The sequence below is a fragment of the Anser cygnoides genome, chromosome 8 (assembly GCF_040182565.1).
Source record: "Anser cygnoides isolate HZ-2024a breed goose chromosome 8, Taihu_goose_T2T_genome, whole genome shotgun sequence".
Classification (NCBI taxonomy): Eukaryota; Metazoa; Chordata; class Aves; order Anseriformes; family Anatidae; genus Anser; species Anser cygnoides.
Window position 1 is genome coordinate 3134044 of NC_089880.1, and position 60948 is coordinate 3194991.

The 60948-nt window shown below is 36.7% G+C and overlaps 1 protein-coding gene across 7 annotated transcripts; it reads left to right on the forward strand.

The window, feature by feature from the left end:
- Positions 1–7584: 7584 nt before the first annotated feature.
- Positions 7585–57696, forward strand: PTBP2 (polypyrimidine tract binding protein 2). 7 transcript variants are annotated; one of them, XM_048067021.2, is made up of 14 exons: positions 7585–8086; positions 9653–9683; positions 22541–22616; positions 34922–35094; positions 35416–35559; positions 38021–38185; positions 38262–38372; positions 46550–46745; positions 53082–53236; positions 54650–54683; positions 55134–55226; positions 55582–55798; positions 55897–55974; positions 56105–57696. In XM_048067021.2, exons 1-14 carry the CDS (start codon positions 7905–7907, stop codon positions 56235–56237), a joined length of 1788 nt encoding a protein of 595 aa, XP_047922978.1. In that variant the 5' UTR covers positions 7585–7904; the 3' UTR covers positions 56238–57696. The 7 variants fall into 7 exon arrangements, with proteins under 7 accessions (XP_047922978.1, XP_047922980.1, XP_047922981.1 ...); XM_048067023.2 differs by having other exon boundaries at positions 7586–8086; positions 56108–57696; XM_048067024.2 differs by having other exon boundaries at positions 7587–8086; positions 53097–53236.
- The last annotated feature ends 3252 nt before the right edge of the window (positions 57697–60948 follow it).

Sequence of the window (60948 nt, forward strand, 5' to 3'; positions counted from 1 at the left end):
GAAATGCTTCAATAGCAGTCATCTTAAAAGACATCGTGTTTCAGTGTGTCAGACTGTCCTGCGCTACTCTGTGCTCATGCAGCCTCACCTTGAGTACCGCATGCAATTTTGGATGCCACAATGTTAGAAAGACAAAACTATTAGAGCGCCTCCAAAGGAGGGCAACAAAGATGGTGAAGGGTCTAGAGGGAATGATGTATGAGGAGGAACTGCATTCACTTGGTTTCTTCAGCCTGGAGGAGACTGAGGGGAGGCCTCATGCTGGCCTGCAGCTTCCTCATGAGGGGAGTGGAGGGGCGGGCACTGATCTCTGTGACACAGAATGGATTCGCTTCATGGAAAAACAGTCAAGATTTAAAAGCCATCCTATTCTCAACTGGGCAATGTACTGAAAACCTCCATTCTTGTGTGAAAAGTCTTACATTTACGAAATCTGTGTTACTGCTTGAGAATATAATTCACGATTCACACGTGTATTTCCTTTGGCCTCCACTCCATGAACTTCCTTGCTGCCATTTTTGGAAATGAAGAAGCTGTTTTCAGCTATGCAGTGTGTGTGAAACTACCTGTCCAGTGATGAAAGAGCATACTGCCACCAATACTTTTGTTAAAAATATTGTAATAATGTAGTTTCATAACTTTGACATTATGTTAAAAGGTTTTTAAAAATCTTTATGCTTTTTTTTTTGTGAGAAGTTGGGGTTGATCACCTCTGTAGTTAATAATGGCAGCATTTCTCCCTCTAAGAACACTTTATACTATATCAAGGAAATATTGCCTTCAATTTTAGATATAGGTTATTTCTTTCAAAGTTATGAAATCACTCTGGAGGAATGCCTCTTTGAGGATTTCCTCACAGAAAGAGATGCCTGCTTTGAAGATTTTCATTTTTAAAAAACAGTCACATCTCTGGGTTTTCCTCTTTGAAGATATTTTTCTTAAAGAGTTTATATTTTGAATATCTTTCACCACCCTGGACAGCATCCATTTGAAAATATTTTTCCTCTGTGATATTCTTTTTGATAATGTACACATTCTTGTAGGAGTCTGTAAAATAATCCCTATTAAATAAGCCTAATATTGTGCCTGTGTAAGATGTAAAAGGGTTTGGAAGAACTTCTGTAGGATGGGATGTTGTGAGAGCACAATTTTGAAAAAAAATCTACAAAAATAATTCCATTTTCTAACATGAAAGAGTAAAGTGGAAAGGTGAGCTCATCCGTCACTTACATGACCTTTCAAAAATTACTGTGAGACACTTTTTACTCCTTTTAAATTATTAGAGTTCAGAGTTCAAGTTGTGGATTCCTGAAATCAATATCAAAAGTCCCATTTTCAGTCCAACTGTGCATTCTTTGAAATTGCTGTGAGTTTTCTTTCTTTTTTTGAGAACATATTGCTTCAATTTACTATGTTACCGGGGGTTTTAATTTCTGGTGTTGAACATGCTGTTCATTTCTTAAAACAAAAACCAGTTCATTTCTTTTTTGCCACCTTTTTACTAATCATAGTTACCATGTTTGTACATGTAGGCAACCTCAGACCTTGTACAGGCCTGGGCTCTCTGTATACATCACAGAAAGTCTTCAGTTTGAGGTTGGCCTGTGAGTTGGGCAGAGGGTGAGTCAAAATACGTCTAAGCAGCCCATTTAGCTTACATCTAAGCATAGTTTTGTGATACAAACTGCTAATCTATTGCAGCTTACTTGTCAGGTATGGAATTATTTACTCAGGCTGTGGCTTAAATGTTTGGTCTGAGCTCGCTTTTGTCTGCAAGTAAAGATGGCAAACCACACATCATGAAAGGGAGCCATCCTCCTCAGTGCTGGTCAGACCTACTGCACGTACAGTTGGGGAAAAACTAGGTTCTCAAAAATGGCTAACGCTGTATTAACATACTTGGAAAGTAATCATTGTTTTGTTGTTGGGATATTTTGGCTGGGTCTTATAGAGTGGCAAGGCCAGCCTTTCTTATCGATCTGTGATAACAGAGGGATCCATACATTTTATTAGATCGAGAAGCAGAGAACTTCCTCCCCTTTGCCTTATACCCTCACAGACATATATTTGCTTTCAGGAAAAAAAAAAGAAAAAGATTCATTTCACCTGTTTCCATGACAGAACACTGCACTAGGATGAGAGCTGCAGTCATGCCTGTCCTACAACACCATCCTTGTGCTGCTGCTAACTGGCTGAGGCAAAGAACAAGCCAACCTTACAGTATGAAAGATATAAGCAACCACTTCTGGTATATAATGTTTGCAAGAAAAAGTAAAACTGATCTCTAGCCCTAATGAAGGTAAATGCACATATATTTAATAAGTGTTAGAAAAAGGTGCATTTGCTCTGGAAAATGAATTTCCAGGCGGATATTGTACAAGCAAGAGAGAAAGGTGAGCAGGCAAATAATAATGTAGTTGTCAAAAATCGACTTCTTGATCCGTATGAATGTTTAGTAAAGTATAGTATATGTCACATGTTTTGGCATTTAAGATGGTAGAGAGCAGTAACACTCCCAGCTCCCCCTCTTTCCCTTCCTCCAAATAAGCTGTCTTTCTAGGAAAGAGGCTAGAAATAAAATGCTGGAGAATACCCTGTGGAACTTGGACCAGCGAGACACGTTCTGACCTGAAGTTGAAAAAGAGACTTTTATTTAGGGTACTGTGCTTGTAAGAATTACTCAAGTCACTTCAAAACTTAGTTCAATAAAACAAAGTAAATCAACACAGACTGCTGGGAAGAAATGTTGATTAAGGATATTGTTTGCAGGAGCACAAAAAGATGAATAGCTACTAATAAATGTTGGGACTTTGCTCAAAGGCATCTAGGGAATTTATGAAGTTGATAAGAATTGATTTAAGATAGAATAATGTGGTTTAATATAACAAAGACTGGTAAACTGATCAACCTTTCCCACAATATCCAGAGGAACTGTTATACTACGCAACATCACTGTTAATATGAGGAAACTAAAGAGATGATAGAGCTATCTAGTTTGGTGATACGGAATGAATGAAGAGTTTTTACTTTACAAGTGTATATAACAGCAAAAAGTATAACATTCTTTACAGGAGTTAGTAAGTTTGTTGTTTAGGATTGATTGAAACAACATAATAGTTTCAAAAAAAGAATTTGTTGGAGTTCTCTGCCCACAACTCTTGAGAATAGAGTGATACAGGACTATCAGGTACATTCTTTGATAAATGAATAACTTATTATTAGTTATTAATGTCAGATTACTACACGATATGATGTGAAGGGCCAAGAAAAAATAGTATATTTTTTTTACAGAAGAAGGAGGTCATTGGTAGTGTACCACAGGGACCCGTGCTGTTCAGCATATTCCTAAATGATCTGGAAAAAAGAGTGATTATCGAGGTGACCAAGTTTGCTGATGATGCTGAATTATTCATGGTAATAAAAACAAAAGCTGACCGTGAAGAATTGTGGAAAGCTCTCATGATACTCTGTGACTGAATGATAAAATGGCGAGTTAAATTCTGTTCTGAAAAATTGAAGCAATATGCAAGGGAGAAAACAAAACAAACTATACATGTAAAATGCTGAAATCTAAATGAATGACTACCACACAGGAAAGACTGCTTGAGTTCTGTGAAAATATCAGGTCATGGTTTAGCAGAACTCAAATGTGCAAATCAGATTGGCTTCATCAGGAAAAAATAAAAAAAAAAAAAAGTAAAAAAGAAAAAAATTATTATTCATCTATACAAAAACATTTGTTTTGTAACATGAATAACGAGGACCATCACAATCTTTTAGAAAAGAATTAGGAAGGGTGTAGAAAAAAGCAAGATAAATTACTGAAAATATGGAATGACTTCCAATAGAGGAGAGATTAAATTTACAAAGATTCTTGAAATAAAATGAAGACGGTATATGCCTTCATGAATGGTATGGTTAGGTGAACAGGGAAAGTCATCCAGCTATTTTTGTTAAGAAAATAGCAAATGGATATTGAAGGAAATGATCAGGCAGCAGGCTTGACAGAAACAGCAAGAAATATTTTTTACACAATGATTAATTAAATTTTATAACTTGCTTCCCTAGAATGTTGTGAATGTCAAAAAGTGTTCAGATGTATTCTTGGAAAAGATATCCTCTGCAAGTGTAGATGCTCTTCTCTTTCTCAGCAGCTCTGAACTCAGGACTGAATTTGGGAAAAGGTAGTGGAGAGAGTATCTCTGTGTGCTGCCTAATTCCTAGTCTTTCGCTAAGTGTATACCACTGTTACTACTGCTGCTGGACTACACAGACTATTAGTTATTAGATGCTCATGAAATAAAAAGGAAAGAATCAATGAAAGTGAAACATCTAAATGTACTGATAATCAAAGGAGATTATTTTGGGAAACAAAATATAATTGTGGCAGTAAGATTAATAGGTTTTTAAAAGTACTGAACTTTTGTGTAGCTAATAATAATATTCACACTTAAATTCTAGTTAGAATAAGTTGAATAGAGGGTATAAACCCTCATGTTTCATAAATATAACCACTATATGTGGAGGGTTTTTCTAGAGGTGGTTTGCTGCCTAATACCAGATATTTTAGCCTTCTTCTAAAGTATCTGGTACTAGAATTCAGCAGAAAGTTGACAGGGCCTAAGGAAAAGGGGAGTGTTTTGGACAGCAATGTTTTTCTGACCTTCTAAAATATGATAAAGACAAAGGAATGACAAACTACAGCAACAGAGAAGACATGACCAAGTCATTGTTTGTACTATCACAATGTTCAAAATATGCTAGACATTTCACAAAGACATCCAAAAGCTTACTAATGATACTTTAATAGTATAAAGGGCAAAGCTACATGAAGTGGAATACCATACTTAATAAGTAAATGAGCAAGAAGATTGATTTTGTTAGTTACACGCTGGTTATTGATATATATATGTATATATATTATTTCTAAGATTAAATGCTCTAGGTAAAATCCAGATTAATTATCAATTTTATTGCTGGATTCAGAAGGACCAGAGTTTTGCTCTATAAATTCACATCCACTCATACTTCTTTCATTTATTTTTTTTTTTTTATTTAACTGTTTCACAAAGATTTGTAAACTCAATTCCAATGTCTTTTCTGCTGTAAACATTCATAGCTCTCTCCTGGGTCTCCCTTATATGGAGGAGCATTTCACTCAGACGATAAACAGAATGAATATTAGTGCATTTAATCAGATGGATTCTGGTACGTTTCATGAAAGAAGAAAACTGGAATATTACAATAACAAAAAAAGATGAGAAGCATGGGTTTTAAGATGACATTACTATAAAGGCAGAGGTAAGCGAGATAGGCAGTGAGGTAAGTCAAACAGAAACACAGATTTGATATTTGTAATATGTAGAAGAACCAATAGTTCTATCACAAACACACACACACAAAAACATGACAACAACAAAAATGGATTTAGATTTAGAAAGGGAAAAAAAGAAGAGAAAAATCACCAACATAATGTGGCAACAAACAGGAGTGAAGGCAGTGGCAAATGAGGGAAGCTGACTATAACCCCAAACTGCAATTGTATACGACAGGCAAAGTGTACTAAACATGCCAGAAACACCAGGAATATGATTTATTTGGATTAAATGTCCAAAAATGCACTGGATTTTTAGAGACAGTTATAAGAAATTCTAACTCTCTGAAGTCCTCAATTTTACCACATGCTAACAGTAAAGAATGCTACAAGAAATACTTTTTTTTTTTTTTTTTTTTTTTTAACATAAGAACGTTGGAAATAAGAAAGTAGGAAGAATAAGTGGAATTTTTAAAAGGGGGTTTATAAGAATGACAATTATCAAATCTTCACTGCTTGTCAGCAAGAAGAGATTGGTTTGTGCTCAGGGCACAGCACTGGAAGGCCCAATTGTAGGCATGGCTGTCAGCTCCACTGAGGACATAGGCTAAACAATTTTGCTGCTCCACCTAGCAGTGTAGTGAATATAACAAATGATAGCCCTGATACCCAAGGGGACATCATGAAGCTGTGACAGGGGAGGTTCAGGCTGGGTGTTAGGAAAAGGTTCTTCACTGAGAGGATGGTCTGGCACTGGGACAGGCTCCCCAGAGAAGTGGCCACAGCACTGAGCCTGACAGAGTTCAAGAAGCAGTTGGACAACGCTCTGAGACATATGGCTTGATTTTTGGGTGGTCCTGTGTAGAGCCAGGAGTTGGACTCAATGATCCTCGTGGGTCCCTTCCAACTCAGGTTATTCTGTGATTCAACGATTTTTGTCTAGTGGTTAGTAGTGGGTGCTGAAAACAGTTGCTGAAAGAAAAGGTAGTTGCAGATACCCAAATGATACTAGTATTTATAAGAACCGGTATTAGTTCTTTTCCACCTCATAAATTCATTGCTGCAGAGAACCCAAGTGACTTTTCCATAACAGAGCAACAAAACTCAAAAATTGGAATGAGAATTTCCACGTACTCTTAAGTTAGTTGCTGTGCTACTCACAGAGCCACTTGGAGACGGAGACAGGGATAGCGAAGCACGGTGAACTGAAAAATGCTGGTTTTCTAGTTATGGAAATGTGCGTTGTATTTTGCCTCTCAAGTTCTTTATCGCGCTTTATTGCAATAGTTTCAGTGACAGACTCCAAGGGGCTTATACTAACCAGAAAAAAATAATAGTTCAGGCTATCTCCTAAAAGGTATTTTTGAAACCAGTATTGCCAGAACCTACTATAGAAAATACAAAGACATTTTGAGTACTACAAAGGGCTACAAAGATGGTGAGGGGCCTCGAGGGGAAGACATACGAGGAGCAGCTGAGGTCACTTGGCCTGTTCAGCCTGGAAAAGAGGAGGCTGAGGAGAGACCTCATTGCGGTCTACAGCTTCCTCACGAGGGGGAGTGGAGGGGCAGACGCAGACCTATTCTCTTCAGTGACCAGTGATAGGACCCGAGGGAATGGTGTCAAGCTGTGACAGGGGAGGTTCAGGCTGGATTTCGGGAAGAGGTTCTTCAATGAGACGGTGGTCACGCACTGGAACGGGCTCCCCAGGGACGTAGTCATGGCACTAAGCCTCTCAGAGTTTAAGAAGCGTCTGGACTGTGCTCTTAAGTCATATCATCTGAATTTTCGGGTAGACCTGTGTGAAGCCAGGAGTTGGACTCAATGGTCCTTCTGGGTCCCTTCCAACTCGAGACATTCTGTGATTCTATTATTCTACTTTTTAGTATCTGTCTGGGCTTGTGCTCAGGCATGTTTAGATCATTTTCAAGTCTTCCATCATAGGCATAGAAACTTTAGATTTACTTTTCATTTGAATGCAATCCAGAGGGTCCTGCGAACACCTCTTTTTAGAAACATTGTGAGATGTGTAAGACTGAGCACAGGAGTGGGGAAAAGCAGCACATTTCCTAATGGCCTCAGTTTGTACTCTGATGGTTCACCACCGTGGCTACACTGATTTCCACAGAGACAGCCCAAGTTTCTGCAACACTAGACTTGCAATTTCACCTTTATTTTTTGAAATAGTATTTAGCAGTCAGGAGTAAAGGGAACCGCGGGACGCTCCCTTACGGCCGGCCGGCCGGCGAGGACGGGACCGCGGGGTGCTCAGGCCGAGGGGGCGCTCAGCGCCTGCTCCTCGCGCTTCCCCTCACGGGACGGGACAGACTGTGGGCGGGTGCGACACCAACTCCGGCGGGTCCTACCACACAACAAGTGCTATCCGCCGGGGCGGCTGAGACACCGGCGCAGGGACCGCCAAGGGCCGGAGGAGCCCCACGAACTGGGACCGGGCTTGTCGCCACCTCTGCCGCCCAGGGCCCGTTCCCGCCCAGCCGGGGCAGCCAGGCGGGGCAGCTTGCGCCGCCTCACCGGCCGCCCGGGCCCGGGCAGCAGCTGAGGGCAAAACCTTCAGTTGCGCCGACTGCGCATGCACAGCGCCCGGCGCATGCGGGAGGGAGACGACGCCGAGGAGCGGAATCCGCCGCTCGGCCCCGTTGGTTGGTTTCCGTGCAGGCCCCGCCGCCATTTTCTCGCAGCCCGCCCGTGCTCGTCGGCCGCGCGGCTCTCTGTCCCGCTGCTCCGCGCTTCGTCCTGCTCGGCGATGGACGGGTGAGCCGCGGCTGGGGGCGAGGGCACGCCGCGCCGGTGCCGCCGCCCGCTCGGGGCTCGGGAGCGGTCCCCGCTGCTGGGTCTCCGGCGGGGCGTGGGGAGCGGCCGCTGCCCCAGCTCGCTGCGGGACGGCCGGAGCCCGAGGCCCGGCGCCGGGTGGGGAGTAGGGAGCTTAGCCTGTCCGCCCCTCGGGGGGGGGCTTCGGTGCCCAGCACCGAGGGCTTTGGGCCGTGCGAGCCCGCCCCCTGCTTAGCGCGGTGCCCGGGGCGGCGGGTCCCGCCGCGAGGACGGGGCGCGGTGTGCCCCCATGCCGCCCCTCGGGGTCTCCATGCCCGCTCCTGCCCCGTCCGTGCTCCCTCTTGCTGCCCCCCGGCCGCGGGGTGCGGAGGCTCGCTCTGTGTGGGGCTCGGGTTTGTTTTGGAGCTGGCTGGAGAGGAGGAGCAATACCAGCAGGAGCCAGATGTCGAGCTCTTTTGTTTTCAGAAACTGACTAGTAGTCCTCGGGCTGCCTCCCCTCCCCAGGTAGAAAGATGCCTTTGTGCACGCTGGAGACAGGCTGTAAAAGCCAAAGAAGGGGAGGTTTTGAAGGCGTTAGGGGATAGCAAGGACCCTCAGAGCCGGCCAGGAGCATGGTGGGCAGGTGGTCCGCACGAGGCCCCCTTTCTCTTGGACCTGGAAAGGGAGACTGGTGGTTGTAGCCCTCATCAGTGTAAATACAACATCTTCCCGCTTCCAGGTTTCCAATTAAGTTGTTTGTCCTGATTCAAACAGAGAAGCAATCTCTCTGGTATGCTTTACGCTTATAACCTTTCAACTGTGAGAGTTTTAAAGGCTTTTTATGGTTACTTGTGTTTATAATGTTGGGAGTTACTTATCCTGCCCGAGAAATCGTGGCAGTGATGAGTATTACACTGTGGAATGCTTTCAGATATTCATATTTTGTTTTCTTATTTTCTTTTGTACTGTTTTATGTTGTCGTTGGAGTTTTGTTACACAGTGTAAGTTATGGTGTCACAACTTTTTAGGAGAAGATGCACCTTGGTGTACCTGTTTCAGTTTCATATAGATATCTGATGATGAAATCTTAATACTAGCCAATGTGTTTTTTTTTAATTTATTTAAGCTTGTTTCAAAAAATGTATTTATTGCTTTATGCAGTTAGAAGATTTGTAGGGTTACCGTTTTGTTGAACTGGGTGTCTGGTTAATGAGGGTGCGTGAGAAAAGTTCTGTATATATTCTTAGGTTCTTTTTATTTTCACCCTGTCTGTAATTTCATGAAGTCCAGAGACCTGAGTTTCCTAAATGCGTTTCCTGGCAGTGTTACATTAGAGTAATATTTACTTAAACTTTGGACTACTCTGGAGATGCCTGTAAGTGGCTCAGTGGCTTTTGTAGGTTGCTTTTTTACTTCCCCATAGTCACATTGTGTTCTTTGGACACATTTTCTGGATTGGGGAAGTTGTTAGCTATTTTGATTCCGAATTGTTTTAGTACTGCAATACATCTAAAAGTTGTTTTTATGAGGACAAATTGGTTGACTTGTGTTTCTTTTTTTTTTTTACAGCATTGTCACTGATGTTGCAGTTGGTGTGAAGGTAGGATGTACACTTAGCAAATAAGGGGGTAAATTGCCAATACAAAATGAACTACCTTAAGCCTCAGTAATTGCAAATTGTAAGACTTTAACCAGTCATTGTCAGCTGATATTTAGTCAGCAGTATATGCTTTATTAACCAAAAATCCCTAGAGATAAACTGGAAGCTCTACACAAACTTCTCTAAGCACTGAACTGTAAACAGGAGTTCTAAATTAATGTAGTGGTGTCAGATTACTATTTGTTAAAGCTTATTTTTGTTTTTTTTTCTCTTTTCAAAGCAACACTCTCATGTGTTGTATGGTGGTTAAAAGCATGCTTTCTTCTGTCCTCTTCCTCCCTCCCCCTTTTCCAAAACAGTTAACATGGAAATAAAAAAAAAAAAAGTGTCTGTAACAGGACAGAAAAATACGGAAAGTAGAACTTCTGTAGACAGAGAAACAGACATTACTTTTTCTTTCTCAAGTTCAGTTATGAATTTATCGTATTTGTTATAACAAGGAAGGTGCTTCTTGGTGGTTATTAATTTATTATTTATTTCACTTTTGTACTTAGCTTTGTTGCAGGAATTGGATCAGTACTTCATAAAAGCAGGCTGAGAAATCAGAATGAAAAAATATATGGGACAAGAGAACTGTAGGTTATGTTAGTGAACGCATGCAAGAAATCCTATTTCAGTGGTACGTGCGAAAGTTTCTAATGAACAGTCTCCATATTTGTCCAGGGAACTTGTAGCTGTACTAACTAGCTGCCTTTTCACCTGAAGCTGATTTATGTTAACTGCTTGCTGAGCCAGGTTTTGTCTAGTAAAGCTCTCTCTCAAGTTCAGTACTGATTCTGCTAGACTTGGACTAGCTCTTACATAATACAATTAGCCTGCAGATAATAGTGGCTACTCTGACAGATGCATCTGCATTATGTTCCTGAGCAAGCTCACTTCTAGGAGGTGTTGTAGGAAGTCATTTGTATAGATTCTGGTCCCGTCTGGCTCCATGTGTTTGTGTAGTGTTGCAGACAAAATCACTCTCGGAATCAGGAGAAAAGTACAGTTATTAAAAGTATTTCTGTGGGAACTAATCCCAACCAGAAATACAGACTGGTACAGTTGTTTCTCGGTTGCCCTGGAGTACAGTGTTGACTTACTAAAACATTAGGAATGCATTTGACAGTTAGATTCAAGTCTTTAAGAAATACACTGCGCCATATTGTTGGCTTTGAGGCAAAACAATGTATAAATTGCCCTCCTTGTTTCTAATGAAGAAGCAATTTCAGGTAGACCATGTGTTACTTGACCGTTAAATTGTGACATTGTTAATTCAGGAGAAGTAAGTGGATCCAGTATCAATCTCATTCTTAATGTTGAGTGATTTAGACTCTCATGGAAATTTGAGCATTCCTAAAATACCTTGAGTGTAGTGCAATGTTGGAACTGTATTTTCAGATACTAGCTTGCCAATGAAATGAAGACACTTTAGATGACATAACTACTTCTTTCTGTTGATTGTAGAAGTTTAATTATTAATACAATACAAGAAAGAAGGCAAGGCAGGTGTATCAGAGAGTGATTAAGTTAAGTACAAGGAAATGCACACAAGTACATAACAATGTGCTCTTTGCCATGCGAAAATGGACTTGTTCTCTGGATTTAAAAAAGAAACAATCTATTTGTGCACAGGAGTAAAGGGAATAGAATAAAAAGGATGATGGTTTTCTGAAGAAAGCTGTTAAATATGGGAGGAGTTATGGGAGGGGGCTGTCTTCTGGATCTTCTGTTATTGTCTCAGGACACTAACAATGGAAAATGGAATTTCTTGCCCATTCGTATGCTATTTGTGTAGCAGTCTAGTGTTGGCTTTAGTCATATTTTGTAGAAAGCATTGTGAAACATGTAAATGTCCCTTTTTTTTTTCTCCCTCTGGCACCTGTTCATTGCTGTTGATGAACTGACAACATAAAATTGAGGGATGCAACTGGGAAAATTCATGTTGCTTTTCAGTGGCTGTCATATGTTCTTTGGGGTGCTTTGGGAGCGAATAGGGAGCTGCTTTTGAGTCCAAGGACTTGCATTGGCATGTTTAATGCTCTTTTAGCACTGTTTATCATGATTGGACAGGCATTAGGAGACAAGGATTTACCTGTCCATGCACATGGTCAGCTTATCCAGAATATTTGTTTGACCTTATGCTTTCTTGAGATTTTTGTACCTGCTGTATATATGCTGATCAGTTACATAGCATGTTTGCAATATACTTGATTATACTTGAAGAAAAGGACTGTGACCCATCTCCTTGAAAAACTTGATTTATTTTATCAAAATCATCATTAGTGATCTTGGTTAAAAACAAGAAAACATTATTAACTGTTGTCTGGCTGGTTTCTCTCTTAAGCAGAAAAATGAGCGTGCCACCTATGTTTTAAACCCATTCATAGAAAGAGTAATAATAAAAGTTAACAAGTGTAGCCTGGGAGTTGTCTATGGATTGGAAGAGGCTTTTGAGCTTTAGGAAACTGTGTGTGAGCAAGGCGAGTATAAAGTGAGAGGAGTACTTATAATTTTAAAGTTGTGTAGTCTAGCAATTACCCGCTAAGAGATTGTTAAATTTAAGGTGATTAGCATTTATTTGTGCTGTATAGTGTGATTTGATTTAAAGCATTTTTTGTTCATCAAACTGTTAAATGTTCCATCTTTATTTTATTTACATATGAGTCAGAAGAAATTAATGCCAAAAACTGAGGAAAACATTCAACACAAAGTGAAGGGTGGGAAAATGACAAATGCCATTTGAAAGCCTGGTTTATACGGAGTTAAATGTGGTGTTCTGTCCTAAGTCAAAATATGCGATGAGAGCACACCTCCCAGCTAACATCTGTCGAAGCAGCAGCATGCTTGATTTGTAAAGGTATCAGAACATGTCAAAACCCAGTCATCTTGTGGTCATATGTGAAATAATTCATACTTACGTGTAATGTCTTGTTTTGCTTAGCTAGAATTCACAGAGACATGGAAATGTTGCTTTGTGCACAGTACACTGTCCTTTACACTGCAATTTAGATAACAGTATGAAAAGAATGAATTTTAGCTCTGTCAGATGTTACTTTATGAACTCCCACTACATATAGGAGTTTCCAGTCATAACGCTATATTACATAGTTAGACACTTCTTTAGTTTTCTGTTTCTTGAAGAAATTTCGTGCATCTTAAACTTATATTTCTTCATACATATATTTGAAAATTGCCATGTTACATAAAAATGTTTGTTTTTAAATAATTATTTTTAAAGTGTACATCCAAGTTGCTTTGTTCTCATTGCGTGTGGTCCATGTCACTAAAACCAAAAAGGCCTCCTAACTCAGGGAAAATCAGAGGCTAGTTAGCTTCTAATCTCAAACGCTGCATCACTCACTGGCTATGTAGATGTTAGTATCAGGATCTAATAACTAATTTGGATTGCTGACTGGTGTTCTCTTTACAGTTACGATGCTTTGCCCTGGATAAGTAAACTTATTTGGAGGCTTGGACTGATAGAGACTTTTTCAGTTGATTAAGTGAATGTACTAAGTACTTAATGTATCCTAGGAGTAATTGCAAAAATCTTCTCAGGTGTATAAATGTGGTGTAAAGAATATGCCTCACACAGGTACAGGGAATAACTCTTAGTAAGCTTCTGGTTAGTATTGAAGTTGATAGTGTTTTGTTTTGTTTTAAGTATTTCAGTGTGGGCCACTTTAGTCTGACATACTGTCTTTTTCCTGGTTGGCATGTGTAGCTGTGCAGTGAATGTGTCCTGAACAATTGAGTGACTCACTCTGGATATGTGCACATTTCAGAATGGCTGTAGTCTACTGACAACGCTCTACCTGATGAGGAGGGGAAAAAGAAAAGCAAGCGGCCGTACAGTCATGGTATATTACTTGGTACATAGCATTTGGGAGTTTGTGATGTTGTGGAAGTGCTTTGGGCAGCACACAGGCCAAGAACTGAAGTGCTTGTGAACAGATAGCCCCAGTTAAACCTAGGAGAGAAAACTCATATTTGTGTAAACATCATTTTGTAGCACTTGAAGATACAGGAAAGGCCTTTTATTTTTTCCAAAAGACAGCATCAACCTGTGCAATATGCTTAAGAGTTTTCTTCCTTGTGGTTTTTAGTTGGTTATGTTAGGGTTGGGTAGGAAATGGCTGGAAATTAGTGTACTAGTACTCTTTATTAGTTTTCCAACATCATGTGTCACCAAGTGTTTTTTTCCTGGTTGTTGAAATTTAACAGTATACAGGAAAGGCAGTAGCTAAACCAGCTAAAACCAGTGTGAGTCTAAAGAGGTATGAGCTGATGGAGAGAAATAAGAAAGCACAGAGTAGCATTGTGTGTAAATAGTCTTGAAGCATTATTCACTTTTTTTTTTAAACTCAAGTTCTTAGGGGTTCTCTTCTCTTACGAAATTACAGAACGCTGGCTGTTTTTTGCTACTAATAATTGAGTTTCCTCATGGTGGAAACGTACTTTGGTTATGTCGTGGCTTTCTATTTTAACTATATGCAGTATACTTAATAAATTATTGCTACACTTTTTTTATAAATTCTAGTAAGTTGTCAGAAGATGTGTTTAGCTTATTTTTACAGGAGAAAATGTATTTAAATAGCTTTTTCCCTTCAGTTTCTTTTTCCCCCCAAGGTCTATTGTTTTGCCTTCACTGTTGGCACTCTAGTGACTTTTTAAGAGGAACAGAATTACAGTGTAAGAAATTGTTTGATTCACTCATACAGACAAATGCCATGTAATGGTCTGTTTTACTGTTTTTAAAACATTAGACTACTTCTTATACTGGTGATATATGAATACTGTTGACATATTTGGTATAATTTGGCTACTTGCAGGTTAGATGAAGATTCTACTAAGGGCAGCGATATGAGAAAAATGGGTTATTTGCTTGTGAGTTGGCGAGACTGTCTTCTGTGTTAGCTAGGATAATGCTGATAATCAACTTTTGTGTCCAATAATACTCTGCTTTCTGCTGTTGCTACAACTACAACATGCAGAACATTCTAACTGCAGGAAAAATGAAGTGTGATGAAGTTCAGAAGTTTAGAACTGGCATCTGGTTTTGTTTCTTCAGCACTACTATGGGGAGTATGTCCTTGGTGGCAAAAACAAACACAACTTCTTGCAATGAAAGACACCTGCTTTATTCTCAACAGGCTTTAAAATTGACCCTGTTGAAGGTAACTTTCATATTTATTCTCAGGATACTCTACTCCAGTTCTTTTCTTTGTAACTTTTATATATTTTCTTCCTTTGTGTCCATCCGTTCTGTTACTTTAAGTTGAAGGGGAACTGAAAATGGAGAGAAGAAAAATGTTGAAAGTTAGTTTGTGCTGCATAGGAAGTAGGCATGAATGTTTTGAAAACTTATGGAAAGTTTTGATGTCTATTGATAATTGGAAGTCACCTATTTGTCTTTTGTAACAGAACACCTATATTTGCATCTTAATTGAGGGGGTTATAAGAAGAGAAATGTGATCATTTGCACAGACTGGTTGCATTTTTCAGCATCACTATAAAAATACCATTCTCATTTCTGAGAGCTTTGGGGCCACAAGCTAGCGAAGCTTCTCTCTGTTTTTTCCTGCCACTGATATTTCAGGCACAGATGTTCGGATAACCTGTCTTGGGAACTTAACCAGTTTGAAGCTAATGTAATGAGTTAGGTGGTCTTAGGGCATTGGAACAAACCTGGTATACTTGCATAAATGCTTGTAGCAATATATTATCGAGGAGGACAATAGGAACGAATTGTTAGGGCTGGGGAGAAGGTAGGGCTATTGTTTGTGGTGGTAGTGTTGGTTCCAATGAGGTTGTGTTTTCACAAGCTGTTCAGAAGACTAATGTTTCATTTAAGGTTATGTGATGCGTTGTTTTTTTTTTTACTTGTTTTTAAGCTGCAAGTACATAGAGCTATTCTTAGTTTTTCCTGAAATCACTTTTTCTATGAATACCTAACTTGATTATTGTATTAAAGACTGGACTTAATTATTGCAGAATAGCAGTCAGTCAAGCAGAAAAAGCCTTTCTCATGGATCTTTTTAGAGATGTAGCAACTGTTACAGACGGACTAACTCTGTACTTGTAGATGCCCTTATTCTCTAACAAAAAAGCTAAGAACACATCTAAACAGTATCTCTAGTGAGTTACTCTTGCCTCTTCCAGTTTACTACAGTTATGTACATCAGCTTCAGAGTAACCATTTCTGTGCTGGTAAAAGCAAACAAGTAAGTCTGAAGTGCTGGAATAGATGATGTTTTTGTACTTCATCCTGGATGTTTGAAATAGAATCGTAGAATATCCTGAGTTGGAAGGGACCCATAAGGATCATCAAGTCCAACTCCTGGCACCCCACAGGTCCGCCCAAAAGTTTAGACCATGTGACTAAGTGCACAGTCCAGTCTCTTCTTAAATTCAGACAGGCTTGGTGCAGTGACTCCTTCCCTGGGGAGCCTGTTCCAGTGTGTGACCACCCTTTTGGTAAAGAACCTCTTCCTGATGTCCAGCCTAAACTTCTCCTGCCTCAGCTTAACACCATTCCCACGGGTCCTGTCACTGGTGAGTACAGAGAACAGGTCACCTGCGTCTCCACTCCCCCTCGTGAGGAAATTGTACACCATGATGAGGTCCCCCCTCAGCCTCCTCTTCTCCAGGCTGAACAGGCCAAGTGGCCTCAGCCGCTCCTCAGATGTCTTCCCCTCTAGGCCCTTCACCATCTTCGTGAAGTATTGTCTGGTCTTGGACTTTTGCTTGCAGTCTTTTTTCATTGCAATGTAAAATCTGGAGGTTTGAAAATGAGGCAGGGTGGCATGGTTTAAATGGAGATCTGGTTCTTAACTTCTCGGCTTTTGGTCCAATATAGGCTGTGTTGATCTTCACATGTTTTGAGAAATTTGGCTTTCTCACACTGTTTCAGTTGAGAATTTGGAGTCCTTTCGGAGGAATTGAGGCTTGTTTCATTTCAGTTTTAAAGACTTTTAATGTTCCCTTCGTTTTGTGCTCTCAATTTCTGCAAATTCGGTGGCATATACCTGGCTTACAGTTGTAAGAAAAAAAAAGCTTCTAGATCCATCCTTACTGGAAAAAGTATGAGTGTACAAATACTGAAGTTACTGTTAGAATATGTAAATGATATATGGTTAGCTGGGGATGGCATTAAAAAGTTGAAATGGGTGGAAAAGAATATAGAGGAAAAGTATGGAAAGGTGGTGATGTTATATCAAGTTATTTCATTCTGAATTTAGGGCCAATCGATGTAATTGGGTTATTAAGCACTCATGGAGTTCATGGCTTTTGTAGTCTTTGTTGTTATTAACAACAAAAAATAAAAAAGTAGACATACTCCTTGTATGTACGGTTCTGATGTAGTGATAATAAGCTTAGAGTTGAAATTGCACACTTAATTCAAACAAACAAAAAAACTACAAACTGCACCAAATTTCTTTTGGGTTGTACTTAGCTTGTCCTGTCCCAAATTAATCTTATACAATGCTCTATGTACAAGAGGTGGAGCAGTAGAGCAATGTTTCATTAAAAATATATCCTATAAAAATAAGGCATTCATTAAATTGTGATCCATTGCACGTAAACAGAGCGAAGTTTATAAACACTGTGCTTGGGGGTTTAAACACAACAACATTGTTGTTTCAACAGGCAGTCCCCAAAGTTAATTCAGAGATTGGGTTTACATGTGTGTATGTGTTGGAGAGGAGTGTTTAGTATCTAGGCTGGAATTCTCAGATGCTCTTACTCATCTCCCATACTGCTGAGTTTCTGGCTTTTGCTTTTAAACTGTTCCCAGATGTTGTTAGAAATGAAGTGTTTTACAGTGCTGTTAGAATTCTTTAAATCGTGAGATCTGTCTCCTGGCTTGTCATACCCCTTGGGAAATTCATGACTGTAGGCTGAGAATGACTGTGGTAAACACGCAGTGCAGCTGAAGTTCTCCTTTTCTCTTTCATCTGGGGGAGGTGAGGGGAGGGAGGGAAGTGGTGGAGGGGAAAAGCATCCTGCTCTTGTGAGAGGTCTGTAGTATCAGCAAATTGTATGCCACGAGTCAGGATTTGTCAAGAGAGGTTTTTGTTACCTTTTGTAGCTTTTCTAACGGGACTTCAAGAAATGATTTTAGATGATGCTGTTGACTTCTTAACAAAGTGCAGTTTTGTTCATTTGTTTTCTTTTTCTAGTAGTATCAGTGCAGTGTTTTTGTAGTGTTAAAAGGAGCCTGCACGTACACACTTCTGATAAGCCTCCAGTAATATACACAGTTTGTCATGTTAGATGCGGCTGTAACTTCTCATCAGAGTCTTCATGGCCTTGAACTATTGGAAAAAGCTGATAATATTTCTCTTCTATAAACAGGTGTCAAAATACTTCGGTGCTTGAAAGACCAAACCTCTTTAGTCGCTCTCTAGCTTAAATTTACAATTTTGGGGAGGAGGGAGGTGGAGGTTGGTGATGTTTTTGGGAGGAGGGTTGGATGTAATAAGATCTGGAGAACGTTCAAATTATTTGAAGTCCTATCTAGAATGTGAGGAAAATTCTTAACTAAATTCTAAATAGTATTTTTTCTTTGTTTTTGATTAGTCTGGAAGGACGGTATAACGACTTCCTGAAATTACAAAGGTACTTAATATAACGTGATAGCTTGAAGCCTTACAATAATCTGTTATGGGGCGCGAGGGAATCTGAAATGCAGCTACATAAATTCAGTTTAAGTAGTGAGGGACTCTGAGTTAACTGTGCCTGTTAAAACAAGGAGCTAGGAGATTAATTTGCTAAGCTGGTTGCTTTTTCTTTCTCTTTGTATAATTGTGTGGGTTTTTTTTTGAATTGTGGAAGAGATAAAATAAATCCAACTACTTATTTACAGAAATTAACTGAAATATTGAAATAATATCTTCAGTTTCCAATACACAAAATAGTTTTCGTATATATTTTAAGTTTCTCTGAAATACCTGTTCAGAACCTGAGATGATAACTGTTTCATCTTTTGCTGAAAGTGATCCTATATGTCAGTTTCGTGTATTCTCATTGGTTGGTTCAAACCATAGCTTAACATTCTGTTTCTGCACTGTGGAAGGAAATGCTGTGTCATTGGGGCCAGGGTGTGGTAACATGGCCTTCATTGAAAAGACAGTATTGACTGCAAGAAATACAAGTTTTACTCCCTGTAAGAACCTAATCTGGCAATTCCTTGATTTACTCAGTCATAGTAGTTTGGCAGGTGTTGGATTCATGAGCAAATGTTCTGGATATCTGTGTTACAGTTAGTGCTTTAGCTTTTATGCAAGATTAATGTTCTTCTTGACATTGGCAGGAATACGGCATTGAAAACTTCTGCTGTTGAGGACTAGCTGTCGGAAGATGACCTATTAATAGTGCAATAGCAGTTTGTACTTCTTATTTTGTCCTTTCAATTCTTTCCCTCATGCTAAAATGGGTATTCACTTAGTCTCTAGCACAGTGCTGTTCCTGGAAGTTTCCTTGGCAGTCTGAGATTGGGGAAAAAATGTGGTGGCTTTTGTTTGATGTTTTTTTTTGGTTTTTAAACTTAAATTTAACCTTTTCTGTGACCTGTGTGTTTGTGATATTCAGTCTTGTTCTGCGATCTCAAACTTGTTTGATTCACATGCAGCAATTTGCATAGATGGAGAAAAGCACGAAGTGAACGTTGCTCTTGAATCTTCCATTCTTTATTGAACTCTCTGTGTTCCTCAAAGATTTGAGCTTGGTTTTCTTGTTTCTGAAACACTCAACAGAATTGAGCTAAACCAACTGGAAGGTTTCTTCCCTTTGGATGATTTGAGTAATGGAAGTGATGTGCTTAAGACTGAGTCCAAGATGCTTAGAAAATGGGTTGTTAATTCTGAAATCAGGTGTGAGATAGCGATGAGGAACTTTGTCCTTGGAGCAAGGTGCAAGTTGTTTTTGGCTTATCCCCCTCTACAAGAAAATGCACACACAAAATGTCATATGCCCAAACCCACAGATTGAATGACATCTTACCTCTGCTGAATGGTTGTAAGAAAAACAACTATTTTTCTCTCTGCTATAATTTTGGAGATGCTTGTGTCACATAGCAGTGATAGTCTGTACGCTGGCTTACTTGAAATGCTTACATTAAATTGTTAAACAACTGTCATCTTAAGATAACCTTTCTGAAGTAAATAACAATTACCAGCCAGTTCACTGCTTTTGATTTTATAATTTGATCACTGTTTCCACGTACATCGCGTGTCTTCTGCTGCATAGCTGGTTTTGAAGTTATGTGCTTTAATGATGTTCAGGGCTGTGTAGGCTGCCTAAGAACCACCAAGGAGAAATACCTATGTACATATAGTCAGGTGGTCTGCTCACCTCGGGAGGTATCTGTCTCTTACCAAAAGCTAGACAAGTATTCATGGGGGTTAATTTGCATAGATTTGCTATACACCTGTGATGTCTTGGTGAACACTGATTTATAAGAACAAAACAAATGCTATTTATACTTGATATTTGCTAACATAGGAAGCTTGCATTAAGTTGTTCTCATGAAGCAAAATTTTTAACTTTTTCAAGTGCAATGACAAATCTTGTAATTGCCTGTATTTTTATGAAATGTGAAAAAGGTTTCAAAATGAAAACTCTTTTCATTGCTCATGAAAACAAATAATTGAATAATTATTGAGTCTTTAGCTTTTTGTTTGTTTTGGATTTTTCTCTGCTGTGGATTAAGAAATGACCAGGTTTTAAGAGCCTGATTTATTAGGAGCAAGAAGTTCATGTAATCTCTTTTACATGCTGCTGGTCAGGAGTTGCTCATTTAGCTAACTTCCTGAAGCTGAAGACAATTCAGATAAATTTGAGATATTTTAGAGTTGTAAAATTCCTACGGGCTTTGGGGAGAACGTTCAGTCATTGGTACTGGGGGGTTTCAGTTGTTTCTGTAGCATCAGTTGCAAATTAATGCGTGGCATATTAAGGAAAACCAAAACTGCCACAGAATTATTTTAGTATGCCTGACTTTGAAGGGATTCAAGTCTGATACTGCTTCTGCCTGTTGAGTTGTCCAGGCTACAGATGAGGGCTTCCAAGCAAGGCTGGGTGCATAGCTGTGGGCAGAAATAACTGCAGCATTACTGAGGGAGCAGTGCTGTTAGGGATCTTGAACTCTGAGGCGTTCTAACCATGCAAATACTGTGTCAGAAAACAGACCATGAAAGAGAGAAGGAATGCTTATGTAGCCATCTCTATGGAGAGCCTGTGTTAGTGAGTGGCATTAACAATAGAGAGCAGTATAGGTTGAGTAATGGAGACTTTCCATAACTTCTCAAACTTATTTCTCAGTTATGTCCAACTAAATTTTTGTTTAGTTATAGCTCATTGGAGATCTATCTTTGCATTGAGAATGAGAAGACTTCTTGGTATTAGCCATTACTTATTTTTAAAGGAAATCTGTTGTTGATTTGATGGGCACAGCTTTTGTGGTTGCTAGGATTATTCCATAAACTGTATAAAGATTCTTCAGAGCTGACATTGAAAACTAAGTAGACTTTAATGGCTCTGTGTGCATACGCATATGTACTATTTTTAAGAACCTCTGGATATCAGGTATGGATTAAACAAACTTTAACATGTCACTTTTTGTCTATATGCATACAGCGCGCAGTGATGCAGTGTTGAAGGTTTGCTTTTATGCTTCTTGCAACCATGCTGTGATGAAAGGTGATATCCTTAGCTTAATTTAGAAAGTAGTTTTGAGGTACCATGTAAGAAGTTTCACTGACTTCCCTGGAGACTATCATAGTGTCCATAACAGAGTGAAAAGCTTTTACTTTATAAAGAAGATGGGCTGTAACTGACTTCTTCCCTCTTCTCCATTTTAGTCGTTAACCTGGTTTAGTGTTGAGGCTGCTGGGGAAACAGTCTTGAAGTAGGGAAAGATCTAATTAGAAAAAATGTTTAAAGGATGTCTGGTCAGTTCCTTTTTAGAAAGTTTTTGTTTCCTTAAGTGAACAAAGAGAAATATTTTAAGGGCTTTTCAAGAGATGAAGACTTTTTGGAGTGGGGAAAGAAGAAAAAAAAAAAAGGAGGGAAAACAATAGGAAGGAAAAGAAGCAAAAGCCTCTTCATCTGTGTCAAGTGCTCATCTTGAATATAATTTGAGAGATTATCTTTTAAGTTTTCAGTTTAAATGCTACTCTGATTTTTTTTTCAGCCTACTTCCAAATAGTCTTCAAAAAGACTGTTTATTTCATATTTATCATGTTTTAAGAATTACAGTGAAGATGCAACTCCCTGCCCTGAGCTGTGTTTTGCAGGACAAATGGATGTCCCCAGACTGAAAAGCAATAATATCCTCTGAAGACAAGTCTTTTTCCAAATAGGGGTGTTAGAATTGGGCTAAACTCAATATTTCTGTCTATATATTTCCCTTGTAGTTTCAGTTGGATATAATATTTTAATTTTACATACAAAATATCAAAATATTAAATATATTATGGGAATACAGTAAGCAATTATAATATTTTAATTTGAAATGCGGACAAAGTCATTGCTCAGCACTTCTTTCTCAAGGTGGCTGTATTTCAGTGGTGGGTGAAACAACTGCTTCAGCAGCTCTCATTGCGAAGATTGCCATGTAAATATACTGCTTTACGTAGATTTCAAGTTGTTACACTTATCTGAAAAGACAAAGTGTGCCAAATCTGAATAGGTTTGGTTATGCTTGCTTAAGTTCTTTTAAAGGTTTTCCCTGTCAAACTGACATTTTTAATATCATCTTTAAAAATCACAAAATAGAGAAAAAAAATCTCTTACTGTCTCTTTCTTTTTAGAGAGGATCTGACGAACTTCTTTCAGGCAGTGTACTCAATAGCCCGAACTCTAACATGAGCAGCATGGTAGTTACTGGTAAGTGATGCCCTTTCAAAGGAGAAATCTATCATTTATACTTGGACTCATTTCCTATTTACAAGGGGAGAACACTGAAACAAGATTCCATTGTGCTATAGAGGGATAAACTGTTGGCATGCATCAGACTGTAGTGACCTTGTATATACTCACAAACCTCAGGTATCTGAGAATAATAATCCTGTAAAACAAAAAGCAACTTCCAGATGTCTGTACAGCAAATTGTTGGTGGGTAACAGGATGAAAAATTACACTTGTCTTGTACTGCTGCCTTCAAAGTAAGGAATAAGAGCTACCAACTAAAGGTAAACAGCTAACAACTCCTCTGTGACATCTGCTTTTTCACACATAGCCATCTGCGAGTCTGAGTATTACGGAGAAGAATGCTGCCCCATAATCCGTAATAGAGTATGGCTTCAGGAAAAGAGAGCTTGGTCTGGTCCCATGTAGACTGCTAAAGCAGTAAACTTCACTTTGCTACTGCAGTCTGAGATGACAATGTTACAATCTCAGAATGTCAGTGCAAAGTAAGTGTAGTTATTCTTTAGTCACATTTACGGTGTTGCTAGATAGAATTTTTTCATGAATTGGCACATAATAAAATGTCTTTTATTGCAATATATGCTCTTGAGTGTTGAACTTGCATTGAGCTCTATCAGAGGGGCTCACCACAGAGTTGTGCTTTTTCTCTCTTTTCTCTCCTTTCCCCAAGAACACATGTATTTTTTACTTTCCTCAGAGATGTAGAGGAAATAGTTCTTGGTATCAGTGTTGGTATGCCTCCCAAATAGTTGCCTGATTCACTGTTTTAATGTGCCTGATATATTCCCCCTCTCACATTGTGTTGAGCAGTACAGTTGCTCGTATTAGTAGCAGATCATTTCCTTTCCTTTTAATCTAGCAGTAAAAGACTGGGCTTCACGATGCAATTTCATATTACACTTGCTGTGCTGTGATGGCAGCTGTTGCCGGAGTGGGCAGTTTTGTGCTTTTTCTTCCTATATCGCTAGCACAAGCAGGAAAAAACGCACAACTGGTCATGTTTCTGCTCGACACAATATTGGAGTATTCATACGCTTGCAAGGTGAGCTAATGCAGCACTGAACTGTGCCACTGAGAAGTGCAGCTTTCCAGCATACTGACTAGGCACGCAGCTGTGCAATCGCTAGGTCCTGTGCGGGGTGGGTTGGCAGAAGAGAGTAGTACTGTCTCTGTTGACTGTTACCTAACTAGAGGTGGGGAGATGAAACTCCTTTAGCATAGATCAAAAATAAGTGTAGTGTACTGGTAGCCATTTTACAACCCCTGGAACAGTCATTTATCTCTCTCCCTGCTTTTCTTGCTTTCTTCTGGTTCTGAAAGAGATGCATCTTTTCATTTTCTTGATGTCCTATGCAGTCCAAGATAATACTGCTTCAGCAGTATACTTTCCTTTTAATTCTAGTTTCTCATTTAAGTAGTTTGAGTTGGGGGGGAGGTTGGGCATTGAGCTTTGGACAGGGCGTCACTGTTACCAGGACAAACTAGTTTTTCCTGAATGTTTTGGAACTTTCCATATATTTTCAGAGAAAATTTTTCTTCAGGAAAACTAAATGGAAGTTAATTTATCAAAGGGAAAAAGCTAAAAGGGGAAGGAAAAAAAAACTATTATAGGCTTGAGTTTTCAGAAGAAAAGTTACAGAAGCTTTTCTAAGAAGTCTTGAAACTTTTTGAGAAAAATGAAATTTCTGTTTAAAGCTATTCAAATAGAAGAGTCCATTATGTATACTGAGGAGTTTGTATTTAACACATGCAAATTCTCCCACCACCCTCTACCAACCACTAAAGATTTGGGAAGCAGTTTTCAGATGAATTGATCCTTATGCTTTTTATACAAAGGAGACCTCTTGATACATTTCTAGGCATCCAGAACTGTACATGGTTTCAGAGGAAAGATCTCGTTAACAAACAGCAGTGGCCTGAGATAATCTCCTGTAGTATCAGGATGGTTGCCTGTTGCAGTGGTCGTACTAACTGTGTAATATATAAAGGAGGTTGGTGTGGAAAAATAACGTCAAACAAACGAACAAAATACCCAAGCCTGAATGCAGTATTACAATTCAAGCCATTTCCTACAGATGTCAGTGGGAAGGGGTTAGTTTCATTTGAGGCTTTTTGTTTTGTTTTTAAGCAATTTCTTGGGATTGTGCTCAAATTTCGCTACTGCCTTCCTGTCTTTGAATAGTATATGAAACATGTACAGTAGGCTAAATCAACAGTTCAGTTCTAAATTCAGTTCTGAATATATGAGCATGCATCCGTCTTGTTTATCAGAAGCCTGGAAGAACTTTTTCCAAACTTGCACAGGTTTCCTTTACAATTGTAAATTGTAGAAGCAGAAGTAATTAGGCCTGAAATGGAAACTGGTATGTTAATTTTTCTGTACCTGTCTCCTGAAGCCAAAAGAGTTGATGTATTTTTTATGTTCAAATTAATGTTAGATTTTTTCCTGTAGAAGAATTTTAAAACTTCTGTGAATAGGGTTTTTAGCTGTAGCACAGCCCTTGTAGATTTCCTAGGGTCTGTTCAGAGAATCTGTAGTCATTGCTTCCTTTATGAAGAGCTTAATCATTTTGTCGAAACTGGCCTATTCTGTACCATTTAAAACTACTTTCTGTTCTTGGAGTTTGGTGTCACGATTTTATGAGACCTGGCCATTGTTTAATACATAGAAAACTAAACTGGTTTTGTCCTTGATATTTTCAACCTATGATCCCATTATAATTTCTAAACAGATACCTAGGTGGACAGAAGAAAAGAACCAGTTTGTCTGTGTAATATTCTGAGCCTTAATGGAAAAGTACACAATCCAAAAACCACATTTGCCACCAGCAGTGCCCTAGCGGGCCTAAACTTAGAACAAAAACTTGACTCCCACATTTTTTTCAAGTCTGTGCTATAGAAATATCTTTTTTTTAAAACAATTGCTTGAGGAAGTTTGTTTTAAAAAACTCTTCATTTAAAAAAAAAAAAAAAGACCTCTTCATGCAAGCTGTTTTCCATAGAATTGTGGGCTGTGTCTTTAAGGATTGTCTTTAGGGGTAAGGTTAAACCTGAGGTTTTTAAAATGATCATCTTAACTTTTTAACGTAGTAACTGTTCTGTGAGGGTAGTTTTTTTGTTTGTTTATTTCTGGTTTTGGTATTCAGCTCTTTTAGGTAGTTTAATGCTTTAAGAACACTCTTGTGCGAATTCTTTTTTATAGGAACGAAAGTGGCATACTTTCTTTGCCCTTTGGAGAGCCTTACATATGAATCTGTCCCCAATTTCTTGTCAAATGTGCAAAATTTTTGGACAAACGTTTGATTTGCATTCTTACTGATTATTTGCACCACTGGTAGTTTGATAAACAATACAGAATTAAGGAAAATGTCATCATGTTGGACTGTTTAAAGAAATTGATCAAAATACGAGGTTTGTTCCTAGAAAAATTTCTAAACGGCTTCGTCAGCAGTATCCATCTTCCAAGACCATATAGATAAAAGAAAATTGGCAGTATGCTACATTAATGTTTAGTACAAGTCAGGTTACTATCTTAAGTACTCTGTGTATCTTTAGTAAAAGAACTGCCTCAAAAGAAATTTAGACCTGGATATTTGAGGATGACTGTTATTTTCTTACCACTTACTTCTGAACCCTTGCATCTCCTATTATTGCTGTCTTTATCCTTAAGGAATTTCATTTAAGTTAAACACGTCTATTAGTTACACAAGACTCTAATTATTTTTTTAGCATAAGTAGTTTATGAGCAATATGAAAGAAAATTCTTTAAACGTTTTATGGTAGAATCCTATCTCCTAGATCATAATTTCTTTCAAGGAAAGACTTATGTAAGGTTTCGGGTCAGCAGATACCTAAGCTTTTTTTCCTCTAGCATGAGGTGACATTGTCTTGAGGGTGTGTTGTCAGAACCACAGGCCTTGCATTACTCTAAGCATTTTCCTTTATCTTTTCTGAAAATATTCTTGGAGTCCATTTTTGTTCTCTACCATAACTGTGCTTGGCTCTCATTTTTGGAGGGCATAACCTTTTCATAGGAACTATTCATTCATTTTTTCATGTTTATGCACAGCAGCCAGTGACTCAAAGGGAAGTTTAGATAAACTGAAATACGATTTGATAGCAGGATTCTGAGAAACAAGAGCTGAAGCCAGGTTACATTTAAAAAAAATAAATTGACTATTAACTCTGTATTCTTCAAATTTAAAACTAAGAAAATAATAATAATAATAAAATCTCTTTTCCTGTTGAACTAGAAAGGGTCTTTCTTTTATGATGGGTTATTTTTATTCCAAGCTTGCTTGAGGTAGAGGGCTGCTTGATGGAAGTTTTAGGAACAGCTCTGTGCATGAAGGTGCTTATGCCATGAACTGTGTTGCTAGAATCCATGAGCACAAAAAAAATAAAGGGATATAGATAAAAAGTGAAAGTTGGTGAAACTTTTATGGAAGTTGGCTTATCAAAGACAAAGGATTGAAGCAGAAAAAATGGAAGATTTTTTCCTATAGTTGTCATAGCTTTTATTGTTTACATTTGTGCATTTTTACTCAATCAGCTAAAACATTTCAAAAATCATTTTGCAGCTGGGCTCGCTAAACTGGAGCTTTAAATGATACTATTAATCTTGATCTTGTTTTTACTTCATTAGCAGGGAAAGTTAGTGGTGACTTTGACAGGTAATTCATTGTATTAACAGAGTACTTGGCACTGAGGCATGCAAGCTAATAATCATGTTTCAAGTGCCCCGTTTAACTTATGGTATAAACATACATGTGCTGTTTTTGATAGCACATTAAGTAAAATTGGTTTTTAGTTAACATTAATGATGCCTTAGCATAGGTAATTTACTTCTGAAGTTTGCAAATTGATTACAATTAATAGTAATTGGAAAGATTTGAAGAAGTACAACACATGATTGAAAAGTATCATAACATTAACAGACTATAATTTACATTTTTCTACAGACTCAGGTGGGCATTTGCATGTGGATAAACTGAATTTTAATGCTCTGAATGTTTGAACACTGTCTTTTTGTAAATTAAGAAATTTAAAGACAAACAAAACAACAACAACAAAACCACTTGACCAACCATGCCAACAAAAACACCTTTGAGGATGGGAGAAATAAAATGTGGCCGTTATCGTTAATTAATTTCTGTCTGCATCACTATGCCACAATTCATTTTTATCCTATTTGTTACACTGCACTCTAGCCATAGTATTTTTTTTACATATTTTAAGGGCCAAAATTCAGTGCATTGGTTGTGGACTGTGATGTGCAATGTTGAATAGCCATTATACTATATTATAACTGTATTATAGTTAGAAAAGTTAATTAGTGGGGTTTGAAACAGTTGCAGCCTGTGTGCAGATGTGCTAGTTCTAATTAAAAGCAGTATAGTTAATCTTTTAATCTGCCTGACCATAGTTAGTTATTTGAGCTCAAATTCCTGATGGGCAATATTCTGTGTAGTTTTATTGCTGTTTGGTCAAGACTTTCCTTTGCATGTGGCCTGTATCCAGAGTAATGATCCATCTGTTATTACTGATGAATGCTTTAGTTCAAGTGGTAAGAACTCTGCAACGTAGCGGTGGCCCAGCAAGACAAGGATAATGGGGTATAACATGCTTTGAAGTACAAAATCTTACAGAATGTGCTCCCCACTCCCTAAAAGTCCTCAAAACAACAACAAAAAGTGAAGTTGGCATTGAGCATGTAACTTATAATTTAAGAATTAAAAAATGGAAACTTCAGAGAATTCCACGTTCTTCATGATTTTTACCTTGAGTACATAATCTACTTTTTTCCTCTGTTTCCAATGTTCTGAATTCCAGATTTTATCTTTAGGTTGAACTCCAAGATGTCTTTATGAAAAATAAAAAGCACTTCAATTTTCCTTGTTTTAGGAACCTCCTGGCCCTTGTGCCAGACTCTCTCACTGGATCAAACCAAAGGTCCTTTCTTCCTACCTTATATCTGTGATGTCAGGCCAGGCACATATGCTTAAGAAAATCTCAAATGAAACCACAGTGGTCTCTTTGTCTTACACCCTCAGAGTTTGTGATTTTCTGTGATTTCCTTAGCTGCTTGTTTTAGAGGCAGGTGATTGTTTTCAGTATCGACTGCTATATTTAATGTTCCTGTCTGGTCAGAATCCGCAATTTTAAACTAGGTATTTTCTTAATTCCATTGCTATTTTCTTAATTCTGTTGCCTTTTACTTGGTCAAATATTTCCTGTGTGGATATATGCCTGATGCTCTCTCTACTTCTTTACTATTCGGTTAGGTGAAACAAGAAATATGTCTGATATTAGCAACAACAATTAATACAACTATTAGTGAGCCTCTTGTTTTTACTGAATGAAGTGATTGTATTGAAGGATGAAATAAGTGTTTCAGGAATGCATAGCTTTGCATTTCTTTTGTAGTTGTTTGGTGGGGTGTACTGACCATTGTGATACAGAGATTAACTTCTGCAGAAATGGTGTTTATCAATTAATTTTTACTATTGCAGATAAACAGTAATTAATAGTTAGTGTTCTGTGATGAAATTTGACCTTTTTCCTCATTCTTTTAAAGAAGTAACAGATGAAAAAAACTTTTTTTTTTTCGTATGCAAGATCTTTGCCAATACCCACATAGTTGCATTTCTTTATTAAGAGATGGTGTAAATATGAAAGTTTTTTTTTTATGGAAAGTGCATGAGGAAGAAAAGTATTTACTGCAGTAGCTGTTACTTTATAGAGAAAATATTCATTACAGTTACTGTGAAGGAAAACTATACATCTTAAAATAAAGGGTTTATATATGAAAGTAAAACTATAAATATTTAACTCTTGTGTTTTGGCCTCAGAACACTTGAGGTTATATCTGAAGGGGTGGGGAAGTGTGCAAAGAAGAACTTGTTAGGATGAAATCTTCTATTTTTAATGTTTTCTAAAATCATTATCAGCAGGAAGTACGTTATTTACTGTTGTCTAGGAGCTACTCTGAACTTCAGGATCTGTTTTTCTGCAAAATCTACCTGTGAGCATTGAGGTTTTTATAGGTGGAGTGCCACAGATTTACCATGTGTTTTGTGTGTGTTATACTTCATTTTGTTGCTCATATATATAGGTTTTCCTTCCTTTGTTTAATAAGGTAGGAGTTTCTAACTAAAAATGTCAGGGAATCCAGATAGCTTAGATAATGCCCATTTATAGGCTTTGTTGACTGTAATGCATTCAATTTCAGTGACTTGGTTTTCTGTGCAGTAGGGGAGTGGCTTGTATGTTGATTACGTTTAGACTGCAGGATCCTACTTAGATGGGAGAATAATGCTTTTGAATGCTGTTTGTAGACACAAGATTTTGTTTAGAATTAGACAACCGATGTTATAAGGAAACTGCATTTTTTTTTCCTCTCCTCGCCAGAGAACCAAAGAGGGCTTGCATCAGTGCAGTAGCTGTTACAGGAAAATAAATAAAAATTGTTCTGTAATTCTGAATTGAATATAGTAAATGTTCAGGGTTAGATTTCTGTTTAATTGAGTGCTTTATCACCACAGAGCCATGGGACTTTTCTTTAGTATATGTTTAAGGCTGTGACTTGATTGGAAATGGACAAACACTGAATGCAGTGTTTTAGTCATAGTGTTCTCACTTTTTTTTTTCCCCACTGTAGACTTTGCAGCATTATGGTCCAGTGCATCTTTATAGTTGTTAAAAACTGTGGGGGAAAGGAGTTGGCATTGATCAGGCTTCTTAAGTCCGGTGAAAGCCAAACTATGTGATGAAATAGCTCCTTGCCAATGAGCTTCCAATTTAACAGCAGTTAGTTTCTCAGCAGTAGTTATTAGTTGTCATGTGAGATTTCCCTTTCCAACATTCCCTTACCCTCCCCAGTTTTCTGCAATTTTGTCCTTTTCCAGAAAGATCTTTCAGGTTGCTTATTGCCGTAGTCTGTTTCTGACACAAGGCAATGTTATTCTTAGTGCCTTGTTCTTTTTTTGTTAGAGAATACAGTTGGTGCTTTAACTGTAGCTGAACTTACCTTTCAGTGACTCAGAACAGGTTGTGTTCCCATTTTTAAACGCTGTGGCTTTCTGTTCCTAAGTGCAGTGTAATGATGCATCTCCAGCTGAGAAGTATCATTTAAAATGGCAAATAAAAGACTACATTAAAGTTAGGGAGAGATGTGTCATATGGTGTCAAAAACTTTACTAATTGTCTTAAAAGCTGATTTCATTTGCTTGACAAATATTTTGAAAATTCACATATATGTGCATGCATGTTTAATATATGACACTTTACTATTTCAATTATAGCAGTAATAAGTTAGTGCTAGGCTATGCTGGCTGGATAACCAAAAATTTAAAAAGTGTTCTGTGCTTCATTCAAGAAAAGCAGTGATAGCTACTGCTGTGTTAATTTCTTCTGTCTTAAAATCTGGTCTTACATGTTTTGGGGTAAATTTTGTGGCTTCGTTTTGTGAATGTTGTCAGTTCACCTTTCACTCTGCTACTTACTGGGAAGAGTATACCTTACAAACAGCTTTGTCGGGCTTACTTGCCCCACTGCTGAAAGCTTTCTTTAGGCATTTTACACAGCACTGGAAATGGTTGTTGACAGCAGTCTTTAAATGACCACCCAAGTCTTGTCTTGCATTTTTCAGTGCGTAATCCTGTACATTTTTGTGTATTATTTTATTATATTTATTTACCTTCTATATTAAACATATCACAAGCACTTTCTATTTGCCTCTTTTTTATTTTTATGAGTAAGTGTTGGATGTAGATAGTTTAAAAAATAAACTTATATGGGATATTTGAATCACATTTAGGCTCTAGGCTGCTCTTTAGGAAGAGATAGTACATAGTACAATATTTTTATTTTACAGTTCTTTAAACCTGCTGCAGCAAAAGTTGAAAAACGCTATAAAATGAAGAAAATCAGATAGGAAGGTTTATAGATGGCAAAGTAATGTAGTCAGGCGTTACAGAAATTATTAAAGGAACTGGAGATGCATTTCCCCACAAATCTATGTGCATGAGTGGTTATATACTAGACTATGATCCCTTTTTAATACTAACATTTGGGTTAGGCTTTAGGTAACCCTAATATAGGCCTTAGTTTTAAGGGAAAAGAAAAAAAGAGAAAATCAACTTAAAAATCTTGGAACTTATTCTGTGGAAAAAAAATGTCAGAGTTCTTTGTTTTCGTTTCATGTTGTTAATGTTCCCATACTTAACTCTTGAAACTTGTAACGAGTGCAGATTACTTAGAAGTTTAAGAATAAAAAGGCACTGGAAATATACTTTCATTATCACTGCAACTCTTCTATTCTTTGCGAGTTTGTAGAAAGTGGCAGGCTTAATGTATTACAGTGTTTTCTTCTAGCTTTCTGTAGAGATGTAAATTAAGACCTAGGCAAGGCTATTGTGTAATGAGCTTCAGGTGAAAAGTAAAAGTACTTCATAAACTTTGGCTGCCTGTGGTTTTTAGGATAACATGCTATATTGTGCCCTGTCTCAGTCTGAAAGACAGAAATCTGGCTACCTGGAAGACGAGTCTCCCCACATTTTCAAAACCTGATACAGGTTAGAGCCTTGTACAGACTAAAAATGGACTTCAAATCCTAACTCAGTGTGCACTTTTGAAATTTTACTCTTCTGTGTTCCCTCTAAGTTTGTCCTTCTCTTCTGTGAAGAAAAAATGAGATCATACAGTTAACCTTGCAAGCAGACGAATATTGCCCAGATCTTTTTTAAATTCTAGGTGAAAGTAATTTTTAGATACTGAATAGGAATAGTTGTTTTTGAGCATTTTAATTTTTGATGGAGATCTTTCTAAAGCCTGACTAAAACATCGATCTAGAATTTAGCTTTTTCTTTTTATTCCTTATCCTGTGGATTGGGAGATGAAGGAAGATTTCAAAAAGCTGGGAGTGAATATTTTATTTATATTTGATTGCATGAAACTCCACACTCCTGAAAATAAGCGATAGTCATGAGGTTTGGCAGCACAGCAAAACAAAATATATACTATTGCCTGGATTCATCCTCTCCTAGTGTTGTTGCTTGCATGCTACTGGCTGAATTTTCACCAGTTGCAACGTCACAGGGATTTTGTTGTTTCTTAGAATAAGTTGGAAAAGGCTTAGAAAGTGTTCAGCAGTGAAAGAACTTTTTAAAAACTCAGTTTTAGAGTATTATTTTTTATCTTCTAAATATATGACCTGATTCTAAAGCATGCTGACTACTTTGATTTTTAGTTTTAGATCAATCTAGATTGTAATTTGAGAGAAGCATTAGAAAAGCAAGCAGAAGTAGAAAGAGAAGTGTTCCAATTAGAAAGAAGTTTAGCTGTTAGAAAAAGATATAAGGGAGTGATAGAAATAATTTGTGATGTAGAGGTTTTTCTTTTTTCCAGCACTTCCTGTAGTGGAAATATGAAGAATGACCCTATTACTGAAAATGGCAACAGTTCATAGCTTTGGTCAGAGAACTGGGGTTTGCCAATTTCGCTAGAAGTGGTGAAAAGCTAGTTAAATGTGTTACCTGGTCTGGCTGTTTGGATCCAGAACTGGAGCATGGATACTCTACGCTTGTAAAAATACGAGTCCATTCCATTCTGTGTTTTGAATCTTCAGTGAGTTGGCTTGGCGTAGGCAAACTGAGCTAAAAGCTTAAATTCTTAATTATGATTTTTGGCATACTCTTAGCAAAAGTTACTGTTCTCAGGTGACCAGTTTAGGTCTAAGTGACTTTCCTGGATGTAAAATCTGGATTATATTCAGTTATAGCTGAGTGATAATTGAGGACTTCTTTATTTTCTTCGCTTTGGAAAATGCTGCCCTCAGCTTTCTTACAAAGGCAAGGCTTTTGGAGAATTTAATGTAAATGCTTGCTATTAACACTCCTTCTCCCTCCCTTATTTCTTCTGACTTTTTTTAGTTAGAAAATAAAATCCAAGTAATTTTGTTCATAATTTTATTTTTTAAATCCTCATTGCTATCTGCCATCAAGCATGATTTTGAACCCTAATAATTACATAAATTTTTCTACTAATCACATTTTTATGTTGTTTTTTTTGAACAGCTCTTCTAAGGTAAAATGAGAGATGGAGTATCTCACTATCAGCTGCATGTTTTATAGACAGAAATATAAAAAAGGAAATCTGAACACTTTCCTCCTATCTAAATGCATTCTGATTTCCAGCACTAATTCATTCATTAATATCCATGTATCTTAAGACAGTGTTTTTCTTTAGCTTTTAACCCTTTCTGATGTTTGCTACAGTGACATATTTATAGGCAGTAGTTTTATTACCTTGTAGCCAAAGTAAATAGTATTTTTGTAGGCTGCTTTTCAAAGCAAAACTTCTATCCAGCTGGCTAGCTCTTTATTTCATATGCTCCAGATTGAGTTATTTTTTATTGAATTTTTGTTCGAAATCTTTACGAGAATTCTGGACAACATTCCAAACTATCTTCCTGGTGTCTTGTTACAATGATGTCGATTTTTCCTCATTTCTGCTAGGAAAATCCTATATTTTTCTTTTTACTCTCCTCCCTCCCAGTTAGCAGCATTGTTTTTAATAGCTGGTCTTCCCGTTTCAGTCCACAATTCATAATGGTCACTTTGTACTTGGCTCTTAAACTACGGGGATGTAAATTTCATCAGACTTCTGTAATGTCAGTCCTCTGTGTCATCACTTTTCTCCAGTGTCATCCATCTCAGCATTTAATGATTTTTCCTGTATTTGTATCATCAATAAATTTCCTTTGAAACTTTTATCATTTCTTTGTTTGGTTACTTAGTGAAAACAGTCCTTAAAAACAATTTTCCTTAAGGAGCATCTTTAGTCACTTTATTCCATTGACATCTTTCTCCTTTCAAAAAAATAAAAATAAAAAAAATCTGGGTGATATTTTTATTTACATATGGTTTTTATTCAAGCCTTTCTGAGGAGTTATTAGTATTCCTACGTGTCATTATATGATACTTCACTGAAAGTGAGATAAAAAAGATTTGTTGTGTTTTTTATCTTGCTTAGAAAATACGTTATCACAGAGCTATTGAGTTAGTCTTGAACAGACTTGAACCACCTAACACTTTTTCATGTTCTTCCAGTCGACTCTCCAAAATTTGTTCTAAACCCTTGATTTTTATGTAGATGAGACTGAGGTGGCTCTTTTAAAATTCTCATGTTTGTAATGAAAAACATTTTAACAAAACACTAATAATAGCAGTAAGCTCTTCAAATAGTCTGAATATGTCTTTCAGCCAATGGTAATGACAACAAGAAATTCAAAGGTGACGATAAAATGGATGGGGCTCCGTCTCGTGTTCTTCATATCAGAAAATTGCCTGGGGAAGTAACAGAAACAGAAGTCATTGCTTTAGGTTTACCTTTTGGTAAGGTAACCAACATCCTGATGCTGAAAGGGAAAAATCAGGTAATTTGTTGCCTCTTTTATTATTATTATGAATTTACTCTGCCTTGTAATTCTGTTTGGGAGTGTGGGGTGGTTAGCAGCTACATAAAGTAGGAAAGATGGCTGTAGGATAAATACTCAGTTATGCATCTTCACAGATGAATTTTTGGAATGTAGTAGTTTAACAAATAAAGTTGGCATGTGGAGAATTAAATCATCTTCTAGAGACTGATACTTGGCAAAATATTTTATCCAACCTCTAAGTTCTGGATTTTTCTGTGCTTTTAATATAAAGATTGTCTACTTTGTAAATATTGAAATTTACTTGTCTTGGTATTACAGGCTTTTTTGGAACTTGCTACAGAAGAAGCAGCTATCACTATGGTTAATTATTACTCTGCTGTGACACCTCATCTTCGTAACCAACCTATCTATATCCAGTATTCCAATCATAAAGAACTAAAGACTGATAACACACTGAACCAGGTATACTGTTATGCACTATTAGAAATATAGACAGTAGAACATGATTCATGGTGCGTAGTCTTGGCTTGTGTAGCATATATTTAAACCATCTACTTTTGTCCACATCTAAACACTGCTGTTTTACCTATGTTGTTCCATTTTGTGGTATTGAAGGGGATTTTGCTTTGTGTGTGATCTTTCCATTAGGATGAATTTTCTTAATGTGTTTTCTTAATGTAAAATAGATTCTGAAGATGCCTTAAGTTTATTTTTTTCATAAAATAAGTTTTCATCTTATTTTGGAAACTGTAGGACGACAAAAAAAATAAGTATTTAATTCTGACAACTGAGATTCTAATGCCTTTTTGAATTTCCATGGTGATAATGACTAATACCTATGTTTCAGTGATCGCTCTTGGTAGCACTGGTAACATCAGTTTATGTGATTTGCTGTTCCTCAAGAAGAACATATTAATGTACAAATGTATTTGCTAGTAGAGAGGAAAAAAAGTTTTTGCCTCTGCAGAACCTATTTTAAAATAGATCTATCATGTCTGGGTGTATTAGGACAGGAAATTTAGCAAAAATAATGCCTTTGCAAAACAGGTTTTCCTAATGTGATGACCCTGTCTTACAAATTATAGGGAAAAAGACATTCATTTACCACAAGTAAAATTACTTTAAGGTTAATTTCTCGTATTCCCTTGATGTTACAAAAGATTGTGCAAATACCGAGTTACATTTTCTGTTACTGGTGTCCTGTCTTAGATAAGGCATGGAAATAGTAAAGTTGTAGCTGTTATCTTTAAAATAATTATTCTGAAATTATTTTTAAAGGCATCTCGGTTCAGATCAATTAATATTGATTTTCTTGTTGATCACGTCAGCGTTCCAGTTCCTTAGAAACATTTGATAGTTTGTCTGTCAAAGGTACTTCTCAAAAATTGGTTTTCCTTTTTTCCAAAATGTCGGTTACAAAGGAAAATGGTTACCTTTATCTTGGGGGGAGAAGAATGGTGTCTGGATTCTGTCTGCACGCCAATCTATACTGGATGGATATATTGCCTTAAGAAGCTTTCTGTAGTATTGTTCTCTGGCTTCTGTGGTGATGGTGGTTTGTGTACATCCCAGGACCACCTTCACAGCACGTGGGTTGTAGTGACTCTTCAGCGGCTTTTATGCCACCATACCCTTTGATGCCCAGTTTTAGCATTCATATTCCTAGGATTTCAGATCTTTCTTTAAACTGGAACTAATAACTATAAATAGGTACCTGGCAGTAAGTATTCTGTAACTAGCATTTCATGAGTCCTTCTGTAAGCCAGAAGGTGGTTGATTATTCATTTTTCTGTAAGGAAAGATAAAGGTGGTGCAGATATTGCTAGTTTTCGGAACAAAAAGAGCTTATTGTTACCAAAAGGCATTTTTATAGAGTTAGGTTGATTAATGTTAAACGTAGTTGGGAGAACAAGATTTACCTCTAGTGTTCACCAGCTCTGTTTTTTTTTTAAACTTCCTTTACTCATTGATTCATTTCATTTTGGGGAGTGTCATGTAAGTTGTGAGACATGAGAACTGGTCGTAGCTCTAATACCACTGAAATATGCCGTATGCATTAATATGGTGGTTATTATTGGTCATAATTTTTACCTGGAATGCTCGCTTTGTCTCTTCGTTTTGTATTGTTTTGCTTCGTAAGACTGCCCTAATGGAAGTATTAACTGGAAATCTTTTTTCCCCGTACTTTTTCTTTCTCAGAAAAAAAAATATTAATCATTCTGATGCTTTCAGTTTTGGCAGTAGAAGTAGTTTAATGTAGTAGATGTGTGTTTTTACGATGTTGTCATTAACCTCTGAATTTCTAAGACCTTGCTTGTGTTTCAAAAGAAAACAAATGGGGAAAAAAACAAAACACAGCCACAGTTTAAGAGTATTGTCTTTTTTCTTTTTTTTTCTTAGTAAAGGGAGTGGATATCAGACACCAGGTTGTTTATCCCTCTATGGATACTACTTTCTGGCACTGTCAGTTCTGTGTACTATTTCCTTGTGTTACAACTGAGAAGTTTGGAAGTGTTTAGCATTATCCCTTTCTTTCAGAGCCTTCTACGGAATTAAAATGGAATTGAAATATTAACTGTAAGACAAACTGGAAACACTACGAAAATTGGCTTCTGTAGGCTTTTTTCTATAAAAGAGTCTGGAAGGAGTCTTGACATCCACAAAATCCTCTGTTTTTTGTCCGTATTAGTAGAACAATATGCTTGCTACTGGGAAGATTGATACTTACGCAGTCTGAAGGCTTAATTGATGTTTTCATTTTTTTCACAAAGTTGGACTGCATTCCACTTCTGTTATGTTCTGTGTGTAGCTCTGATTTTTCTGAAGATAACCATTATGAATATTGCTAACTAATTTCTAGCTATTGTGTTGAAATATTAAATAAGATCTCTTTAAATGCCTTTTGTTGCTTTGTGTCTTAAAGCGGGCCCAAGCTGTTCTTCAGGCAGTGACAGCTGTGCAGGCAACAAATGCTCCCATAAGTGGGACCACTGTGAGTGAGAGTGCAGTGACTCCAGCTCAGAGTCCGGTACTTAGAATAATTATTGACAACATGTACTATCCCGTAACTCTGGATGTTCTTCATCAGGTAAGCCAAATTTTGTTTTAATTTGAGCTGTGACTGGCAGGAACTTGTATGTAAAACTTTATGATGTTTTTGACAGATATTCTCTAAATTTGGTGCTGTATTGAAGATAATCACATTCACAAAGAATAACCAGTTTCAAGCTTTACTGCAGTATGGTGATCCAGTGAATGCACAGCAAGCAAAACTAGTAAGTATAGTTCTCTTTTAAGGCTAAGTTACAAAACATGGATTTCATTTTAAGTGCCCAGAAGAGAGTGCCTTCTTACTTGTGGGACCAGAGTATGATGCAGCAGTGACACAAGAGAGCGAGATCCTAATTTTAGTTCATAGGAGACTCTATCCTTGATATGAGAGGCAAGAACCAGTAATTATTTTTATTCATTACAGTAGGAGAGAGCATATGGATAAATGATGACAAAGATCGACTGTCATCTAGACCAGACATTTTGAATTAAGTGAATAAGATTTGTTAACATCCGTGGCAATAGAAAAGGTGAACCAAAGGGGAAGGATAGATATTATTTTAAAAAAAAAATTATTCAAGAGATAATCAATGTATATTTTTAAACCTTCACATACATTCTGTGTTTGTGGAAGGCTGATTAAAATTGATGTGTATGTTAATTGTTGCATGGTAGCATAGAAAGTGCTTATTACCCATAGGTGATAGAATAGCTGAGAACTTAAGGAGGGAAAGTGGAGGAAAGAAAAAGCAGGCTTAGGTTTCTGCTCTGCCTTTAAGAATGATGACTACATTGAGATAAAGATGGACGTTAAAAAGTAGAAGATGGTCATTTTTATCTTCTTCACCATATGAAATATTAGACATTGATTAAAAGAGTATGAGGTGGCCAAAACAGGGAATCGCAAAAAAAAAAAAAAGGCCATCAAAAAGAAAAGTATAAGTGGTGTTCTTATTGAGAAAAAATAAGTTAGTCAGGGACAAGGAGTTTTTCAACTTGGCTTATGATGATCTACTTTAAGATAATCTACCCCTGAAAACCAGTCTGGAAATACTTAAAAACTTGGAATACAGTTAAAATTATTTTCTGAGATGTATAATACAAAACATTAGATGGTGCTTCGGAATAGAGGAAGGTACAAATATATTACTGTAATAAACAAAAACTCCCATGGATGGGATTACATCTTTCAGGTTGTAAGTAGAATTAAAATAGTGATACAGAAACTAGATATTTAACCTACAATTGCTGCAGGAATTGATTGTAAGCCATTTGGGTTATATTTTAACCCAAGTGTTTCTCGGGTATTTGTTGCGGAGTGTTGTAATTTAGTCTTGATTCGTGTTTGCAAAGCTGTTTTTCAGTAGTAGATGTTAATAACTCTTTAAACCGAGTGCATTTTTGAAGTAAAATGTAATATCAAGTGATGCATTTTTTGACTTTATTTTTTGAGTCTTACGTACGTTATCAGAAGATTTAATGGAAAAATGTTGTCTGTGAAATGGACTGTATATTATATTCCTAGAATTATACTGATAATTTTCAAATCAGTAAAGAAGTTGCAAAATAACAGAGGATGAGGTATGTAAAAGTATGAAAAGAAATAAAGAATCTGGTGCTGTTGTTGACTTCAGACAAACTAATGCTAGCTTGTTCGGACACTGTAGTGGTCAGCTTCTGCGTGAATGACTGAACTTAATTGAATAACAGTGACTCCTGCATGTGTGGTCATTGAGTGATCCTGAAGCTGTTGATCCAAAGTAATGAATTGAAAAAGGCTTAGGTTTATAGCTTCTCATTTTAAAGAGCTTCTAAGTAAGTAAAGAATGCTGTATTTGAAGGAAGGTTTGATTTTTATTTTTTTTCTTCACCCTCCTCTCTCCCTGAGATAGAGTAAAATAACTGTTTTTATGGTTGAGTTATTATGGTAAAACATGAAGTGTCACCAAAACAAAACTGCCTAAAGGAAAGAAAGTCAGATAATAAGAGAAAAACAGTTTAAATACATCTGGAAATTGTACAAGCAAGCGGATGTGGTGGCAATATTTGTTGCATGGAGTTCAAAATTAAAAGCATGGTAAAAGAGTAAAGAAGTTTTCGATTTGTTTTCCATCAGTTGTTACTATAGAAGATAATGGGGAAAATTTAATTTTCCACTGGCACTCTTCACAGGAAATCAGAATGTGGCCTTAATAGAAATTGAAGACTTATTAAGGAAGTTAAAGAGCAATTTGAAAAACTCAAGTGATGTAAGTACCAAGGAGAGATACTATTCATTTGAAGGTTCTGAGAAAATAGTGACACTGACAAGAATGTTCAATATGAAGCCTCTAGCCCTGTGGGACTCCTTTGCTATCTGAATGAGCAAATAGTGAAAAATTGCATTCCTGCTCCACTTGCTTTGTGAGAAACTCATTTCCTGTAGAAGTAGATTATGGCTACACTGATTCATGTTTCATCACTGCCTTCAGATTGGATCATTATAGTTCATTATATCTGCAACTAAAGGTGAAGATGACAAGCTTCAGGTTCTGTACGATTCAGCAGTCTAGCCATGGTTTGGAGAAAGTCCTGGGAACCTGCAACAGTAGAGCACACTGAATAGTTGTGCTTTTTCCAGTGAGACAAAGTGGTGTTATGGAGATGTCTGTATTCATAAGGAGATTTTCTGTGCATCAGAACCAGCACATTTTCATAGTAAATGATACTACCATCGGCAGAAGCATCAAACATAAATATTGGAATACCGCTAATGTGGTATACCATAATGAGATTGGAGTGCCAGTGTTTATATCTGAACAGCTGGCTAATTCAAACTGTTGTCTTTGTGTAAACGAATTAGAAGCATTCTTGCCAAATCTTGGCTATAGACAGTTAATAATGTCTTGTCTTCTGCAGGATTAAGTGAGACTCTTAAGTATGCTACGCATGACGGTAGTCTTGACCCAAAATGAGTTAAAAATATCACAAGTCTGAGAGTTTTTGTTACAGTTGACCATTTGGTCCTTACTTGGCATGTAAGTGTTTCATATTACCCTGGATTTGTTTCTCTGCAGAGATTCTGTTGAGGTCTGACTCACATTTGAGATGCCTTCTTTCCAGTGGCTTTGAGTGACAGCTTCAGGGTGGCTCTGCACTGGTAGCAGTCTGCAGAAAATTTCTGCTGGGGTTCATTGCCATAAAATCTGTAATGGGAACTTCAGGTAGTCATTTTCAGAACACAAAGCAATGACATCTCAAGATAAGATATTTAGATTCAGGGCAGTTATCTTAGATTATTGCATTAAGGATTTTTGGACACCTTGAATGCTGAAGAAGACTGCTAGCTGAAATGAATGATAAGCAATATTTAGATTACCAAGAGAGTGCTGGATTATATCCATTATAGCAGAAAGCCCAGCAAATGCAGTAATGATGTTCATGTCCTTGACTTTCCAGCTTTGTAGAGAAGAATATGACTGGTCCTTTAGTCATGGAACTGCACACAAAAACTCATTTTTGGATAATGGATTATGCTTTACGTGTGGTGTTTAGCCACAGAAACCTCTTGTATCCAAGACACTTGTCTCAAAAGAAACATTTTCATTCAAATGTGTATCCGTAGGATGCACTTGGGACACATCTCTCCCAAGATTTACCGTATCACCTTTGAGGTACTTACTTGAGTCTGGAGTGTGTTTTGTAAGGATCTCTTGGGAATTTTTTTTACTACTCTAAACTGTTACATCATGTCCTTTTTAAAATATTATTCTTAGTTTCTGCTGTGTTTTGGGGGAGAGAGGTGGTGGGGACTCAATGGTTTTGTTGTATTTCCTCTGTGCTCATTTTTTTCTTTCCAGTGTAATTTGATTTTTTTTTTATCAGACCTTGGCAAGTGCTTTCAAGCTATTCTCATCATGCGATAGATCTGTTTCCTGTTTTGGATCATCACTTTAGGTGCCTGAAGTGCTTGACAAAGAGAGGTGCAGATACACTGTTTGTTGTGGCTTGAGGCAGTATGTCTCCAGAAATACATGCTAGCTAAATTTCTGAGCTACGTTTCTGAACTGGGAAATCAGGATATCTAAACATAAAATCATTTCCTATCTCCCAAGCTGCATTCTTGTTTGTCGTCTTTGTACTATATGTGAATTATCTAAAGAACCTTGTAAGTAACATCTCTCTCCCTGAAGTTCAGAGGGCTAATTTGACCATCTCCTGTAGGGGCATCTAATTCCCCAGGTTGATGGCCTATACAGGCCTTGGGAGAAGCTCATTGAAGCATAGTTCCTAGAAATACAGTACTTTTCCAGGGGCCATTCTATCACAAGGATTTTGAGTCATCTTGAACCCTGAAAGTAAAAAGAAGAACAGTGAATTGTATCTGTAACATCAGAAATTCATTCATTCAGGCAAGGAAGGCCTGACAGAATAAATTATTCAAAGAATGTTCTCTTTCTCCACATCAGAGCCTACTGATAGATCTGCATGAGGCTACATCAGAGAGCTGCATCAGTCATTCAAGATGTGACAACGTTTTGTAATCTCATAGGGTACTTTTGCTGAGTTCACCTTAGCTGCTGCTGCTGTCACTTCTGTCAACATCCACAGTCGCGTTGGAGAATATGATGCAAGTGTTACAACTCCATGTTGCCTAGATAGAAATTCTTGTTGTCCTTTTGCAGAAAAGCTTGTGTGTGTTTGATTATTTGAGCAATAGAAGGAAATACTTTTCCTTGAGCTTTGTTTTCTTATTGGAACAGTCTCTTCTCATCTCACCTCTTCATCTGGGATTCTTTTTCTCAGCCATTTTCATCACTTCATCATCTTCCTGGTTGCTATTACCAAAAAAAAAAAAAATTTGTATTTCATTGAATATATGGTCATTCTTGTACTCTTTGGCAGACCATTATAGTTCTCTATTTTGGATCTTTCACCAAGTTATTTCTGCTGTTTTCTTTGTTGTTAGGCTGTGCTTATCTATTCTTACCTTCTGTGAAAGATGCTGTTTTAAGACATGAGCAGATTTTGGATTCTTTGTGAATCTAAGCCTGGTTACTAGGACCCTTTCTAAGTATTTTGAATTCTTCTACTGTAGTGGTTATCTAGGAATACTGACTTCTTTCCAGCCAAATCAACTTTCCACTATTTTGAAACTCTGAGCAGCACTGGGGGTTTTTGATTTTTTTCTCTATTTCTGGCTTGTTTCTTTCCTGAACTGTCATAGCCGATGAGGAACTGTGCAGCATACTTAGTGATTAGGAGGTGTGGAGTGTTTTGTCTGTTTTTCATCCCAATAGCAACGTTAGCAGCTGTAGAGAAAGTTTTAATAGTGAAAGCGAGTTTGTACTGCAGAGTTGAGGTCTTCTGTGTCAGTTTAAGCACGTGCATCATTCCTGGGGTTATGGATATTAGTCTGAACTTAAGCTTTTTTTCTTTTCTTTCACTGCTGTTTTCTGTTGATCTTCTGCATGTTCTTTCTAGCCATCTTGTTTGTATGCTCCTAAATACCATAGCGGGCTTCTTCAGGAGTGAGTCTGTACGACAAGCTCTTGGCAGGAGATGAACCAACTTGTCGGGCTCATTTTCCCCCTTAGGAAATGCCAAGAGAATGGTACACTTTTTTGTAATGGGGGGAAGGGAGGAAGGCAGGGGCCTGAATTTCACAAGATTCAGTATCATAGCAGTTGCTTAAGTATCCACTGAAGTATCTGTCCACGATGGCATAAGTTTTGTTATTTCTGTTCTTGAGGCTTACATAATGGTTTTGCTGTCAAAGGCAAGATAAAGAATGATACTCTCATTTTGTACTTGTTCTCCTTGGTTTGGCATGCAAGTGGTGTGGCACTGTCACATGTGAATATGTACAGATAAGAAAGAAAAGTTTCTTAGCAGTAACTAGAGTTCTTTGAGATTATATCTATATGTACATTCACTAACAGTACCATTACTGTCCTCAGTTTTTTTAGGTTACCTGTTTGAGAGGAACTTTGCACGTGCTTTTTTTGCTGTATAAAAAGGAGCTGAGGGTAAACGTTCACAATTGTGACTTTATAATAGCTACTCTTGAAAAAAAGTAGTTGCTGGCAAGCTTTCTTGCATTGTTGTTGGTGTATGATGCTGCTGGTAGAGGCTGGTGGGGTGGGTTCTCTGTTTTTATCTGTTGCAAGGGGCTTTTTCTAGAGTGTGACTGCCGTGCTCATTAAGAGTGCATCTCCTTCCGTTCTGGTTCAGGAGCTTCTTTCACAGTCTCTGCTCCTGCTACGAGGGATTTCTATTGTGCTGTATTCTTTCGTATGTAGTTTAGGTAACTGAGTGTTTCAGAAGATAGGATTTAAACCTTTTAGTAGTTTTAGTATAAGTTTTAATTACTTGCATGGCTCTCTCTTAACTATTGACTAGTCTGGAAACTACAAACATAGGTAATATTGTGGTTTGCTACTATTTCTATTTTATAAAGCTAAAGATTTTAATCACTAACATCCTTCTGCCAGCCATAAATCAACATGTCTAAAGACTCCAGAGAGAGGTATAATGAGAGTCTTGATTGTGTTTTGAAGACTTAAAGCTTTATGTCACGTTCTGTGATTTGGACAAAGCTAAATGAGTACTGCCTTTTGGTCCCAGTTGTACCTAGTTTTTGTTATGAATGGTTATTTCTTGATGTAATAACATTGGCTGTGTAAACTGGGTCTGCCTTTAATCTGTATCTTAGTGTATTTTATAACATAAGTCTTGTAAAAGTAGTGATTGATTCTCTGGTATATACTTTTTTGTGTGTAAGTGTTCCAGTGAGATATTCTCAAATGCAAACTTCAGGAGAGTCTTGAATTTTGCTTCCTCACAGTATATGAAAGAGCTAGCAAATACTTTATTTTGTATTGTTGGTTGCCCTCCTTTTCCCTTCATCCTCCTTGCCCCCCAAAATACAAAATTAATTCTCTGCTTGTATTCTGTGAATCAGGGCAGTAGATTTTGTGTTGCTGATACTGTATAAAACATTGTTTAAGCTGAGTTTAAAGGAGTTCCTCTTTAATTGCTAGGTATTTGTTGAAACAATTGTCTAGATTGTCAGGTTTCAATCCTTTCTTTTTTTTCCTTTGTATTTTATTTTCCCAGCACTTGAAAGATCTAATAGTACTGTCTTATGTGTTCTTGTACATGGACTGCTAATGGTGTTAATTCTTTAAAGCAATTTTGTGAGCCCTGGTGATATGTTAGCTGTGATAATATATTTTGGAGGAAGGGAGAGCCTTGCTGGCCCAGACCTAGCAGGAGGGTGTCTGCAGGATGTTCAGTTTCCAGATGCATCACTGTATGAAAATAGCTGTGTTGCTTTCCGTACCCAGCAGGCCCATTAGGTTCACACAGTGCTTGGCTCGAAATAGCAAGTCCTACCAGAACTTGAATATGTTTGAAAGTGCGTTGCAGGTGTAACCAAGCTAGCTCTGCAAGAGCTAGTTTAGGTCCAGAGGTGATGTGTTTTAGTACCGCATTAATCAAAAGAAACAAAAGATCTGATTTTGGTATTTGAAGGCGTGTTAGGGTTTTTTGTTTTCTTCAGATGAGCTGTGTGATCACTTCTTAGCATTTCTTGAAAATATGAAATAACTTATGGAAGTTGTTGGTTTACTAATCTCTTCCGTATAGCTGTTAGTGCTCCATACGCTACATGAAGGTATGCCCAAAATGCAAATGGAATAAAATCCAGATATATTCATTTATTTGGTATAGAATGAAGATGGACAAACCATGTATGATTAGGCTTTTTTTGGAGAATGTTTTCATGTAGTTCAAAGTGGTGCTGTGTTAAGAATTCATGTGAATTTTACTGTTGGTAGACATCCATTTAGAAGTACCAACTAATTGTGGAAATAGGATTTGTAAGTATAAGTAATATTAGGTTAGCAGATAATATTTTTCTTCAAATTTTTGCAATAACTACCTTTAAGGGGAGAACAAAAACATGCAAGAACAATGTAAACGTTCTGCTTCAATATATAGCAATCCACTGTGTGGTATATAAGCTTAGGGTTTTTTTCAGTTTCTCAGGTCATCTTTCTTTTTAGAAGAGTACTTGTTTGATTTTTAACTTTCTGAGAGATGTTTGGCATTTTGTCTGTGGTGCAGCTATGCTGTGGAATGCAGGCTAATTAATTATATTCAATGGACTAACCTTTAAGCTTGCACTAAAATGTCTCTTCCCACCTTGGTGCATAAGCAGTATCTCGGTAAGAGAAGTAAACGTCGAGCTTCCTGGAATCATGTTAAAAGAGGTTAATGCATTGTAACCTTAATTGGTTTTAAGTTAGACAGTAAGAGGGATAAATATATAAATGCTGGGCTTGTTTTTTTTTTTAAGTACATCCAATGTGTATTGTGTATTATGTATTATTTTAAATAAATTGACTTCTTTTTCTAGGCCCTAGATGGTCAGAATATTTATAATGCTTGCTGTACCCTACGGATTGATTTTTCCAAATTGGTGAATTTGAATGTCAAGTACAACAATGATAAAAGCAGAGACTACACTCGTCCTGATCTTCCATCTGGTGATGGACAACCAGCGCTGGACCCAGCTATTGCTGCAGCATTTGCAAAGGAGACCTCCCTTTTAGGTATGACTCTGGCATTGTACTTCTGTGTTGCAGTCACTTGATGAAAATGTTTATCCTTCTAATGAATTAGTATCTTAAACTGCAATAGTGTCCAAAGGCCTGTTCATTTTATATCGTGATCTGAACAGTAATAACACTATTGCATTGTCTTTAGAAGACCTGGAGAAGTAGATGAGAGAACGTATGACAAATGAGAAATGCACAAATTAAGAGAAAATCTGTTCCTGCTTTTATTCCCAAGCCAGTTTTCACTTCTTTCTAATGTTCCTTTTAGTCAGCTGCTACAGCCCACCTTGCCCACTCTCCCAACCATGCTTGTAACAGACTTAACATAATTTGCATGTTGCACTCTCATGAATGCTTATTTGTAATATCAGATTGTTAAAAATAGCATTTTATTTTATTCCTTCAATGAGGAATGATTATGCTCTTTGCTTAAAAAAAAAAAGTGCCCCTTTTTTTGGTAAATTACAGGAAAAGAAAATCTCCAGCTGCACTTCTAGATTTATGGTATCTAGATTATGGTACTAGATTTGTGGTAGTATAGATTTATGATAGAACTCATGTTCTAATATCCAGTCAGTTTTCGAGCTCATCACAAGAAATAGGTGAATCGCCTTGAGAAAACATATAATTACATCTTCAAGTGTTAGCAAAATACTTAATTCAGCATGTTCTGCGTGCTTTGGGAGAAATTTGTAATACTCTGGGTTTTATTTTAATTTATTATAGTTGATTACATGTGTTTCACTGCTACTTCTGTCAAGTTGATATTCTTTGGCATGAACACCTTTCACTCTTCAAAACATCAGACGTAATCTTACGACTTTTATGAAACCTGATTTTTTATGTTTTGATCACTGTTCTTCCCACTTAGTCTTTTCCTTTTTTTCATAATTTCTCATTTTTATTCTACAGGGAACTTAAGAACAACAGATTTCTTGTGTTGCTTTTTGTAAAGGATGGGCCAACTTGGAGTGAGTCAGAGTTAATGCAAAGTAAAGAGGAAATGTAAAGAGTAAAGGCAGGCCTCTGCTCTCTGTGTTACAGCAGTTAGGCAGCCCATAGTGAAAGCCGCAAACACAGGAAGAGGGTCAGTGTCCTAGTTATGGCTACTGAATGCTGCATTATCTGCCTTTTTCAAAAATCTAGCTGTAGAACCTCCCAGTAAAGTTGTATCTTGTTTTAACTCATCATTAAAAATTGAAAGTATAAAATCTCTCGTCCCATAGATTGATAGGGAAGATGGGTGAGTGTTTGTGAAGAAGTTTGACACCATAGAGGTGAGTGCTGTAGAAAAGCACTCAAAGTAATTAGTAATTCTTTTGTCAGAGCACAGTGGTATTAGATGTGGGGCTGCAGTATGAACAGTAAAGAGAAAAAACAATACCGAAGCTGTTTATTAATGAGAACAATCAGTTTATGTGCTGTAAGGCATGGATTTTGGAGAAGAGAGTTAAAGAGTCGTGATTTATGAAACGGCGTCAAATACAACATGAAGTATGTAGCTCTAATTCTGACATTTTCCTGAGTCCCAAGAAGTTGATTTCCAGTCTCAGTCTTCTAACATATTTCTTGGTGTATAATGCTTCTAGTATGTCTCAAATTGACGACTTTAATTTGCTTGGCATAGTGGAATAGCACTTTGAAGATGCTTGAATCATTGTATCACTTTGGATGTGTTTAGTAATTGGGTTTACTATAATTGTAAAGTTATCAGAGTATCCAAATGAGTTATGTTTAGCAGACCTAATGTTCCAGTGTTTTAGGCTTGTAGGTTACTTAGATGTTTTTGTGATTTTTGTCCACAAAACTGCTCAAGTTCTTTTAACCTTTTGATTTTAATTAGACTTGTTCTTCTATGTATTCATGTTTTTTGCTAGTAGAATTATGAAGATGCCAGTCATATTAACAAATCAAATATTTTAATTCTCACTGTCTGAATACATCTCTTCAATTGCACTTGTTTCCTAAGCAGCAGGAAAATAAAAGGGTTGTAACACAAGTAACTTCGGTTGCAGCTGTTGAAAGTTTTCTGAGCGTCAGTGAAGTCAGTCATGTGTTTATGTATTGGAAGAGAGTTAAGATAGCTGGGTATGTCTTAACTGTGCTTCATGTGGCAAGCAGGGATGATGATACTGTCATCTCTTCTTGTGTTGCTTTTTTTCATGGTTGCCTTTTTTCAGCTGTAGAGCTCGAAGTCTGTAAAACTTCACAAAAGGGGTCTCTGTTAGTACTGTTGCTGTCTTAGCCATTCAGATGTCAAAGTGGGAATGATGCTTGTTTGAATATGGAAGAACAGGGTTCTCATTCTGTGCTGTTTACTGTGCAAAAATGTACAAAATCTTAGTAACATAAATAAGAGAGGGTAGGAGAGAAAAAAATGAAAGCCTGAATGGGTGCTTGTGCATGCAGTTTATGGCTGTGTTTCTATTCAGATATGCAAAAGGAGAATTTTGAGAACACTTTAAAGTTCAGAGAGTTATAAGATGGAGGTTAGCAAACTATGATGAGTGAAATACGGTAGTATGATGGCAGTGACTTCCTCCTGCTTCTGTATTTTATTTTCACATTTTATTTTGTTTTACAATTGTTTTCTGTAATGAAAAATGTAGGGAGTAAATCTAGTTCAGTCATAGTTATACATACCTACGTTAAGATGACTACTCCTGCCAACGTTTTTCACACAAGTTCATGTTATATTTTTAGTATAGCTTTAATTTGCCTTGTACTAAAATGTCATTAATAATTTGCACTTCAGAAGTCATGCAAAAAGGTACTTCGAGGACGAATAAGTAACACATGACATACTGTGTTTGACCTTTTAGGTGAAAGACTCAGTGGCTAGGAAGGAAGATGTATAATGTTTGTATGGTTCAGTTAATATCCAGAAAAAGCAAAATCCTGTTATCTATAATTGTTGAAAGCTAAAATAAAATTAATGATGACAGAGCTTTCAAATACCAGTTCATCTTCTTGACAAAGTAGCTCGTGTTTCTAAATAGTTGCAGGTAAGTCCTCAAATCATCACCAGTGTGTTGAGTGATAACTAATAATTACAATACAAATTAATCTTTTTACAATTTTGACTTACAGTAGCAAATGGTAGGGACCTACAGATCAAGAATTGTTTTCTATGGGTTCATAATTTATCTGACCTTTTTAAGAAATAAGGTCTGTCTGCTATGTAATCAGGTGGAAAAATATTTCCTGACTAGATAATCCTAGCTCACGTGCATAATATACTCATTCATATATACTGCACCATCAGTTTTGATGTAACTATGTTGTCAGAAATCTTGGAGACTGTAAATTGTATGTATTTTCAATGAGCCTTGTTCTCTTTTGAAAGCAGAAAATCAGTAATTTACAGAATTGGTTGCTTTCAAATGAATTATCAGCAGCAAATGGTTGTTTGGTTTTGAATGTGTATTTCTTTTATACATGAGGTGACGAAGGTTACAGGAGATCTTACAGGGGAAAAAAAAACTTAGAATAAATAGCAACTGTATTGTACTTAACCACTACAAGTTATGCTAAATATAAATAAACAGCTGGAAATATGCTGCTCTAGTTATGGGCTACCACAACTTTATTCATCACTGTTTTTCATAGGTTTTATTATTCCTTTTCACTAACTTTTCCACTAATTTTTCCCTCTAAAGATTCTTAATAAATGAATCTGTTTCAGAGGATAACAATTGAAAACATTTTTGTATGAATGCTGTTGAATTAATGTTTGGTTTTAACTTCATCAGTAGGACCAAGAATGCCCTTTAGAGGGTTTAATGCTATGAAGAATTTTGCCTTTTAAAGGCAATTACTTGGTTACACCTAACCATAACAGTGTCACTAGCATCTTTTAAATTAACTTTATTCCTAAAAGTGCAGGACTAGCTTAAAGCTTCTAAGGCTAGGGAGAGGTGCTTAGACACACTAAAAGACTTGAAATGCTCTAACGTTTCAGCATTTTTTCATAGCTAAATGATTGCCATTGACCTGTTTCTTTTCAGGTGAACATCTGTCACATCATATCGTCATTCTTCACGTTTCTGTCTCTATGACCTCTATGGTAGCCAAGCATTAACAAATATGAGTCAGTATATGCAATACAAAGCACCTAAATTGCACTTCCAAAATATGACTTTCAGAACTGAATGGAATTTTTAAAAATTGTTACTTGAGAAGTTGTATTTTATATTGGGAGATTTCCCTGCATATCACATATACATATTTTTTGTTCTGTTTCTTCTGCAGGGCTGCTTTCTTTAACTGCCTCCTTTATTAGTAGCTTTTACTTGAGAATAAAGCTATATTCTTCAGATTTAACCCAAGAACAAAACACACCTATATTAGATTTTTGTCTTGCTATTTATACACCTAGGTACATAGATCTGTATTTACGCTTTCCTGTCTTATAAAATTGATTTTAAGAAACAGTAATCACTATGTGTGGACTAGCAGTGGTCTGTCTAATTTGATATCCTTTCTCTGACAGCAGCTGTTACTTTTATGTTCTCATAGGGAAGACCGAGGACAGCCTCAATAATGGATGATCATACAGTGGCATACCTGGGAGAAGTGCTTTCTTAAACCCCAAATAGCTGGTGCTTGGCTTATGGGCTGAAGCATGTTACATGTCACTTTATTGCATATTTAATAAAATCCTAATAAGAGTGTTTGCAGGATGGAAGGATGACAAGTTAGGGTTTTTCCTTCTGTTTTCTATTAGTCAGTTCCACGACTAATGCAAGTAATGCAATAAAAAGATGGTATTCGTTGTTTCTATTCTAGTACACTTTCCCTTCATATTGTTTCATAAGAGATGACTAGAATTTTCTAACTGATGTTTTCATTACTCAGTACTACTTATGCCTCTGGTTTGATCTCTGAGTACTAATGCTTTTATCAGAAGGCATGCTGTATCTTTTTTAATTTCCTTTCTTAGAACACGTTTCTATGTGATTTGATAGGAGACAACTAGAAAATATTTTCCAGAATGTGTTTTTTATTATCCTTGATAAACGCTTTTGCAAAGTTGTGATGGATGTCCTGTTCCCTTTGAGGAGACATTTGCCCAGCCCAGCAAAATCTAATTTTCTGAATTACTTATTTTTTATGAATTCATGTAATAAAGTATACATAAAGTGTTGGAGATCTTTTCTAGAGAATTAAAAATAATAATGGTAACCATATTTATCCCCCTGTATAAAAACATCTCCTTTCCCTACATGTTTTTGCCTTTTGATACTAAATCTGGAATCTTTTTGAATATACAGATGACTATCTTTACTGTCATCATTGTCATATTTGGTCATTGACTGAAACTGAAGATATTTGCTTTCTCATAGTGACTTTCTATATTAAGTTTTATTTTAAAGGAAGGAAAATGGTCTTAAGTACATAGTGTACAGGTTGTATTTAGACTGTCGACCTGGCATTCTGGAAGACTGGTCAGAAGTGTTAGCTTAGTATCATCATATAAACATCCGAAATTATGCCAAAATGCTGAAATCTGAGAAGCCAGTTTCAGTAGAAGAAAATAAAATACGGAAGTTCCGTTTTTTTTCTTTTCTTTACCCTTTTTGTTATATAAATATCCTTTTGCTGGATTCTGTAAAATGTGCAAATAAACTGCTAGTAACATATGATAAAGATGGTCCTTTATGAAGTGTGTATAGTGCACATGTGTCATAAGAACCTTTCACAGATCCTGGAAGTAGCCTACTTGCCTGGTATACCAGTGACATCACCAGGCAAAACCACCAGATCTCTCCAGGATTTCAGTTTCCTTTGAAGAAGAAGAGTAAAGCACAACTGAAGTTTTAGCTAATAGTTGTGCGTGCTTCTTCAAAGAATCGGATTACATAAAGCCGTGGAGTAACCAGTTTGGTGCTACTTTGAATCCTGAATTTAGAAGTTTGCCTCCTCACCTGGTTTATGCTGTTTATGTAGGCCTTTTCACCTGACCAACTCTGTAGTGTTGTGTATTTAGCCTGAAGCATCAAGTTGAAGTGAACAATACCTCTCAAAGGGTGATACAAGATAAGGATATAACAATGCAGAGTATGTTCTGGAGTACAGAAAAAAAAACAGTTTTGGTGCACAAGAATGTTTATTTTAAAAAGTACTTTGTATTTTTGAAGACTTGATGTGAATAAAGAAAATTTCTGTTCCTCATGTTTACTTAACCCATATCACAACTCTTTGGATGACTGTAGCAGTGGAGTGGTCTGCTCTGTAGAGTGTTGTCTGCAACACTTGTACTGATATAGGTGCTTTTTTTCTTAATCGACTTGTGTGTGTTTCGTAAAATGTGCTTTATTTTAAAATTAGGGCTTCCTGTTGCAGCTGTTCCAGGAGCTCTGAGTCCTTTGGCTATTCCAAATGCTGCTGCTGCTGCAGCTGCTGCTGCTGCTGGCCGTGTGGGAATGCCTGGAGTCTCAGCTGGTGGCAATACAGTCCTCCTGGTTAGCAATTTAAATGAAGAGGTTAGTGAAACAATTCACTTTTTTTCCTCTTTAGCCATACTTCATCAATCAGTATCTTATAATTTCTTTGAATTTGGCGTCTCGTATTTGGATTTTAAGCTCATAGTATTTTTGCTGTTTATTACTCCCTACCCTCCCCCAAAGTTAATTTAAAAACCATTATTGTTGAATACTTTTGTTATTCCAGGTAGCTAACAACTTATTGTCGTTTGATAGTTGGCTACCTTTTTTTCTAAGAAAAATATGGTAATTACTGCATGTTTGACATTTGAATTGAAAGCTTTTTTTCTTTTGCAATTATAATCATGTAAACTAGAATTCCCATTTTTGTTTCTTTTAATTGTTTGCTGCTTCATTTCATGCTTGTATCTCACATTTTAAGGTTTTAATTTATGTGAACTACTCTAACACATTTTTCTTTAAAGGTTCTCCCAAAGATCTTGACGAGGCACTCTTCCAGTCTCTCTTAGTAATTTTTTTTCTTGACAGTTACTCATTTGTCTTATTAAAAAAAAAATGGTGACAAAGCTTTTTTTACCTTCACTGTATCTTTCTTGCGAACTCTGAAATCTAAAGGGGTTTGTTTAGTTACACATTTTTACTGTCCTTTACATTTATTTTGATGGCTGTGAAAGCTGGTATGAAATGTGGGAAGTTTGTATCAGTCTAGCTGTTCCATTTTTAACTGGCCTCTGTCACTATAAATCATTAAGCTTATTTTATCATCTGGTACTAGTTTGTCATCCAGTCTTGCATGTTAAAATGTTTTAGGTCAGAGTGCCATTTTGAAAGATTTTTTGCCTGCATTTCATAACCAGCCATGCTTACGCAGTTAAAGTTTAAAGTTTAAAATTTTTATTGCATGCTTTTTTTTATTTATTTTCATGTTGAGATGAAATGCTGTAGTTTACTCTTTGATATGAATGTACTTTACCCATATTTGTCTTGGGTGACTACATTTTACTCAGTTTTTCTTGTACAGTACATAAACCAACCATTTTCTGACCAAATTCCTGCATTTCCTATGTACTGACCTATATTTTATTTTTTTGTTCCCCACTTATTTTTTCTTCTGCATTGCTGTTTTCCCTTCCCCATTTCATCCTTTTCCCTCTGTGTTCAACTTCCCTTTCCTTGTCTTTACCCAAATTCCCATGCCCTTCCCTGTTTTACCCTTTTCTCCTTGTCTTTGTCTATGTTCCCTGTCTTCATTCCCTACGTTCATGCTTCTGTGCTTGAACAAAATGTTCCTCGGACCAACTTGCCCCAATTAACCGCCTTGAAACCATGATCCATGACCACCTCACCATTCTGCGGGAACCACCCTCGTTATGGATGATCTGTTCATCTCCGCTCTTCCTCGACTCTTCTCTCTTCTTGTCTTACGCTGCTTGCTCTTCTCTCCTTCTAAAGATGGTTACGCCCCAAAGTCTGTTTACCCTCTTCGGTATGTTATTGTTAGCACTATACTTTTATTATTGATTTAATTTTGTTTTGTTTTGCTTTTTGTTGTTTTTTTTTGTTTTGTTTGTTTCACCTTAATTCTTATTTGTAGCTAGCACTTTGGCTTAAAGTTGAATAGTAAATCTTTTGCTATTTTTCTTTTGCTGTTTAAAACTCTCCATAGACACAGATTTTCTTTTAATGCATGCTAATATATTTTGCATGGTCTTTAATTTAATATCATTCACATAGCTTCGAGGGTTTATCAGAAATTATTCTTTTCAAAATTCACTATTCAAAATCTTTATCTCCTTTATTCATTTGTGAGAGTGTTGAGTTTGAGTGAGAGATCTTGTTGCTGTCTGAATGTTCCATTGATATGTCAAAATGCGTAACTTAGTTGACTGGCTTTAAAATAACCTTTTTCTTTTGGGTTACCTTTGACTTTGAAAAGGTGTTTATGGTGATGTGCAGCGTGTGAAGATTTTATACAATAAGAAAGACAGTGCTCTTATACAGATGGCTGATGGAAACCAGTCACAGCTGGGTAAGACTAGATTTCTGTTTATGTTCCCAATAGTCTAAGTATTTGAAATTAAGCTATGTGAAATCAGGTGAACTAAGCATGTTTTCATCTGTCAATTTTTGTTGTATCCTGGTTACCCCCAAGATCCAAAATCTTATTGTATTAGGTTCCAAAAAGTTTGCACAATAGCCTAAATGAATTCAACAGCTGAAACACGTGTGGAGGTCTTTAAACACTCTGCAGACCTCATTTTTGATTCTAGTGCAATGACCCTTTGATTTTTCTTGTTTTTTTCCTTGTTTCTAGGGTTGTATGTGATATGCAACATGCTATTGAAAAGTAATACTGAATTGAGTAAACCTCTTGTCTCTTTCAGCCATGAGCCATCTTAATGGACAAAAAATGTATGGAAAGATTATTCGGGTTACCCTTTCTAAACATCAGACAGTACAACTACCTCGAGAGGGACTTGATGACCAAGGGCTGACTAAAGATTTTGGTAATTCACCTCTGCATCGCTTCAAGAAACCTGGTTCAAAAAACTTTCAGAATATATTCCCTCCATCTGCAACTCTTCATCTATCCAATATTCCGTGAGTGTTGGCTGTCAGTAAGCCAGTAGCATTAATATTAATCACAACACACTGAATGGACTAGTAATTTTCTGGTTATGCTTGTTTTCTGTCTGTAGACCATCAGTAGCAGAAGAGGATCTCCGCACACTGTTTGCTAACACTGGAGGCACTGTGAAAGCATTTAAATTTTTTCAGTAAGTAATTTTTCTGTACGCGGTTTTAACAAAGGACAGCTTAATTGTTTTTTTTGTGGCATGTCTTCAGGAAAACATTAGTAACAACCCCTGTATTGTTTGACTTCCTAATGCCATTATTTTGTTTCAGAAGAGATCACAAGATGGCACTTCTTCAGATGTCAACAGTAGAAGAAGCTATTCAGGCCTTGATTGATCTTCACAATTACAATCTTGGAGAAAATCACCATCTGAGAGTTTCTTTCTCCAAGTCAACTATTTAAAAAGGCAGATTGAAAATGAGGGTGTATTGCATTGTTTGGTGTTGTCACCTATTGACTGTTCAGGAAAGTGGGGACCAGAGTTTGTCTTCTATTTTTGGATTTTCTTTCATGCTGTTATCATTCCTTGTTTGTTTAAAAAATAAAAATTAAAAAATATTAAAAAGCAGTGATACTAACTGCTGTTGTCCAACTGTTGTTCAGATAAATCATCATTTTGTTTAAAAGATTTCAAGTTAATACCACAGTTTTTCAACTGAGTTGACATACGTGCCTTAAAAGGGGAAACTAGTACTGCTGAAATTGCGTAACTAGTAAAAACAAATTTGGTTGTCTGGGGCACACTGTTACATAATGATTTCAATACGTTTAGGCAGGGGTGTGTAAAAAGGTTAAGCTTTTGTTTCTCCTGCTTGGAATTGATTTCTTTATCTGCGGGCCTGTCACTTATTTTTCTTTTTAATTGGGTAAGATGCATTATGCTGAAAGAATAAAACAATGTTATTTGATTTTGCTACTTTTTGCTTTGTGCTTTTTTCAAAAAAAAAAAAAAGCCTTTTGTATTTCATGGTTCTGGTCTAGATTCAGTTATGAATGTAGGCATTTGTTAAAATTAACAAGGTACAGAATATTAATTTTGTAAAGGACAAGAAGTGACTTCTGTGACTTTGAGCCCTAAGTGAAAAGCATTATAGAATCTTAACCTTTTTGTACACACTCTTGTGGGATGTATCATATAAATGTCAGCACTAAGTAATGTCTTGTTTGTGGCTGAATATTTTTCGTAGATGTTTTTGAAGTTGACATGACTTATGTGCATTTAAATATATATTGCCATCTTTAGTTTGTAATTAAGATATGGAATATGGTTGTGGATTTCTGAGCATGTACAGACTGGTCAAGCTAGTTCAGGAAATGGTGCATGTATTTTTCAATGATGAAGAAAGTTTTCTGCGAACACTTGCAGGAAATTTTGTGGCAGTTTTCTAAAACTGACAACCAGGTGGGACCAAAGTTTATGTGCCTTTAGTCTTAATTTACCTTGCATTGTAATATTCAGTTTTAATAAATCTCTTCAAAATATTTTGTATTTAGAAATTAATCTGACTTTACTATAAACATGGCTCAGAATCTACAGATCCAGTTAATTTGAAAGCAGTTCTCTGTCAATCTGAACTGTTACCTTGGTTCTGTTTAAATGACCAATACTTTTTGAAATTGATGTACTTAGTTTTAAGATTCATAGATTCTGTTATCTATGTAGAGAAAATGGTCATGTATATTTTCTATTAGTTGAGTTTTTACATCTTTAGAATTGTAAAATTCAGTATAGTTTGAAAGTGGCACAATTAAAAATTAATTTTCTAACAAAGTCGGGAGGTTTGATGGTTGTTTAATTTCATTTTGTGTGTACTCTGCTTACCTCTGTAGCATGCTCAATAAACACTTCTGTAGCTCTGTATTCACCTTTTCTGTCTTTCTCTGCTGCTTTCTCTCTTTTCCTCCTACTCTTTGTTTTTCACTTCTACTGTGCTTCTAAATTCATGTTTATTCTCTGTCAGGGTGGGAAAAGCATAATATTAATAAATACAATTTTAAGTCTTTACTGCAAATCTGATGCTGCAAAAAGTACCAGCTCGTTCAGAAAGACCATGATCCTTTTGCAGGCGTATGTTCATATTAAATGTTTCCCACCCTGTTAAAACTTACTGCTTTAAACACATAACTTTTATTGTAGTTTGTTAGCTTTCTCTTTCTATCTTTTTAGTTTTTAAGCAGATTTATACACTAATGGATCTCAGGTTTGCCCGCAGTTTCATTTTCTCTTGCTGCAGTTTCATTTTTCTTTTTTTTGTCTGCTAAAGATTTTCTACTAATCATACAGTATACTTACGGGTTTAAGTAACAATGTTGTGAGGTGAGCGGACCATACATTCTAGACCGGGATATTTCACCTTTTTAGAGACAGGGGTTCAAATGAATGTAAAAACAGTTTGGGCACTTTAATAGTGTTTCTACATCCATGATATTTTGAATTGATTGTCGTTTTTTTCGTTCTGTGATTGTTTTTCCTCAATTAGAAATAGGATTGAAACATTTACACAGGCCCCTTTTAAGAATAACTGTATGATTCTGAAGCATTACGGTGGTAAAAGCTATCACAATGTTCAACTCAAAGCAGTTTTTCTGTCACTTCTCCAATATACCTACTGTAGATTTATTGATGTCTGATTACTTTGTGACCCAGTGCTTGTTCTTTGAGTTGGCTTTGAAATCAATAAATAGCTATCAGCTATTTAAAGGTCATGGTCTAACTTAGGGGGCTTTCATTAGTCTTCACTGTGTGAAATAAATTTTATTAAGTTCTTATCTGCTTTATCAGAAATACACCCAAGATCTGACTTAAAAGATATACTTCGTATATCGTAGTGATTACTCAATGTGAAATACTAGTAAAATAAGATTCATCCATATGTGAAACTCGTGAATCAACATCTTTTTTTCAAGACTCAGACACCTAAGGGCATCGATGTGACTATCTCACAATTGCCTTGAACAGTAGTTATGGATCTGACTGAGCTGCTCTCAAGCTTTTCATCTATATAGTATGGTGTTCCGTATTTTTAAAAGTAAAAATGTGTCAGATTTCAGAATGTGCTTGCATGTTTCAAATAGAAGTATGAATCGAAATTTACTGTTCTTTGGGTGGGTTCAGCTTTCTTTGGGTGGATTCAGCTTGTGCTGAACTATTTCTACTCTGAAACATCTGTATCAGATAGCATTTAGTGATTGCCATATGTACAATGTTGAAATAACTTTAAATATCTGCAGTGCTTGAGTGTTTACAAATAGAGGGTTTTTTATAACTTTAATTCATTCCTCTTGCCAGGCCTATTTCCGTAATTTCTAGGTTTCTATACTTTTCTCAATTTGAAAATTTCTGTGGAAAAAATTTCAAGGGAAAGAATGTATATTGAAATTGTTATAAACTAAATAACTTTTATTAAGAGCATATATTTGTATCAGTCACAATTAAAAGCAATGATAGTCATAAATGGCATGGAAGTGTTTTTTATGAACTCAGTGAAGAAAATCCCTGTTTGTTTATTGATACATAGTCTTTAAAGGGGGTATATTTGCACATGCATTGTTATAAAGAAGTATTTTTTGCTCTTCAGAATGTGAAAATGCAAAGCATAATTTTTATTATGATTTTACTAAAAAAAAAAAAGGGGTTATGAGTAACTTGACCTACTCAGTGGAATGAGTTTTAAATTGTTATACAGCTTTCCCATAGGCATTTGATACTCCAAACTCAATTTCAGATTTTTAAAATAATTTTACTTTTTTGACATGAATAGGAAGTGGCTGCTGATTCCTACTTTCCTTTTTTTTTTTTTTTTTTTTTTAAATAATGGAGCAATGAAAGAATTCCAAAGGTGTTGGTCAGGAAATATCCATTGACAAATACAGTATATAAATGAAGTAAAATAAAACCTGCATTAGCATTCTGACTAAAAATTGTGGCAAGTACTTTTATTTATTGTGATTTAACATTTTATTAACAGGCACCTTTGCCTTGCAGGAATAACAGCTCAAACAAACAGCTCAAATGACTGTAGGTTGCCACTTCTAATGTTTTACAGTAATTTTCAGTTTCATAAGCCATCTTATGGAAAAAAAATCCTTTTGATTCACTGTAAGTTCATTTATTATACTATGTCACAGCATGAAAGCAACAATACAGACATAATCCTCGCACGTGTAGAAAGGGCTAACTGGGTTGTGAATGTGGTCAAGGTAGGTTTTCCAAGGTCTTGGTCATGCAATATCGTCAGTATTTCTTACTGTACTGTTCTGGGAGGCAGCTGCAGCATGCTAGTACAGCTCTCATCCATGCAGGTTATGAGGGGAGAGATGGATTTTTTTTGTTTTCCAAAACAAAGATACTTGACATGCTATTTTCTACTTAATGAGCCTTGGTAAAGTTAATCAATGGACTGCAGTAACTGTAGGGAATGAAAATCTATTGGAAATTATTTTGTTAGTCTACAATTAGCCTGCTAGAACCAGTGACAAGGTTCCTGCCTTGCTGAGGAATTCTGTGCAACAATAATGAACCTTCAGGTGATTTCTTTAACTTTTTTCTTTTAATATAATAATTTATTCAGGGAAAGGGCTGTATTGCAGCAGGAGGAGTGCAGGGCAGAAAGATGTGGGGGTTTCAGTTTCAGAAGTAGGCTTCTTTAAGTTCCTTCTGGTGTAAATAAGACCTTCAAAATTGCTGATAAGGGGAGAATTACTATTATTTATTTGTTATTTTAGAAATGAGTCATGTTAAAATTGGGTAAATGTGAGGTAAATACTCTATTTTGTAACTTCCACTCAACAACTGTTGAGATGCTGGAGCTTGTAATTAATGCAGACTGCTGTGGAAGTTGGTCTCCCCAGGATGAGTACTGGTCATCCTCAGAAGCCAGCAAGACTGAAAGCCTGAAGCCACTAGCCCTTGGAGGGGCTGCACGTCACTGTGGTTTGGGATAATGGACACTGACGGCTTCCAAAGAGCTCCATACCAGGAGCTAGCTGGGTCTAGGAAGAGATTTCTTAGAAAAGTCATCAAAAGTGACACATTAGGGAACTGATTTTTTGATGAAAGTGTCTGCTAGAAAACTTCTGACCATCTGTATCCTGTTGAACGATGCAGTTGATG

What these genes read in the sequence shown, in the direction of transcription:
- PTBP2 (XM_048067021.2), top strand. Translation starts at nt 7,905, where the DNA reads ATGCACAGCGCCCGGCGCATGCGGGAGGGAGACGACGCCGAGGAGCGG. An exon ending in CTGATAACACACTGAACCAG is followed by an intron (nt 35,560 to 38,020) that starts GTATACTGTTAT and finishes TGTGTCTTAAAG; the next exon opens with CGGGCCCAAGCTGTTCTTCA. An exon ending in AAAGCATTTAAATTTTTTCA is followed by an intron (nt 55,975 to 56,104) that starts GTAAGTAATTTT and finishes ATTTTGTTTCAG; the next exon opens with AAGAGATCACAAGATGGCAC.